General features: G+C 47.2%; 3 protein-coding genes across 3 annotated transcripts; 1 reads left to right on the plus strand and 2 right to left on the minus strand.

The window, feature by feature from the left end:
• Positions 1-5,847: 5,847 nt before the first annotated feature.
• LOC119362560 (protein tesmin/TSO1-like CXC 5) lies at positions 5,848-11,373 on the minus strand. The gene is made up of 9 exons (XM_037627802.1): positions 11,203-11,373; positions 10,107-10,568; positions 9,593-9,697; positions 8,604-8,784; positions 7,696-8,046; positions 7,344-7,426; positions 7,163-7,257; positions 6,462-6,860; positions 5,848-6,283 (listed from the first exon to the last, which is right to left on the minus strand). The coding sequence occupies exons 2-9, from the start codon at positions 10,493-10,495 to the stop codon at positions 6,117-6,119; spliced, it is 1,770 nt and encodes a 589-aa protein (XP_037483699.1). The 5' UTR covers positions 10,496-10,568; positions 11,203-11,373; the 3' UTR covers positions 5,848-6,116.
• Positions 11,374-12,810: 1,437 nt separating this feature from the next.
• On the plus strand, positions 12,811-26,379 carry LOC119360655 (momilactone A synthase-like). Its single transcript, XM_037626196.1, has 2 exons — positions 12,811-12,887; positions 25,480-26,379. Exons 1-2 carry the CDS (start codon positions 12,811-12,813, stop codon positions 26,279-26,281), a joined length of 879 nt encoding a protein of 292 aa, XP_037482093.1. The 3' UTR covers positions 26,282-26,379.
• Positions 26,380-58,366: 31,987 nt separating this feature from the next.
• On the minus strand, positions 58,367-59,510 carry LOC119367363 (probable E3 ubiquitin-protein ligase RNF217). Its single transcript, XM_037632895.1, has 2 exons — positions 58,647-59,510; positions 58,367-58,536 (listed from the first exon to the last, which is right to left on the minus strand). The coding sequence occupies exons 1-2, from the start codon at positions 59,405-59,407 to the stop codon at positions 58,458-58,460; spliced, it is 840 nt and encodes a 279-aa protein (XP_037488792.1). The 5' UTR covers positions 59,408-59,510; the 3' UTR covers positions 58,367-58,457.
• Between the last annotated feature and the right edge of the window lie 7,471 nt (positions 59,511-66,981).

Consider the following 66,981-nt stretch of genomic DNA (forward strand, 5'->3'; position numbering starts at 1 on the left):
GTGCCTATGTCTTGCACTTCTCTATGTGTGTCTACCATTATTGAACACAACCTGAGATGCTCTTTATCCTCATTCGGTTTGAAGGGTTTTTACAGGAAAAACATAGGAACAATGATTTCAGAGGAAAATTTCCTATAGATACATTCGGTTTGTAGGAAACGTGAACGGGAATTTCATATATAGTAATACTATTCATTTCAATGTTTTTTGAGGAATCTACACATCCACTCAAAACTTATTTTGTGCGTAGAAACGATGCAAGACAATTATTCAGGATGTCAAGTGTCATACTATAAACTTCCTGTACTATTCCTAAATCCTACGTTCTGGCTTCCTCCAAACCGGATGATGTTGGTCTTCACTTTCTTGCTTCCACGGGATGGGACTATTTTCGTACATTATTTTGGGAATTTTAGAATCTTACAATGGGCCTCAGCCAAGATGAATACGATGGATGGATCGTCTATCCGGCCCATGGTATGTGTGGCAGCTAAGCGGAGAAGGTCACGTTATAGTTTTGTTGTCTGTTTTTTTTTGTCGGCCTCCCTTCTTTCAGTTGTGACTGTTATATCATGGTGTGCTTTATTTATGAAGTGGGGCAGCAACATAACAGCCCACACAGATGTCCAAGTCTCAAGGAGGAGGATAGGTGACCATAAGAGCAAGTACAATAGAACTGAGTCGGCGGGCTATAAAGAATAAATTAGTATATTTCTACTTAGTTGGAGGAAATAGAAGAGGAGAGAGAAGGTAAGCGGGCTCTTCGTGAAGAGCCAGCTCTAGCACGTGCTCCTATGCACTTTGTGAGAATGAAAGGTGGGCCATATAATAAAAAAGTAATACACTCTTTTGATCTACCACTACTAGGTAAAAGCCTATACACAGAATCTTATCAGCAACGTGCTGTAAAATAAAGCGCTGCTGCTAATTAGCAGTAGCGTGCTCGGGGGTAACTCGCTGCTGAAACCAATATAGCAGTAGCGCGCCGCTCAAAAAAGCGCTACTTCTATAATTCCCACGAGGCCGCCACGAGGCTAGTTATAGCAGCAACGCGTTATAACGACGGACGCTACTGCTACGTAGCATAGTAGCAGCGCATTGCTGCAATAAGCGCTACTGCTAAATTTACTACAAAAGTTTTGCCCCATCTCCTCTATCCGATCCACACTCACACAGTCACACACTAGCTCACTGGATCCCCTCTCAATCCCCCGCGCCGGTCCACCCCCGTCGCCCCTCCTCCGTCTGTGCCGCCGTCACCTCCTCCTCCTTGCTGGACTCGGTACCGGTCTCCTCCTCCGTCCTCCCTCTCCACTCGCCGCTGGCCGGCCCCTCCTCGCTCCGCCTTCCTCCTCCGTCCTCCCTCCACTGGCCGCGCCGGCCGGCCCCTCCTCGCTCCGCCTTCCTCCTTCATCCTACTCTCTTCTCCCTCCTCGAGTCGCCCCTCCTTCTCCCTCCTGCCCGCTACATTTTGATTTAGTAGCTAGGCTAGTTCATATGCAACATTTTGATTTAGTTGATATGATTTAGTTGATTTAATTAGTAGGCTAGTTGATTTAGTTAACTTAGAACATTTTGATTTAGTTGATTTAATAGGCTAGTTCATTTAGTTGATTTAGTTGATTTAGTTGACTTAGAACATTTTGATTTAGTTGATTTAGTAGGCTAGTTCATTTAGTTGATTTAGTTGACTTAGAACATTTTGATTTAGTTGATTTAGTAGGGTAGTTCATTTAATTAGTTGATTTAGAACATTTTGATTTAGTTGATTTAGTAGGCTAGTTGATTTAGTTGATTTAGAACATTTTGATTTAGTTGATTTAGTAGGCTAGTTGATTTAGTTGACTTAGAACATTTTGATTTAGTTGATCGTTAATCATTTGCTCATATTGCTTTAGGAAAAATGACGCCACCACCACCACCACCACTATGTCGACTGTGCAAGTCAAGATGCGTCAGCAGCCTTGCAACTGGCAAGCTGTTCCGCATCTACTTCCAGCCGAGTTTTCGTCATGCGGCGGTAAGAAATTAAATGAAATGTAATAACTATTTTGTTTTTAGTGTTGGCATTACTGCATTGTGTCATTTTGCTTATTTTACACAGACCGTCCCATGCAATGTGAGGTTGAAATTCAACAAGCTGACAGGAGACACTGTGACATTTGAGGCTCCTGGGGGGCCGTACACTATGGAGGTCGAGAAAGGACGCAATATGTCGCAGATTGGAGGAGATGGATGGGCCCGTTTCGTCGCTCGCATGCGTCTTACTGGTGGTGAGTTGATCAGCTTCTCCTTCCGAGCAGAAAGACCCAAGCTAGCTGTCATTTATCTCAACCTGGTGGAAGATGATGAAGATGACGAAGATGATGAAGATGATGAAAATAATGAGGACCCACTCGATGAAGATGATGATGACCCACTTCATGAAGCCATCGTAGCTCAAAGAACAAGGCTGAGTGAGGAGGAGGTGTCCAACCTGTGGGACATAATTCCGCCACGTGCTGACTTTGTCGGGGTGCCATTCATGACTCGCTTGACAAATACCATGGTTGATCGACATGATATGGTATGTTATACTTACAAATGCAAATTATCCGATGAATTACTTAGTGTACAGTCCATTGATATGGTATGTTGTGTGGAATCTAGTCGATGATATGTTTTAGTGTAGAGTTCGATCACATGCTTATTAGTGTAGAATCTAATGAAACTATTAATAGTGTAGATAATCCATATGTACTTATTTGCGAGGCTATTTATCAATTGATATGTTTTTCTTATTCAGAAATTGGCAAAGAGCATATCTGTGAGTTATGGTATCGAGCCTGATGAAGAAGGCTCGGCTGGACTACGCCTTACTGCAAGGGGCTCCGTCACAACCTGTACTTACCGCGTGGACACGAACGGTCGCACACACTTAAACTCGGTTGGGTGGAAGAAATTCCTCGATGGCAAGAATCTTCGTGTTGAACAGGCCATCCTAATTACTATCAGGAACACCAACCGCCCAGGCTTAAGGATGATGATTGTCTTCGATATCATCTAGAACTACATATGTGTGTGTGGCTATATCATCTAGAACTACATATGTGTGTGTGGCTATATCATCTAGAACTACATATGATGATCGTCGTCAATATCATCTAAAACTACATATGATGATGGCCGTTGATATGACCTTGTACTGCTTGAGGATGCATGTTGACTATGCATGAAATTGTTATCTAGTACTCCCTTCGTTCCAAATTACTCGTCGTGGTTTGAACTAAAACCACGACGAGTAATTTGGAACGAAGGGAGTACTAACTAGTAATGGTTTATGAATTTGATATCTACTAGCAGTACCTAGTATCTAGTATCTCAAAGGGAAACTGAAAGGGAAAGGGGTAATGGGAAAATGATGAAAGATATAGCAGTAGCGAGGGATGGCGAAATCGCTACAGGTAGGTAATAGTAGCGCGTTCTTAAAAAGCGCTACTGATATCGTAAACAGTAGTAGCGCGGGTAAGGGCCGCGCTACTACTATGAGTTAGCTGTAGCGCCTTATTAGTAGCGCGTCCACCCGCGCTGCTGCTAGCCTCAAAACCCGCACTGCTACTAGGGTTTTCCCTAGTAGTGTACTATTGTACATGTTGACTATAAGATGAGCTGTAGATGATATGGCACTGGTTTATAGCCAGCAACTGGCTATACTATTAACCATGCTCTAAGGAGATGGTCAGATGGGATGCCAACGCCTATGTTACTAGCCGTGCCTCCACTCACTTTGCTGCTGCTGCACTTATGAGACAGTAGGTAGGGTCCATTAAACACGCGGTAATACTACCTCCGTCTTGGTTTATTGGTCCCTATTGTATTTTGTGCCAAATTTTGGCCATGAATTTAACTAACAAAATGTTTGTGCATGTCACAACAAATTATATCATTGAAAACTATGCTCAAGTACAAATCCAACGATATATTTTCTGTTAATATGCATTAACATTTTGTTAGTTAAATCGATGGCCAAAGTTTGGCACAAACTATAAAGGGGATTAATAAACCAGGACGGATGTAGTATAAAGTAGTCCTAGTAGCACATGTTGTTAGTCCACAACTTTGTTATTCCAATCAAGGGCATATTCACTATTGAAGTCTAGCAATACTCTTAATTAATTAATTCATGTTTTTTGCACCCTACGCCTGCCCAGCATCCGTCCAGTTCCATGCTTTTGATCTGAAGCAAATGAAATCATGTCTGGGTGGAGTTCACTGCATTTTTAAATATTCTCTCGTTCCGTTCTTTCCAAATGTTCCAGCAGACCAGAGCAATGACCGAACGCCAAGACTTGGCAGAATCCTTGTTCATGCTTGCGGAGGAACGCTGCCACCACTGTATTAGGGTCGCCGTGGCCGTCCATGCATTTCCAGCCGAGAGAGTATCATCTGTCCGGGAGGAGCCAGTTGTTCTGAATCTCATTCCATAGGTCGAGGAATTGATTGAGGAGGTGGCCGTGAGGTTATCTTTGAAGTGTCTCAACCATTTATTTTCTAAGGGTGCGCTGCTTGTAAAGGTCTGGGTATTTGTCGCAAAGGCTTGTCCGTCTTGGACAAGCAGGGATCAGTCCAGAACTGAGTTTATGCTCCATCCCCACTGCTGACATCCACAGACACATGAATGAAACAGTGTCCTGACTATGTTATCTACAGGAATTGGAAGCCCCTACCACGGCTTGGATCTGTCCATCCATGACATCCAAAGCCATCTGCATCGCATGGCAACACTCTTAAAACTGAGGCTTGAAATCCCTAGGTCGCCAAATTTGCGCAACAGGTATACTTGCTTGATAAAAGTGCTTTGGGCTGGCAGCACTAAGGAGCTCATGAATGGTTGCAACTTTCTTGCCAAAATTTTCATAACCAACTTCACATAGAAGGACAGTAGGCTGATCGGTCTGTCGTCTTTAGCCTCTTTTGGGCATCTTGTTTCTTTGGCATGAGCACCAAAGTAGCTTCATTTAGACTTTCAAGGTTGATCACATTGGTTCTCTCAAATTACATGATGGCTGCCATAATGTTCTCTTTTATGATGTCCCAACAAGTTTGAAAGAACATAGCAGTATATCCGTCGGGTCTTGCTAGTTAGGGTTTAAGTCCATGACAACAACCCTCACAACATAATCGTCGGCTGGTGCTGTGAGACAACACTTCCCTTGTGATTGCAACATTGTCCAGTTGCGGCCCAACAAGGGTCGAAAGGCCGCAGCCCGCCAGAGAAGGCACAAGGATGGTGCTATAGTTATAGTTAGTGAGATTAATCTTAAGGTAGCTCAATTCCATTGTAATTTTACTTTTGAGTCGTGTTGTCAACTTTGAAGCACATAGTCTAGTCAAGTTCTCGCTTTTGCTAGGTTCGAAGCGCCGCGTCTGGTTTAACCAACCCCTTGATCTAAGTTATACTATCCCACACTCTGTGACGTGATATTTGATGAATAAATTTGGCTATTACCTCTCAAAAAAAAGGTCGGGGCTTTTGGTTGACTGCTCAGCGGCTTCCTGCGATCTGGCCACGCCAGCGGCAACGTTCAGGTCCCCGTCCAGAGAAGCAGGGGCACCGCACCAGTGCTGCAGCCAATCATCACTTCGAGAACTGCAACTTCCAGCTCTGTCAACTTCAGAAGCAGCCTGGCCCTAACGGCGCGGAGACGCCGTCTATTGTGCCTGTGCTCACCACGCCAGCCTCTATGGTGCATGCCCCCTAACGGACAGGGACGGTCTCCCTCTATACGATCTTATATTTCTTTACAGTGGGAGTAATATATGTCACAATCTCAGCAAAAGAGCTTGCTTCTTCAGGTGATCACGGGCGAGATAATATATGTCCACGACGTACGTGAAACTTCAATTGGCTAAGGCAATGCATGTGTCTAGTACAAAGGGATGAGTGATAATACTCGGAGAAGGTTAGCAACCTGCTCAAACCAAATCCTGAAATCCACCCATCAGGTTCTCTAGGTTAGCACTCTAGGTTTGCTATATGCCATTGTCGGGCGGCCATTTTGCGCGGGCAATGAAATGCTCGTTCTGGCTACAGCATGCTCATGGCACTGGGCTGCTCATCCCACTTCTCGAATCGGCTACAGACCTGGTGACTTGACACTTGCTGGAGAATGGAGCGACTGTCGGATTGTTTGTCCAACCCTAGCAACCTCTGCGACCCTCGATACGGACGACGAACCGCAACTGCTGCCAACGGAAGTTTGCTCGTGGAAGAACTTCGATGGCATCGAAGAGAGCTTCTCTTCTGCAGAAACGAAACCAGGAGCCATTAAATCTGGATTCTTATTTGCAACAGTGCTGATACAGAGCCAAGTAATAACTACAGGTTTAGATGGTTTCGGCGTCTCGTATTAGGATTTAGGATAACGGCTACTATTGCATCTACAGAACTTGATGAACGCCATGGCGCCATTAGCACTCACCATGAAGCCTTCCGCAGTTCACAAGCTCACCAAGGTAGTCATGCAAGGTTTTCAGAATGCGCTTCTCTTGCTCTTTGTAAGTGTCTGGCAATCTCTGTTTGGTGGCCGAGGGAATTACAGCTGCAACGCTTGGTGTCAGGAAAAGCCGATCTTGCTCGTTACACATCAGTTTCTGGGTTTCAGGGGACACCGGTCTTCTGTCATACTTGCATGTATCAGAAGGGTCGGACCTTGCTGCTCCTGCCCTTACTTCAGAAACAGGAACTGCGGTTAAACTGTTTTCTGTTGAGCAAACTTGTTCATCGCGCTGTTTCTCGACTGCTTCCATGTCATGGTTTATGGAAGAAAGGCAACTATCTGCTTGATCTAATTTTCTTCTGTTAGTGTTCTCCTTAACACCTGAAAATGAAACAGTAATGAGATTCAGAGAAAATATCCTTACAATACACCTGATAGTGAGTTCTACTTTTAAGGTATGTGCAATTTTTCTTTAGGTGGAGTAACAAAGCAACCCCTCTGAACTGAATGTGACAAGGTCACTGTGTTCTACGCTGTACTTCCCAATAGTTGATGGGAAACCAGCAATAAAAGATCTACGCATGGCCATAGAAGAATGTGAACAAGCAAACACAAAACAATTCAGCATAATGAATCACATATTAGGATCACATCTACAATTGTTCTTTTGGAGAGAACAATACCTACGGATGCTCCAGCAGCTTGCCTTGATACTAGAAGCAATACTTTACAGAGCTCATTGACATTCTCTATCTGGATAACATCAGCTAAAAGTGGCCTTAAGAAGATAAGAAACATATATTAGACAACACAATCAAATGAGTTCAAATGAGAAATTGGTTATAACCATGGACAGAATGTCACCTGTAAGTAACTCCATGCGGTTCTACTTTGACGGCACTTTTAGTGCCTTCTATAGGAACAGGAGTGAGCAAAGACGAAGTCACCTGAAATGGGATAAAAACCAAAAGTATATGTCAATAACCAGAATTTCAACTTTTTTTACCTTTTATTTCATCCAAATGATATGTTCTAGCATTTGAGCTACTGGTCATAAATATTCAGTCGGTCATTTATAGATTATAAAACACCACATGTTCTTGGCTGCTACAGTATATACCTTAAATTGTTTTCTAAGTCGACATAATGAAAAAAAGTCAACATAACGAAAGCCGAAGTCATGAATATAATGGAAGGTATGCTGTAAAATAATTACTTGTGAAGAATCATTGTTGTTGATGAGCTGATCTCTGCCTGAAGAAGCCACTGAGAGATTGGAGAGCTTTTCTGCTGCAGGAGAAAGAGCCGCATATGGTCCAGTAATACCCATTGTAGCAGGATTCTGCATATGATGTGCATAGACAAGGTGCTGCTGGTGCCGGGTGATACGGCGTATTGCTTTCCTATCTTCATTGCTCTCATAGTTCTTGCAATCCATACATTTGCAGTTCTCTGAACAGAGGATATTAGATCGAAAGCACTCACAGTATTTCTTCAGGCACTCGGATCTCTTGCAGTGGCACCCCTTCATGTGCTTACCCACAAGAGGGCCTTCTGCTACTTTAAACTGGGATGTAAAGGGAATGGATTTCATACATGATATGGTAAGGCAAACATATTGGAATACAACTCGGAATTTGGCTTGTTTCTCATATAGCAATTGACTCATGGTATGGGCTCAGAGTCAATGATTATTAAGTGCTAGCAGAATGCCAAAGGTCAAATTTGTCAATTTTAAGCAATGTGCCCAAAAGGAAGTCAGGTAATGGTAATCTATGATTAATTTCTGACATTGGAAGGACAACTTCTAGATGACAAAAGGAGGATTTGAGTTTTCTGTCATTGTTGCTGCACCGATCTTGCTTAACATAGCATGAAAGACAAAATCCGGCAACTATTGCACATATAATAAATAAAGATGTGACACTTAGTCAAATGACATTATGTGCACCGTTTAGGCCACTTCATGTGTTTCTTCATCGTGGTTAAATTTTCCAAACAGACAATAAAACAAGCAAGCAAGCAAATAAGGTTTTAAGATGACATAGATAGCCAAGCCCTTCAGCAACTAGAGAACTGGAGGAAAACACAAGTCATTCTTGGAAAATATACATTGTCCTCTACCTCGCGGTTCTGGGCTGCATGTGGAGGGATGTTCCCAATTTTGGGCATAAAGGCCATAGGATTCCTTTCCATTGCAGCATCTATAGCAACCTGTCTTGCAGCCTCATGACCAACATTATTATAACAGTTTTTGCAGTTGCAATCATTGCAGTATCTACCTGATGCAAAACACTCACAATACCTGGAAATGCATTCAATCAAAAGACCAATCAGTAGAATTCTATGATCTAAAAACAATCCAAGTCGTTGCCTAGCTATTAAAAAAGTAAGGGCTATCAACTGACTTGAAAGAACAAAAGGAGTTCATTAGTAATGCAAGTGTTCAGAAAGAAGGCAAAATCTCATTAATGTTGTAGATATTAGAACATTTTTATAGACTTGGTCAAAGATAAAGTTTGACTTAGGACAAACCTAGAACCTCAATCAATTTGGAGTGGAGGGAGGACTTGTTTTTCTTATAACTTTGGCACTATTTCAGATTATATTTTTGAAAATTCAGTTATTACTTATCCTGATAGTGCAAGACGCAAATGAATGACCACAAAAATCAATAATTATTTGTTCTATTTACTTTCATATTTGCTATTCTAATAAGTACTCTAAAGATGGAGCCTGGCAAAGAAACTGTTTAACCACAAAGCGTAGAACATGAACAATAGCATCAAATTATTAAAGAAAATACTACGAAGAAATAACAACTGTATCAGGTTTCATTTGGAGGTTTAATATACAATCGTTTGCTTGTTTGCATTGTGCCCCTTTGGCAACTTATCGGCAGTACATGACAGAAAGCAATACAGGCATACGCACACGTTATGCACGTACGACGGCAGTGAGATTTTTCACAGCAAGCAATATACAGTACATAAGCACTAATCTTAAAGGGTTATGAAATGACTTGAGGGATAAAATATTAACCTAAAAGAAGATTCAGTAATAAAAAAACCCATATGCTGCATATTGTTTGAATAAATTACAAGGGAAATTACTTCTTCAGACATTTCGAGTTCTTGCACTTGCATTGTGTCCTCCTTGATGTCCTGTCTGTGGATTCACATGATGTTTCACTCCATGGATATCGAGCATTCCATCTCCTGGAGATAGGAAAATTTGCAAAATCAACAAAAATAGTTTCCAGCCAACTCTTCCCTGCTCTCAGAGGATAAAAGGGGAGAAACCTGGACACGATTTCTCAATTAACTTTGAAACACAGAATACCAGCTGCAATTATTTATATAGAAGAAGAAACGAATCCAATGTCCTAGTAGGTACTCCCTCTGACCGGAAATACTTGTCATCAAAATGGATAAAAAAGGATGTGTCTAAAATTAAAATATGTCTAGATACATCTATTTTTATTCATTTTGATGACAAGTATTTCCGGACGGAGGGAGTAGCTACCAATTTCAATTCCTTCAACCAAACATCCCATCACATTATATGCCATAGACTCTAAACAAACATTACTATTCCCAAATTACATGGCAGGGGGAGAGAGCTCACACGTCTACAGAGGTTGCACGCATTGGCAGCACCACCGGCACCTCCGTCTTGGGCAACGATTGTTTCAGAACTGGGGGTGCCTGTTGCAATGGGCGCAGTTCTACCCTTGGTGGTGGCAGCTCTGCAACTTGCAATGCCTCCCGCAATGGTAAATCTTGCGACAGCACAGGTGAAAGCCGCCGCACCTGCAGCTTCTTAGCTGCGGGTTGAGTAGGAAATGGCATGTGGTGCTTTCTAACCATTAGTGTAGGCCATGGCACCGGAGGCCACAGTGGCAGCGCCTGGGAGAGCGATGCCGCTGTTGCGGCACTTCCTGACTTGCGGGCGTAGAAGGCCGAGCAGAAGTTTGGCTGCACTGAACCAGGAGGAAGGTTCAATGGGTTGTCCATTTTGTACCAGTTTTCAGATCCACCTGGGGGCCTTGCTGGGGTTTTCCACTCTCATCTCCGAGTCCGACGTCACCTGGCATCACAGAGAAAATTCATTTGAGCATGATCAGTACTTGGTTGAAGTGTTATCCAGGATGAAGACCTCCAGACTTTTACAGATCAGTACTTGCCAAGCGGTTAATTCACTCTCAAATCAAACCGGAAGGACAATAAACTAGTTAGCGCAAACCCATAATAAAATCCCTAAACCACCAAAATCCGTCCGGCTCCATGAAACATTCGTAAGTAAATCTAACTGATCTGCACACAGGACGCAGTGGCACCCAACGTATCCTTCCTCTTGATCAAACCGATTTCACCCTCACCTCCCACAAATTAATCAGCAGAGCATCGGCACAAATCCGAAACAAACTGGATTCAGCGCTCGCCGCTCGTCAGTTCTGAAGAGCTCTGACACCTCGTAGCGCCGCAAAGCCAGAGCCCGACATTTCATTCGCCCCAGAACCACCCAGTTCCCCACGAACCGAACCACGCCCCTCTCCCCCGGCCGAAAATGCCTCGAGCCCTCACACGATCCACAGCAAAACCATGTACGAAACGGAGAAACATCTAGGAAGAATCAAAGCATCTTAGGAAGGGTTCCTATCCATGAGCCTGTCGCGGATAATCCCCACAGCAAAAACAGCGGCGAAAAGTTGGGAAGGAACCTCATCTCGGACGCGCGCGAGGTCGATCCGCGCCGACGAGAAGATCCGGCGAGGGGGAGCCCGCCGGTGACGGGCGGCGAGGCCGGGTGGGGGAGGGGGGAGCAGGTGGGCGAGGGAGCTGTGCTTTCGATTTCGCCAGGTTTCGCCCCGTTTTCCAGGGGCCGGAGAACAGACGGAGATGGGAGAAGGTATTTGTAGCTGCTGACGCTTGACGGCCGAGAAAAGTATACTTTAAAGCTTTAAGGTTTGAACTGGTAGAGCCCCGTTGAAATTGAACCCTGAATTTCAAATCCCTGAAATTAGCTCCTTCGCCTTACTGGAACCGGCCAATCCAGCATTTCAAATTTCATCGAGTTTGGAGTAGCAGATTGAGGGACACATTGATTTTTTTCATTTTCAACAAAACTTTGGCCAAAATTTTCTGATCATTCTGAGAAATTTTGAATTTCAACAAAACTTCGCCTTACGGTCTAAAAAATGAACACTAATATGCTGATCATTCTGAGAAATTTTCAAAAATAATAATTCCAAGCCGATTAACAATTACAAGATAAATACCAATTCAGCCCGGTTGTTTTTTGAATCTTGTGGTAAGTCAAGGATGTATTTTCAAAAAGAAAATTGACGGGTTTCGGAGTTGAGGGTTGCAAATCGAGCCGAGTGGTTAGTTGGAGGTTGAAATGCGAACCTTTCTCTTGGTACAATATCTTTTCTCTCTACTTTGTGACGTTGTGGAAATTTTCAATGCTTTGTCAACTCTACTCGAGGATAAGTTGGTCCGCGAACCGCAACATGTTTCATGGGACTCCATGGCTGACGAGGACAACGAAAAGGAGTTGGCTCCCCAAACACCACTAGTTGCCACCAAAGCCATCGACTCCAGCAGGTTGTACGTGCAGCACGAGGCGAGCATCTCTTTTCCTACTTTTGTGACGTCGTGGAATTTTTCAATGTTTTGCCACTCTACTCGAGGATAAGGTGGCCCATGAGTTGTTTCATGGGCCTCCATGGCCGACGAGGACAATGAAGAGGAGTTGGCTCTCCAGACACCTCTAGTTGCCACCAAAGCCATCGACTCCAGCAGGTTGTACGTGCAGCATGAGGCGAGCAGCTCTTTTCCTACTTTTGTGACATCGTGGAAATTTTCAATGTTTCGCCACTCTACTCGAGGATAAGTTGGTCTGCGAGCCATGGCATGTTTCGTGGGACTCCATGGCCGACGAGGACAACGAAAAGGAGTTGGCTCCCCAAACACCACTAGTTGCCACCAAAACCATCGACTCTAGCAGGTTGTATGTGCAGCACAAGGCGAGCAACTCTTTTCCTACTTTTGTGACGTCGTGGAATTTTTCAATGTTTTGCCACTCTACTCGAGGATAAGGTGGCCCACGAGTTGTTTCATGGGCCTCCATGGTCGACGAGGACAATGAAGAGGAGTTGGCTCTCCAGACACCTCTAGTTGCCACCAAAGCCATTGACTCCAGCAGGTTGTACGTGCAGCATGAGGCGAGCAGCTCTTTTCCTACTTTTGTGACATCGTGGAAATTTTCAATATTTTGCCACTCTACTTGAAGATAAGTTGGCCTGCGAGCTGTTTCATGGGCCTCCATGGCCGACGAGGACAATGAAGAGGAGCTGGCTTCCCAGACACCACTAGCTGCCACCAAAGCCATCGACTCCAGCAGGTTGTACGTGCAGCATGAGGCGAGCAGCTCTTTTCCTACTTCGTGACGTCGTGGAATTTTCCAATGTTTTGCCAACTCTACTCAAGCATAAGTTGTCGCACGAGCCGCGACTTGTTTCATGGGCCTGCATGGTCGATGAGGACAATGAAGAGGAGCTGCCTCCCCAGACCACTAGATGCCACCGAAGCCATCGACTCCAGCAGGCTATACGTGCAAAACGAGACAAGCAACTCTTTTCCTACTTCACGATGTCGTGGAATTTTTCAATGTTTTGCCAACTCTACCCGAGGATAAGTTGGCCCGCGAGCCGCAACCTATTTTATTTCCATGGCCGACGAGGACAACGAAGAGGAATTAGCTCCCTAGACACCGCTAGTTGCCACCAAAGCCATCATCTCCAGCAAGTTGTACGTGCAACACAAGGCAAGCAGGGGGCATTGACAGAAGGTGCCGCAAGGCATGGATTGCATCGTCCAATGTCGCCAATCCTGGCTTTTGCTTCCCGTGCCATCTCCACTTGGCTCCACCACAGATGCTGTAGATGCTGCAGATGCCTCCTCGTTGGGCACCATGCGACGGATTGCATAGATTCGTTTAGGATGCTCGAGTTGCCTTGAGAATGATTATCGGGCACGTGTGTGTCGCAATGTCTGGCGTCCGCTCAGCTTACTCGCAAAACCTGCCATGCCGCCATCGTCATGTGTCATCAGTGAGCATCCTCGATCTCCAACTCCGCGTCAAGCCAGTTCCAAGGCAATTCGATGTGATTCTTAGAAGTTGATTTGTGTATGCTCCCATAGGCCCAACAACCCCGACTAGTGTGACTATGCAGTACGATTTTGAGCGCAAGCTGAGCTGATGTGCTCGGAACTACAAGGTTTGGCTTCGTTTTAGTTGAAGGAGGCGGTCCAACCTCTATGTGATGTCGCTCAATGTATGTAAGGTTGGATGCTTTGGTTTGGAAGCTTTCTAGAGTGTTCGGGGGTTGCTCCGGATAAGTTCTCTCTTGCACTAGATGTGAAGCAAACCTCCCCTGCTATGGTGGATCCTGATGTTGACTTTGTTGAGGAGAGGGTTGCGGAGCCCTATGGCCGCTTCTCCCCTTGTGCTAGGGTCAGTTCACCGACATTGTCTACCTTGCCCTCTGCGTGTGTTGCCTCTATGAGCGAGGCCACTGCCGTGCTCGTGCCTTCAGTAATGCAGATCATGCCTGAACTTCAGCGGATGTGTAAGGAACCGGTTTCACCACTTTTAGGGGAGAAACTAAAGGGGGCTCGCTCATGCCCTCGGTTGTGACTTTGGCTCATGATCCAACCACCCTGGAGCCTAGCCAAGCATCTGCATATGAAGAGAGGGGTTGACTTGATGCTCGTGCTATGCACTTGCCGAAGCCCATCGGCCCGATGGTTCCTGTGGGTGAGGATATTGTTGTGGCCGGTGTGGTTGTGCCTAATCCCGAGGCCCTCTTCGTCGCTAAGACTTGCGATTTCCCCAGTGAATTGGATGCTGCAAAATATGAAAAGACGATTGGTTGCCTCTTGAAGGGAAATCTTTGAGGGAGAAATGCAAGAAAGGTGGTTCTAATCCTCGACCCAACATCCTCAAGGAAAAATCTAGGAGGAGCAAAAGCAATAAGGGTGGTGCAGACGGAACGCACAGGTGATTCCATGATTGATGGTTCTCAAATTTCTTGGTTGGAAGCCGGGACTTGGTTGTGTCTGTTGACTTTGTTGATTTGTCTCTTTTACTCGACGGGGTTCCCTTTGCGATGTTGAGATCCATGCGTTGGGGAGAGGCATTAATTGTTGGGGAACGTTGCAGAAAACAAAAATTTTCCTACTCGTTTCACCAAGATCATCTAGGAGTTCATCTAGCAACGAGTGATTAGATGCATCTACATACCTTTGTAGATCGCGAGCGGAAGCGTTCAAAAGAACGGTGATGATGTAGTCGTACTCGACGTGATCCAAATCACCGATGACCAGCGCCGAACGGACGGCACCTCCGCGTTCAACACACGTACGGAACAGCCACGTCTCCTCCTTCTTGATCCAGCAAGGGAGGGAGGAGAGGTTGAGGGAGATGGCACCAGCAGCAGCACGACGGCGTGGTGTTGATGGAGCTGCAGTACTCCGGCAGAGCTTCGCTAAGCACTATGGAGGTGGAGGAGGTGTTGGGGAGGGAGAAGGAGGCAACCAAAGGCCAGGGCGTTCAGGTATGAAGTCCCTCCTCTCCCCCACTATATATAGGGGTGCCAAGGGGGGGTGGCCGGCCCTAGGAGATCCAATCTCCTAGGGGGTGCGGCGGCCAAGGGGGGTTTCCCTCCCCCCCAAGGCACCTAGGAGGTGCCTTACCCTCCTAGGACTCTTGCCCCCTTAAACCCTAGGCGCATGGGCCTATGTGGGGCTGGTGCCCTTGGCCCATTAGGCCAAGGCGCACCCCCTTACAGCCCATGTGGCCCCCCGGGACAGGTGGACCCACCCGGTGGACCCCCGGGACCCTTCCGGTGGTCCCGGTACAATACCGATAACCCCGAAACTTGTCCCGATGCCCGAAACAGGACTTCCTATATATAAATCTTTACCTCCGGACCATTCCGGAACTCCTCGTGACGTCCGGGATCTCATCCGGGACTCCGAACAACATTCGGGTTACTGCATATACATATCCCTACAACCCTAGCGTAACCGAACCTTAAGTGTGTAGACCCTACGGGTTCGGGAGACAAGCAGACATGACCGAGACGACTCTCCGGTCAATAACCAACAGCGGGATCTGGATACCCATGTTGGCTCCCACATGCTCCACGATGATCTCATCGGATGAACAATGATGTCGAGGATTCTATCAACCCCGTACGCTATTCCCTTTGTCTATCGATATGTTACTTGCCCGAGACTCGATCGTCGGTATCCCAATACCTCGTTCAATCTCGTTACCGGCAAGTCACTTTACTCGTACCGTAATGCATGATCCCGTGACCAGACACTTGGTCACTCTGAGCTCATTATGATGATGCATTACCGAGTGGGCCCAGTGATACCTCTCCGTCATACGGAGTGACAAATCCCAGTCTTGATCCATGTCACCCAACAGACACTTTCGGAGATACCCGTAGTCTACCTTTATAGTCACCCAGTTACGTTGTGACGTTTGGCATACCCAAAGCACTCCTACGGTATCCGGGAGTTACACGATCTCATGGTCTAAGGAAAAGATACTTGACATTAGAAAACTCTAGCAAACGAACTATACGATCTTGTGCTATGTTTAGGATTGGGTCTTGTCCATCACATCATTCTCCTAATGATGTGATCTCGTTATCAATGACATCCAGTGTCCATAGTCAGGAAATCATGACTATCTGTTGATCAACGAGCTAGTCAACTAGAGGCTCACTAGGGACACGTTGGTGTCTGTTATTCACACATGTATTACGATTTCCGGATAACACAATTATAGCATGAATAAAGACAATTATCATGAACAAGGAAATATAATAATAATGCTTTTATTATTGCCTCTAGGGCATATTTCCAACAGTCTCCCACTTGCACTAGAGTCAATAATCTAGTTACATTGTGATGAATCGAACACCCATGGAATTCTGGTGTTGATCATGTTTTGCTCTAGGGAGAGGTTTAGTCAACGGATCTGCTACATTCAGGTCCGTATGTACTTTACAAATCTCTATGTCTCCATCTTGAACATTTTCTCGAATGGAGTTGAAGCGACGCTTGATGTGCCTTGTCTTCTTGTGAAACCTGGGCTCCTTGGCAAGTGCAATAGCTCCAGTGTTGTCACAGAAGAGCTTGATCGGCCCCGACGCATTGGGTATGACTCCTAGGTCGGTGATGAACTCCTTCACCCATATTGCTTCATGTGCTGCCTCCGAGGCTGCCATGTACTCCGCTTCACATGTAGATCCCGCCACGACGCTTTGCTTGCAACTGCACCAGCTTATTGCCCCACCATTCAAAATATACACGTATCCGGTTTGTGACTTAGAGTCATCCAGATCTGTGTCGAAGCTAGCGTCGACGTAACCCTTTACGACGAGCTCTTCGTCACCTCCATAAACGAGAAACATTTCCTTAGTCCTTTTCAGGTACTTCAGGATATTCTTGACCGCTGTCCAGTGTTCCTTGCTGGGATTACTTTGGTACCTTCCTACCAAACTGACGGCAAGGTTAACATCAGGTCTGGTACACAGCATGGCATACATAATAGAACCTATGGCTGAGGCATAGGGGATGACGCTCATCTCTTCTATATCTTCTGCCGTGGTCGGACATTGAGCTGAGCTCAATTTCATACCTTGTAACACAGGCAAGAACCCCTTCTTGGATTGATCCATATTGAACTTCTTCAATATCTTATCAAGGTATGTGCTTTGTGAAAGACCTATGAGGCGTCTCGATCTATCTCTATAGATTTTGATGCCTAATATATAAGCAGCTTCTCCAAGGTCCTTCATTGAAAAACTTTTATTCAAGTAGGCCTTGATGCTGTCCAAGAGTTCTATATCATTTCCCATCAAAAGTATGTCATCTACATATAATATGAGAAATGCTACAGAGCTCCCACTCACTTTCTTGTAAACGCAGGCTTCTCCATAAGTCTGTGTAAACCCAAACGCTTTGATCATCTCATCAAAGCGAATGTTCCAACTCCGAGATGCTTGCACCAGCCCATAAATCGAGCGTTGGAGCTTGCACACTTTGTCAGCATTCTTAGGATCGACAAAACCTTCCGGCTGCATCATATACAATTCTTCCTAAAGGAAACCATTAAGGAATGCCGTTTTGACGTCCATTTGCCATATTTCGTAATCATAGAATGCGGCAATTGCTAACATGATTCGGACGGACTTCAGCTTCGCTACCGGTGAGAAAGTCTCATCGTAGTCAACCCCTTGAACTTGTCGATAACCCTTAGCGACAAGCCGAGCTTTATAGATGGTCACATTACCATCCGCGTCTGTCTTCTTCTTAAAGATCCATTTATTTTCTATGGCTCGCCGCTCAACGGGCAAGTCAGTCAAAGTCCATACTTTGTTTTCATACATGGATCCTATCTCGGATTTCATGGCTTCTAGCCATTTGTCGGAATCCGGGCCCGCCATCGCTTCTTCATAGTTCGAAGGTTCACCGTTGTCTAACAACATGATTTCCAAGACAGGGTTGCCGTACCACTCTGGTGCGGAACGTGTCCTTGTGGACCTTCGAATTTCAGTAGGAGCTTGATCAGAAGTATCTTTATCATTATCATTAACTTCCTCTCTAGTCGGTGCTGGCACCTCAGGAACATTTTCTTGAGTTGCGCCATTTTCCGGTTCAAGAGGCAATACTTCATCAAGCTCTACTTTCCTCCCACTTACTTCTTTCGAGAGAAATTCTTTCTCCAGAAAGGACCCAATCTTGGCAACAAAGATCTTGCCTTCGGATCTGAGGTAGAAGGTGTACCCAATAGTTTCTTTTGGGTATCCTATGAAGACGCATTTCTCCGATTTGGGTTCGAGCTTTTCAGGTTGAAGTTTCTTGACATAAGCATCGCATCCCCAAACTTTTAGAAACAACAACTTAGGTTTCTTCCCAAACCATAATTCATACGGTGTCGTCTCAACGGATTTCGACGGAGCCCTATTTAAAGTGAATGCGGCAGTCTCTAAAGCATAGCCCCAAAAAGAAAGCGGTAAATCGGTAAGAGACATCATAGATCGCACCATATCTAACAGAGTGCGATTACGACGTTCGGACACACCATTACGCTGAGGTGTTCCAGGCGGCGTGAGTTGTGAAACTATTCCACATTTTCTTAAGTGTGCCCCAAACTCGTGACTCAAGTATTCTCCTCCACGATCTGATCGTAGAAACTTGATTTTCCTGTCACGTTGATTTTCAACCTCACTCTGAAATTCCTTGAACTTTTCAAAGGTTTCAGACTTGTGTTTCATTAAGTAGATATACCCATACCTACTTAAATCATCAGTGAGGGTGAGAACATAACGATAGCCACCGCGAGCCTCAACACTCATCGGACCGCACACATCAGTATGTATGATTTTCAATAAGTCGGTTGCTCGCTCCATTGTTCCTGAGAACGGAGTCTTGGTCATTTTACCCATAAGGCATGGTTCGCACGTGTCAAATGATTCATAATCAAGAGACTCTAAAAGTCCATCAGCATGGAGCTTCTTCATGCGTTTGACACCTATGTGACCAAGGCGGCAGTGCCACAAGTATGTGGGACTATCATTATCAACCTTACTTCTTTTGGTACTCACATTATGAACATGTGTAGCATCACGTTCGAGATTCATAAAGAATAAACCATTCACCATAGGAGCATGACCATAAAACATATCTCTCATAAAAATGGAACAACCATTATTCTCAGATTTAAAAGAGTAGCCATCTCGAATTAAATGAGATCCCGATACAATGTTCATGCTCAAAGCTGGCACTAAATAACAATTATTAAGGTTTAAAACTAATCCCGAAGGGAGATGCAGAGGTAGCGTGCCGACGGCGATCACATTGACCTTGGAACCATTCCCGACGCGCATCGTCACCTCGTCCTTTGCCAGTTTCCGCTTATTCTGCAGCCCCTGTTTTGAGTTACAAATGTGAGCAACTGCACCGGTATCAAATACCCAGGAGCCACTACGGGCACTAGTAAGGTACACATCAATTACATGTATATCACATATACCTTTGGTTTTGCCGGCCTTCTTATCCGCTAAGTACTTAGGGCAGTTCCGCTTCCAGTGACCGCTTCCCTTGCAATAAAAGCACTCAGTTTCGAGCTTGGGTCCATTCTTTGGCTTCTTCCCAGCAGCTTGCTTGCCGGGCGCGGCAACCTCCTTGCCGTCCTTCTTGAAGTTCTTTTTACCCTTGCCTTTCTTGAACTTCGTGGTTTTATTGACCATCAACACTTGATGTTCCTTCCTGACTTCTACCTCCGCTGATTTCAGCATAGCAAATACTTCAGGAATGGTCTTTTCCATCCCCTGCATATTGAAGTTCATCACAAAGCTCTTGTAGCTTGGTGGAAGCGACTGGAGGATTCTGTCAATGACCGCATCATCCGGGAGATTAACTCCCAGCTGAGTCAAGCGGTTATGCAACCCAGACATAGTGAGTATGTGCTCACTGACAGAACTGTTTTCCTCCATCTTACAGCTGAAGAATTTGTCGGAGACTTCATATCTCTCGACCCGGGCATGAGCTTGGAAAACCATTTTCAGCTCTTCGAACATCTCATATGCTCCATGTCTCTCAAAACACTTTTGGAGCCCCGGCTCTAGGCTGTAAAGCATGCCGCACTGAACGAGGGAGTAGTCATCGAAACGTGCCTGCCAAGCGTTCATAACATCTTGTTCTGCAGGTAGAACGGGTGCGTCACCAAGCGGTGCTTGTAGGACATAATCTTTCTTGGCAGCTATGAGGATGATCCTCAGGTTCCGGACCCAGTCCGTATAGTTGCTGCCATCGTCTTTCAGCTTAGTTTTCTCTAGGAACGCGTTTGAAGTTGAGGACTACGTTGGCCATTTGATCTACAAGACATATTGCAAAGTTTTTAGACTAAGTTCATGATAATTAAGTTCAACTAATCAAATTATTAGTGAACTCCCACTTAGATTAGACATCCCTCTAGTCATCTAAGTATTACATGATCCGAGTTAAACTAGACCGTGTCCGATCATCACGTGAGACGGACTAGTCAACATCGGTGAACATCTTTATGTTGATCGTATCTTCTATACGACTCATGCTCGACCTTTCGGTCTTCCGTGTTCCGAGGCCATGTCTGTACATGCTAGGCTCGTCAAGTCAACCTAAGTGTTTGCATGTGTAAATCTGTCTTACACCCGTTGTATTTGAACGTCTGAATAAAACACCCGATCATCACATGGTGTTTTGAAACAGCGAACTGTCGCAACGGTGCACAGTTAGGGGGAACACTTCTTGAATTTATTGTGAGGGATCATCTTATTTACTACCGTCGTTCTAAGTAAACAAGATGCAAAACATGATAAACATCACATGCAATCAAATAATAAACGTGACATGATATGGCCAATATCACATAGCTCCTTTGATCTCCATCTTGGGGCTCCATGATCATCTTGTCACCGGCTTGACACCATGATCTCCATCATCATGATCTCCATCATCGTGTCTCCATGAAGTTGCTCGCCAACTATTACTTCTACTACTATGGCTAACGCGTTTAGCAATAAAGTAAAGTAATTTACATGGCGTTTCTCGATGACACGCAGGTCATTAAAAGAATAAAGACAACTCCTATGGCTCCTGCCGGTTGTCATACTCATCGACATGCAAGTCGTGAATCCTATTACAATAGCATGAACATCTCATACATCACATATAGATCATTCATCATTCATCACAACTTTGGCCATATCATATCACAAACCACTTGCTGCAAAAACAAGTTAGACGTCCTCTAATTGTTGTTGCAAGTTTTTACGTGGCTGAATTAGGGTTCTAGCAAGAACGTTTTCTTACCTACATTAAAGCCACAACATGATTTGTCAACTTCTATTTACCCTTCATAAGGACCCTGTTCATCGATTCCGCTCCAACTAAAGTAGGAGAGACAGACACCCGCCAGCCACCTTATGCAACTAGTGCATGTTAGTCGGTGGAACCGGTCTCACGTAAGCGTACGTGTAAGGTTGGTCCGGGCCGCTTCATCCCACAATACCGCTGAAGCAAGAAAGGACTAGTAACGGCAAGAAAGTTGACAAATCTACGCCCACAACAAATTGTGTTCTACTCGCGCAAGAAGAACTACGCATAGACCTAGCTCATGATGCCACTGTTGGGGAACGTTGCAGAAAACAAAAATTTTCCTACTCGTTTCACCAAGATCATCTAGGAGTTCATCTAGCAACGAGTGATTAGATGCATCTACATACCTTTGTAGATCGCGAGCGGAAGCGTTCAAAAAAACGGTGATGATGTAGTCGTACTCCACGTGATCCAAATCACCGATGACCAGCGCCGAACGGACGGCACCTCCGTGTTCAACACACGTACGGAACAGCCACGTCTCCTCCTTCTTGATCCAGCAAGGGAGGGAGGAGAGGTTGAGGGAGATGGCACCAGCAGCAGCACGACGGCGTGGTGTTGATGGAGCTGCAGTACTCCGGCAGAGCTTCGCTAAGCACTATGGAGGTGGAGGAGGTGTTGGGGAGGGAGAAGGAGGCAACCAAAGGCCAAGGCGTTCAGGTATGAAGTCCCTCCTCTCCCCCACTATATATAGGGGTGCCAAGGGGGGGTGGCCGGCCCTAGGAGATCCAATCTCCTAGGGGGTGCGGCGGCCAAGGGGGGTTTCCCTCCCCCCCAAGGCACCTAGGAGGTGCCTTACCCTCCTAGGACTCTTGCCCCCTTGAACCCTAGGCGCATGGGCCTATGTGGGGCTGGTGCCCTTGGCCCATTAGGCCAAGGCGCACCCCCTTACAGCCCATGTGGCCCCCCGGGACAGGTGGACCCACCCGGTGGACCCCCGGGACCCTTCCGGTGGTCCCGGTACAATACCGATAACCCCGAAACTTGTCCCGATGCCCGAAACAGGACTTCCTATATATAAATCTTTACCTCCGGACCATTCCGGAACTCCTCGTGACGTCCGGGATCTCATCCGGGACTCCGAACAACATTCGGGTTACTGCATATACATATCCCTACAACCCTAGCGTAACCGAACCTTAAGTGTGTAGACCCTACGGGTTCGGGAGACAAGCAGACATGACCGAGACGACTCTCCGGTCAATAACCAACAGCGGGATCTGGATACCCATGTTGGCTCCCACATGCTCCACGATGATCTCATCGGATGAACCACGATGTCGAGGATTCTATCAACCCCGTACGCTATTCCCTTTGTCTATCGATATGTTACTTGCCCGAGACTCGATCGTCGGTATCCCAATACCTCGTTCAATCTCGTTACCGGCAAGTCACTTTACTCGTACCGTAATGCATGATCCCATGACCAGACACTTGGTCACTCTGAGCTCATTATGATGATGCATTACCGAGTGGGCCCAGTGATACCTCTCCGTCATACGGAGTGACAAATCCCAGTCTTGATCCATGTCACCCAACAGACACTTTCGGAGATACCCGTAGTCTACCTTTATAGTCACCCAGTTACGTTGTGACGTTTGGCATACCCAAAGCACTCCTACGGTATCCGGGAGTTACACGATCTCATGGTCTAAGGAAAAGATACTTGACATTAGAAAACTCTAGCAAACGAACTATACGATCTTGTGCTATGTTTAGGATTGGGTCTTGTCCATCACATCATTCTCCTAATGATGTGATCTCGTTATCAATGACATCCAGTGTCCATAGTCAGGAAATCATGACTATCTGTTGATCAACGAGCTAGTCAACTAGAGGCTCACTAGGGACACGTTGGTGTCTGTTATTCACACATGTATTACGATTTCCGGATAACACAATTATAGCATGAATAAAGACAATTATCATGAACAAGGAAATATAATAATAATGCTTTTATTATTGCCTCTAGGGCATATTTCCAACATTAATACCATATGGGGTGTGTTTGTTGGCCTGCCTCCGTGGTCGTGTGTCTCCATGGTCCGTGAGTAGTTGACATGCTTATAGGTTTGTGCTTGTTCGACTGTCTTGAGCAAGTTTGTAACAGCTTTCATCCGGTTTTCTGTAAATTAACGGGCAACTTTCTTATTTTTAATTAATGGATGAGTCAATAATTTTGCCGAGGTTTCAAAATATATACTAATTTATGTTGCCAAATGATAATTGCGCCACGTGGGTGGCACCAAGCAATCCGGTCGTCATGGTTTTTTTTTGAAGGAAGGCCATCATGGCAAGCTTTATTGAATTATAGAACACTTACATCATCCACGAGCTTACTAACAATGACATCAGGTGGCTCGTTTAACCAACTTAGATTCGACTTATTACAAAAGGAGAAGTTAGCTAGCACATGTGCCGCTTGATTACAAGAACGAATACAATGCTTAAAAATGACCTTCCCAATCGACGTACTAATATCAACGCATTCCGTGAAGAGAGCCGCAGCTTCATCCCACCATCTTTCTTGGCCATTGCAGAAGTTAATTACCTGGAGAGAATTTGATTCCGCTTCAATCTGGTTTAGTCCTAGAGAGTCGGCAAAGAATAGCCCATCCCTCATGGCCATCGCCTCCATTGTAATCGCATCCGCCGCCACCGGTACAAAATTGCATTGCGCGGCAATGAAGTTTCCATGAATATCCCTCATAACAGCCGCAGTTGCCCCACTCCCTTCATCTGGAAAAAAGGCTGCATCAACATTTAGTTTTGTGTATCCTGGGTCCGGCTTACACCATTTAGTCTCTGGCATTACATGTGAACTTGTCAATGAATTCTGGAAATTTGAAGCAATCGATAGAATGGATATTGGCCATCTCCAAGAAGGTGGCACCGGCTCATCATGTGTCATTCGCCTACGTATCCACCACAAGTACCATGCTCCCACCATTAGTGCTTGTTTGAAGTTGACATTAGAATGTACCATCAGTAGATCATCCGGAAGGGTTAAAAGATGTTCGAATATAATCGAGCCCGACCTATCCACTGGTACAACATCTTCCACCAGTTGCAACATCCCAAGACGCCTCCACACTTCCTTTGCATGCACACATAGAAATAAAAGATGCCTAATATCCTTAGCACCTTGATGGCATATCGGGCACGCCCCATTAGAACCAATGTGTCTGTTTGTCAGGATTGCCTTTAGCGGAACGATTCCTCGCAGAACCCTCCGGTCGTCATGGTTTTTATAACTAAGGTTGCCATCCGAAAAGAAAAATACAAACTTAAAAAAAAACTGAAACTTGCAGTTTAAAATGAAAGTTGTCATGACATCCTCGCGCCACTAAACCTGCCACCAGAAACGTTCGAAATTGTCACGTGTGCGTGTCACGTGTGACAGGGTCCTTTATGTTCCCCTCATTGACCCGACAAAGCTTACGACTGTAGATGCTCAAGCTCCAATGCCGGAGCGATCCACAACCACGCCGTGCCAAAGGCTGTGGAGTTGACTTCAGAAGCAACATTAGGTGAAAACGGGACAGCGACGGTAGAGCGGGAGGCGATGGTAACACTCGCCTATTGAAACCTGCAAGTCTTCTTAACAACCACCCCGTGGGCAGAAAAGAAACAAGAAGTGCAAGTAATCATTCTTATCGGCGAGCTCAAGAAATGCTCAGAGCCGTGCAACTCGTGCTCAGGTAAGCAAGAACATGAGGCTCCGCTTCTGCAAATCGGTACTGTAGTAAAACTCAATAACCAAGCTTGTGTTCTGTTGTGCATATACAAGAGCAGATTTGCGTCGTCAGGTTTCATCAATGGATTCTCCACAGCTTCAAACCCGCAGTGGTGCAAAAAATTTCATCATTTAGATTGAATTTGTTGTACTGTACGGCGCATCGATCAGGCATCATCGGCCAGTGTATTGAGATGAAGAGTTCGATTGTGGGTGTCCGTGTCCTATCACCAGTGTGATGATACATATGGTGCAGGTTGGCTGGTAAAGTGGCGGTCATCACCGGCGCCGCGAGCGGCATCGGCAAGGCGACGGCCGCGGAGTTCGTCAGGAACGGCGCCAAGGTCATCCTCGCCGACGTGCAGGACGACCTGGGCCGCTCCGTCGCCGCGGAGCTCGGCGCGGACGCCGCCTACACCCGCTGCGACGTCTCGGACGAGGCGCAGATCGCGGCGGCCGTCGACCTCGCCGTCGAGCGGCACGGCCACCTCGACATCCTCTACAGCAACGCGGGCGTCTCCGGGTCCGCGTCCCAGGCCTCCGTGGGCGCGCTCGACCTCGCCGACTTCGACCGCGTGATGGTGGTCAACGCCCGGTCGGCCGTCGCGTGCATCAAGCACGGCGCGCGCGTCATGGCGCCGGGCCGCCGCGGCGGCTGCGTCCTCTGCACGGCCAGCGTCATCGGCGTGCTCAGCTTCGGCTCCCCGATCCTCGCCTACGCCGTCTCCAAGGCCACCGTCATCGCCGCGGTGCGCGCGGCCGCGGGCCCGCTGGCGCGCGACCGGGTGCGCGTGAACGCCATCTCGCCGCACGCCATCGCAACGCCGCTCACGGTGCGGTCCATGGCCGAGATGTTTCCCGGCGCCGGCGAGGACGCGCTGCGGCGGGTGGTGGAGGAGGACTGGAGCAAGCTGGATGGCACCGTGCTGGAGGTGGAGGACGTGGCCAGGGCGGCGCTGTACCTGGCGTCGGACGAGGCCAGGTACGTGACCGGGCACAACCTCGTCGTCGATGGTGGGTTCACCGCGTACAAGAGTGTCAGCATGCCGTTCCTATAGGTGCCGAGGAAGGATCGCTGAACTCCAAACGTACGTGCTTTCGCACTTTAAGAGTGTTCGACACATGGATTGATTTCCATCTACCAAACGAGGATCACCCTACCAATTTCATTCTGCAATTAAACCTGAGTTCTTAGAGGCAACAGAACTATATCAAGAGAACAATAAGCTATGGGCGACGCTACGTCCGCCGGCCGATGTTTAGATTTTACCCATCGCCTCGACGGCTGTTGGATGCTCGAATTGATAGCATGCCCACTCGTTATTTCCTGCAACAAACACTCTGTTGTGGAAATAATACTATTGCCCCCAGCCCCGACAGAGCTGCTCCGCGTGCGGCGCCACCACCAATCCACCGCAAAATCAGCCCGCCATCGGCGTGCATGAACTAAATTGAAGTTTCTACAACACTATGCTGCACCATATCGCGCCTCAGATGGTCGGATCTGACACAAATCAAGCTCACCGAGGGGGGCTGCTTCGAGAACAGCCGCAGCCTCTACTCCAGCATGACGGCGACGAGCTCCCATGCTGGGCACTACTCCGATGATTTCTGCAACTGAAACTATGTTTTTGAAACATGCGTCGTGTTGCAATACTTGGCCTCGTACGCTCTAACATCGTGTGCTGCTCCAACGCTTTCTGCAACCGGGGCTACGTTTCTGAAGCAAGACCCATGCTGCAGAAAAAAACTTCGCCTCCCAAACCATTTTTTTCTGAAACAAGACTTGTGTTGCAGAAACTTGCTAAAACTAGACCCGTTGCTGAAAAAAACTTCACCACCGAATCGTCTTTTTATTACTAAAACAAGATATTTGTTACAGAAACCACCGATCTCTGATTCGTACCTGCTTGAGTCGTCGCCGGCCACCGTCGATCCCGAGCAAGTCGTCATCGCCACCACGGTGCATAAGGCCTGGTGGCCCAACGCCTCGCGCCGCCGTGGCCGTCCGCCGGCTCCCAAATCCAACCGCTCGTCGTCTAATCCAGACGAGCCTCGAAACCCCCCTACTGTTACCCAGTTGCAGGAATGATTGCCTTGAAACAATAGGTGAATTGCAGGAAAACTGACGCGGCTTCCATACGAACCCTGAAACCCCCCTATTGTTACCTAGTTGCAGGAATGGCAGACTTGAAACAACAAATGAGTTGCAGGAAAACAGACGCGGCTTCGGCGGACACAGGTACGCTGTCGGCCGTCTGATCAACACACGATCAAACGGCTACGGAGCCGGTAGACGGGCGCGCGCGATCGGCCAGCAGAAGGTAAGATTTTTCCATAAGCTAAAAATTTGACATCAGATTGTTAGAGGTTTAGGGCGAACGCCTCGGCACCGGCCCGATGACGAGCACGGCCACGTCAGCTCTCTGGAACTGCTCGGGCGCTAGGAAACAGGGCGAACGGAACTTTTTAGCCCACCGCCCCACCCACTCACACGGGTAACCTGCAAAAAATAAGTATTTGTTGTTCTGTTAAAAGTCAAATCATTCCTGCAGTTCCAGACTGCCTAAAGTAAAGGACATACTCCTACACGAATGTGTCTCGCTGTTTGGGAATCTATCCCGTCAAGCCACGTCCCAAATAACATGGTGATATTATTCGGTGGAGTAATATTAAAAGCAATGTGAACAGTCCGCCATAAAACCTTCGCCATCGGACAGTCAAGAAATAGGTGTTTGATGGTCTCATCGCGATCACAAAAACTGCATCTCGTAGAACCAGTCCAGTTGCGCTTTATCAAATTGTTCTTAGTTAAAATGACTTGTTTGTGTACAAACCACATGAACACTTTAACTCTTAAAGACACTTTGACATTCCAAACATGTTTCGAACTAGGAATAGAGCTAGAGTTGATCACATCTAAATACATAGATTTAACCGTGAACTCTCCATTCCTAGTTAGCTTCCAACACAACATATCTGGCTGTTGAGAAAGCTGCACATCCATCAGTCTTCTCACCAAATGGAACCATGCTTCCCAACGGGGTCCGGCAAGTGCTCTCCTAAAGTGGATATTGAGGGGAGTGGACTGAAGCACGGTGGAACGAAACTGTCTCTTCGTTGCACTATGCTATAAAGGGAGGGATATTAAAGCGCGAGGGGTGTTTCCCCTAGCCATGTATCCTCCCAGAATCTCGTAGAAGTACCATTTCCGACTAGAAACTTTGTTCTGTTAAAAAAGATTGATTTAACTCTCATTAGTCCTTTCCAAAAAGGTGAGTCCGTCGGCCTGACTGTCACCTGTGACAAAGTTTTCGAATGTAGGTACTTATTACGCATAATCTGTGCCCACGTGGCCTCCGACTCTACAGATAGCTTATACAGCCACTTGCTGAGAAGACATCTGTTTTTAACCTCAAGATTTTCGATACCTAGACCCCCTTGGTCTTTCGGTCGACAAATAATATCCCACTTAGTGAGTCTATACTTCCTTTTCAGGTCATCACTCTGCCAGAAAAAGTGGGATCGATAGAAATCCAGTTGTTTCTGAACTCCAACTGGTATCTCGAAAAATGACAAGAGAAACATAGGCATGCTCGTGAGGACCGAATTAATCAGAATTAGACGGCCGCCATATGACATCAGTTTGCCCTTCCAGCAACTCAGTTTCTTCTTGAATCGATCCTCAATACACTTCCATTCTCTATTTGTTAGCTTACGATGGTGACTTGATATACCCAAATACGTGAAAGGTAGAGCCCCGAGTTCACACCCGAACAATTGCTTGTATGCCTCTTGTTCCTCTTTGGCTCTTCCAAAGCAGAACAATTCACTTTTGTGAAAGTTAATCTTTAACCCGGTCAATTGTTTGAATAAGCATAACACCAGCTTCATGTTTCTCGCTTTTGCCATGTCATGCTCCATGAAGATGATAGTATCATCAGCGTACTGTAGGATAGACACCCTCCATCAACTAGATGAGGTACCATGCTACCTACTTGACCAACCTCCTTTGCCCTTCCTATTAGAATGGTCAACATGTTGAGTACAATATTGAACAGAATAGGTGGCATCGGATCTCCTTGTCTCAGGCCCTTATGTGTTTGGAAATAGTGACCTATGTCATCATTCACTTTGATTCCAACACTCCCTTTTTGCGTGAAAGATTCAACCTGGTGTCTCCAAGCCGGGTCGAAACCTTTCATGCACAAAGCCTGTTGCAGAAATGGCCATTTGACTTTATCGTACGCTTTTTCGAAATCCACTTTGAAAACAACCTGTCTAGCTTTTTTGTGTTTCATGAAGGACCACAACCCCTTCTAGAATGTTTCTGTCCGGCATGAAAGCAGTTTGGGTCGGCTGCACCACATAGTGCGCAATCTGCGTGAGTCTATTTGTCCCAACCTTGGTAATTTTTTTGAAACTAACATTAAGAAGACAGATAGGCATGAACTGCTCAATTCTCACAGCCTCTGTTTTCTTCGGAAGCAAAGTTATTGTTCCAAAATTCAAGTGAAACAACTGAAGCTGTCCGGAGAATAGATCATGGAACATTGGTAATAAATCCCCTTTAATAATGTGCCAACATTTCTTATAAAACTCCGCCGGAAATCCATCCAGTCCCGGGGCTTTATTATTCTTCATCTGTGAAATCGCTTCAAACGCCTCTTTCTCCGAGAATGGTGCAGTTAATACCTCATTCTCATCTGCAGCCAGCTGAGGCACATCCGCAATCCTAGACTCATCCAAGGACACAAAATTATCCTCTGGAGGCCCAAATAGCTGTTTGTACTAATTGGTTATGTATAATTTTAAGTTCTCCTACCCTAAGATCGTCCCCTCGTCTTGCTCAAGCTGAATTATCCTTTTCTTTCTATGCTTGCCATTGGCGACCACATGAAAGAATTGAGTGTTAGCGTCCCCTTGGACAACTTTGCGAACCTTAGCTCGCAATGCCCACTTCAACTCCTCTTCTCGCAACAACTCTTTCAATCTCATCTCCGCATCTACTTTAGCATGAAGCTCTGAGGTTTGTAGAATTGTGGACTCGGCCTTTAAATCTAGGGACTGAATAAGTGTAAGGAGCCTTTCCTTTTCAACCTTATAGATCCCACTGAGATGCTTAGCCCACCCTCGCAAGAAACTCCTCAAGTTTCTAATCTTATTCTGCCATCTCTCGATAGAGGACCTTTCTCCTGCATCTATCGCCCATTCCCTGGCTATTAGATCCAGGAAACCTTCTCTTTCAAACCATGCAAAGTTCGAATGAAAAGGTATTTTTATTACCCATGCGTGTTGCCTCACCAGAGTCAACCAGCAAAGGGGTGTGGTCAGATATACCGCGAGATAGCGCTTGGACTGTAACCAAGGGGAATTTCTCTTCGCAGTCGATGCTCCTAGGACTCTATCCAGCTTCTCATACGTCGGGGTTTGCAAAGTATTAGCCCAAGTGAATTTTCTACCCGAAAGCTCTATCTCTTTAAGATCCAAGCTTTCAATGATGGTATTAAACATGAACGACCACCTGGCGTCAAAATTATCATTGTTCTTTTCTTCTCTCCTTCTAATAATGTTAAAATCTCCCCCAACCAAGATTGGAAGTTGTTCAGACCCGCAAATACGGGCGAGATCCGCCAAAAAGTCTGGTTTGAGTTCTGGCTGTGCGGCCCCGTACACCACTACCAGTGCCCAATTAAATCCATCGACTTTGGATCTGACCCGAAATTTGACGGCGAAATCACCCATAACCACACTTCAGACTTCCAAACGCCTCACATCTAACCCCAATTAGGACCCCCCCCCTTGATCTTCCTCTTGGGGGGAGGCAGTGCCAATCAAAATCAACACGTCCAGATAAAGTGTTCAGAAACTGAGGAGAGAAATTGTCCCTACCTGTCTCGGAGAGGGCAATAATATCCAGTCTATGTTCAATTGAAGCATCTGCTAGAAACATTATTTTAGCCAAGTCCATCAGACCTCTGCTATTCCAAAAGATGCCTCTCATAGCTCATCATGGAATTTTTTGCTGGTACGGACCCTAGCACTTCTAGGCACCACGGATACAGGATAGATTTTGCACCTCCACTTTCGCTTAGGCTTGTTCAGATCCTCTACCCGATCCTCACAACCAGGCTCCATGGATCTAACATCCTGACCCTCGACCGGGGCACTCTCCCTTAGGGTTATAGATGTTGGGAATGTAGCAGAAATTCAAAATTTTCCTACGAGTCACCAAGATCTATCTATGGAGAGACTAGCAACGAGGGGAAGGAGAGTGCATCTACATACCCTTGTAGATCGCTAAGCGGAAGCATTCAAGAGAACAGGGTTGAAGGAGTCGTACTCGTCGTGATCCAAATCACCGGAGATCCTAGTGCTGAACGGACGGCACCTTCGCGTTCAACACACGTACAGCCCAGAGACGTCTCCCATGCCTTGATCCAGCAAGGAGAGAGGGAGAGGTTGGGGAAGACTCCGTCCAGTAGCAGCACAACGGCGTGGTGGTGGTGGAGGAGCGTGGCAATCCTGCAGGGCTTCGCCAAGCACCGCGAGAGAGGAGGAGGACTTGGGAGAGGGGGAGGGCTGCGCCAGAACTTGGGGTGCGGCTGCCCTCCCACCCCTCCACTATTTATAGGTGGGGAGAGAAGGGGGCCGTCCCCCTTAGATCCCATCTAGGGTTGGGGGCTGCGGCCAAGGGGGGGAGGAGTGCCTCCCAAGTCAAGTGGAGGCCCTCCCCCTTAGGGTTTCCCCTCTCCCATGCGCATGGGCCTTGGGGGGGCTGGTGCCCCTAGCCCATTAAGGCCAGGGCGCCCCTTACAGCCCATGCTGCTGTATTGGACGTGGTGGAACAATTTCCGGACCTCCGAACCCCTCCGGAATCCTCCGGAACCTTCTGGAAGCTTCCCGGTACAATACCAGAAAAACCCGAACTTTTCCCGGAACCCGAACAACAACTTTCCATATATAAATCTTTACCTCCGGACCATTTCGGAGCTCCTCGTGATGTCCGGGATCTCATCTGGGACTCCGAACAACATTCGGTAACCACATATATCTATTCCCTATAACCCTAGCGTCATCGAACCTTAAGTGTGTAGACCCTACGGGTTCGGGAACCATGCAGACATGACCGAGACGTTCTCCGGTCAATAACCAACAGCAGGATCTGGATACCCATGTTGGCTCCCACATGTTCCATGATGATCTCATCGGATGAACCACGATGTCAATGACTCAATCGATCCCGTATACAATTCCCTTTGTCTAGCGGTATTATACTTGCCCGAGATTCGATCGTCGGTATGCCGATACCTTGTTCTATCTCGTTACCGGCAAGTATCTTTACTCGTTCCGTAACACATCATCCCGTGATCAACCCCTTGGTCACATTGTGCACATTATGATGATGTCCTATCGAGCGGGCCCAGAGATACCTCCCCGTCAACCGGAGTGACAAATCCCAGTCTCGATTCGCGCCAAACCAACAGACACTTTTGGAGATACCCGTAGTGCACCTTTATAGCCACCCAGTTACGTTGTGACGTTTGGTACACCCAAAGCATTCCTACGGTATCCGGGAGTTGCACAATCTCATGGTCTAAGGAAATGATACTTGACATTAGAAAAGCTTTAGCATACAAACTACACGATCTTTGTGCTAGGCTTAGGATTGGGTCTTGTCCATCACATCATTCTCCTAATGATGTGATCCCGTTATCAACGACATCCAATGTCCATGGTCAGGAAACCGTAACCACCTATTGATCAATGAGCTAGTCAATTAGAGGCTTTACTAGGGACATGGTGTTGTCTATGTATCCACACATGTATCTAAGTTTCCTATCAATACAATTATAGCATGGATAATAAACGATTATCATGAACAAGGAAATATAATAATAATAACTAATTTATTATTGCCTCTAGGGCATATTTCCAACAGTCTCCCACTTGCACTAGAGTCAATAATCTAGTTCACATTGCCATGTGATTAACACTGACAGGTCGCATCGCCATGTGACCAACATCCAAAGAGTTTACTAGTGTCACTAAACTAGTTCACATCACCATGTGATTAAGACTCAATGAGTTCTGGGGTTTGATCATGTTTTGCTTGCGAGAGAGATTTTAGTCAACGGGTCTGCAACATTCAGATCCGTATGTACTTCGCAAATCTTTAGGTCTGCTACCACGCTCCACTTGGAGCTATTCCAAATGGTTTCTCCACTATACGTATCCGGTTTGCTACTCAGAGTCACTCGGATAGGTGTTAAAGCTTGCATCGACGTAACCCCTTACGCCAAACTCTTTATCACCTCCATAATCGAGAAACATGTCCTTATTTACTCCAAGGACAATTTTGACCGCTGTCCAATGATCCATTCCTGGATCATTCTTGTACCCCTTGACTGACTCATGGCAAGGCACACGTCCGGTGCGGTACACAGCATAGCATACTATAGAGCCTATGTCTGAAACATAGGGGACGACCTTCGTCCTTTGTCTCTCTTCTGTCGTGGTCGAGCTTTAACTCTTAACTTCATACCTTACAACTCAGGCAAGAACTCCTTCTTAACTGATCCATCTTGAACACCTTCAAGATCATGTCAAGGTATGTGCTCATTTGAAAGTACCATTCGGCGTTTTTTTTGATCTATCCTCGTAGATCTTGATGCTCAATGTTCAAGTAGCTTTATTCCAGGTTTTCTATTGTAAAACACCTTTCAAATAACCCTATATGCTTTCTAGAAATTCTACATCATTTCTGATCAACAATATGTCAACAACATATACTCATCAGAAATTCTATAGTGCTCCCACTCACTTCTTTGGAAATACAAGTTTTTCATAAACTTTGTATAAACCCAAAATCTTTGATCATCTCATCAAAGCGTACATTCCAACTCTGAGATGCTTACTCCAGTCCTCAGAAGGATTGCTAGAGCCAGCATACCTTTTAGCATCCTTAGGATCGACAAAACCTTTCTGATTGTATCACATACAACCTTTCCTTACGAAGACTGGTAAGGAAACTCGTTTTGACATCCATCTGCCAGATTTCATAAATGCAACTAATGCTAACATGATTCCGACGGACTTAAGCATCGCTACGGATGAGAAAATCTCATCGTAGTCAACTCCTTGAACTTGTGAAAAACTCTTCGCCACAAGTCGAGCTTCACAGATGGTGACATTACCGTTCACGTCCGTCTTCTTCTTAAAGATCCATTTATCTCAATGGCTTGCCGATCAATGGGCAAGTCCACCAAAGTCCATGCTTTGTTCTGATACATGGATCCTATCTCGGATTTCATGGCTTCTAACCATTTGTTGGAATATGGGCCCACCATTGCTTCTCCATAGCTCGTTGTAGGACCTTGAGAAGAGGTGTCTAGAGGGGGGTGATTAGACACTAAGTACCAAAGTTGCAGTTTTTAACCTTTTTAAGTTTAAGTGGAGTTTAGGCACAAGTTTAACATTCACAACACATAGCAAGCAAGCATGCAAAGAGTATATGAGCAGCGAAAAGTAAAGCATGCAACTTGCAAGAATGTAAAGGGAAGGGTTTTGGAGCATTCAAACGCAATTGGAGACACAGATGTTTTTGGCGTGGTTCCGATAGGTGGTGCTATCGTACATCCACGTTGATGGAGACTTCAACCCACGAAGGGTAACGGTTGCGCGAGTCCACGGAGGGCTCCACCCACGAAGGGTCCACGAAGAAGCAACCTTGTCTATCCCACCATGAACGTCGCCCACGAAGGACTTGCCTCACTAGCGGTAGATCTTCACGAATTAGGCGATCTCCTTTCCCTTACAAACTCCTTGGTTCAACTCCACAATCTTTGTCGGAGGCTCCCAAGTGACACCTAGCCAATCTAGGAGACACCACTCTCCAAGAAGTAACAAATGGTGCGTTGATGATGAACTCCTTGCTCTTGTGCTTCAAATGATAGTCTCCCCAACACTCAACTCTCTCTCATAAGATTTGGATCTGGTGGAGAAGATTTGAGTGGAAAGCAACTTGGGGAAGGCTAGAGATCAAGATTCATATGGTAGGAATGGAATACCTTGGTCTCAACACATGAGTAGGTAGTTCTCTCTCAAAACTGGTAAGTTGGAAGTGTAGGTTTGTTCTGATGGCTCTCTCCACTAATGAAGAGGAGGTGGAGGGGTATATATAGCCTCCACACAAAATCTAACCGTTACACACAATTTACCAATCTCGGTGGGACCGAATCAATAAACTTGGTCAGACCGATTTAGCAAACAATGTGACCGTTAGGAATTTCGGTGGGACCGAAATGCAACTCGGTAGGACCGATATGATTAGGGTTAGGGCATAACATAATCTCGGTGAGACCGATTACACAAACTCGGTAGGACCGATTTTGGTAATTAGCTAACCAGAGAGTTGGTCAGGCAAACTCGGTGGGACCGATTACTCAAACTCGGTGGGACCAATTTTGGTAATAAGTTGACCAGAGAGTTTGCATTGTAATCTCGGTAGTACTAATTGCTCAAACTCGGTAAGACCGATTTTGATAATGGACATACACAGAGAGATTACAATCCCATCTCGGTGAGACCGAGATCCCTATCGGTGAGACCGATTTGCCTAGGGTTTGTGGCAGTGGCTATGACATCTAAACTCGATGGCGCCAGATAAAAAGAATCGGTGTGACCGATTTTGGCTTTAGGTTTAGGTCATATGAGTGGAAGTGGGAAAGTAGTTGAGGGTTTTGGAGCATATCACTAAGCACTGTCGAGCAAGAAACTCATTAAGCAACACCTCATCCCTTCTTGATAGTATTGGCTTTTCCTATAGACTCAATGTGATCTTGGATCACTAAAATGTAAAAAGAAGAGTCTTGAGCTTGAATCTTTTGCCAATCCTTTGTCCTTAGCATCTTGAAGGAGTTCCCACATCCTTTAGTCCGTGCCACTCCATTGTTGAACTTGTCTGAAATATACTAGATAAAAGTGTTAGTCCAACAAGAGATATGTTGACATTAATTACCAAAACCACCTAGGGAGCACTTGTGCTTTCAATCTCCCCCTTTTTGGTAATTGATGACAACATACATCAAAGCTTTAGATAGAGATATAAAGAATAGTAAGTAAAGCTTTGGAAAGACATGTAACAAACATAGCCCCCCCTACATGTATGCAATCATGTGAAATATAGAATATAGAAGCATGTGAGAGCATAACCATGACAGAGTAAGCAATGTGTTACATGTATCTTGGCCATATGCATCAGAGCAAAGAATATTAAAGAAAATACCTTCATGCTTATGAGTCCTTGCAAATAGTATGTACATCAGCAAGAATTCCTCATACACATGATTGTGATGCATATACTTACCTTGTAGTCTTGAGTTGGCTTAGGATGGAATGAACCTCCACAAACAAGGTTAGATAACACAGGTACATCCACTAACCAGGGTAAACAGAAGAAACCACAAGAATACCAAGACTGGGATGACATGTAGAGAGTGAGTACTAAGTACCACATTGGATTAGACATGTACCAAAGAGTAAAGATATGCAATGAATTTAAATGATTTCTTTCCCTTAGATGTCTTGCTCCCCCTGAATCTAGCATGGGATACTGGGAGAAGATAGGGAACAGAAAATCAGAGCTAAAAGATATAAATGAACAGAGCTAATGCAAACTAATGCAAATAAGCACATATGAACACATCTTTTCCCCCAAAAAGACATGTGTCATCTCTCCTCTTGAACACCAAGCATCTGGGATCCTTGAGAAATACTTTCTACTTGAGTATTCTCTCCCCCTGGAGATTTCTTTCTCCCCTGTGGAAGTGATATTCTCTAATGTGATCTCTCTCTAAATGATAAGCTTTGATGTGATCTCTCTCTCTCCCCCTTTGACATGAATTTCCAAGAAGGGCTTCTGGAATTTTTCGTGAATGGGTTTGATCCTTGAGTCACAGCATAAAGCATTTGTAAAAATGTGGTGCTTGTAGAAGACAAGATTCATTGAGTGGAGCTGGAACAGATGAAACACAGAATACGTGGCAAACTGTTTTTCTTGTGGTGAAATCGGTGGCACCGAGTTGTATGCTTCGGTTGTACCGAAAGAATTCGGTTGGACCGAAAATAACTAATCGGTGGAACCGAGTTCATCGCAGAGAAAACACTTGTCACCTCAGCTCACTAGACTAATAGGATCTCACAAAGATTTGCAAGGAATTAACTAAATGATATGCAATGAATTGGATGCATAAAATGCAGAGCAAACAAAAAGAAAGAAAGAAATCTAGATGAAGTTTTTTTTGAAAGGGGAAACAAATATGCATGAGACAAATGCAAAAACACAGAGATGAACACAAGAGAACTTCATCTAGAGATGGTCGGCGACAAGGTCACCTATGTTAGAGTATATTGACTTAGGAGTCAAGTGAGATCACTTGATCATAGGTCATACTCATCATTTAAGCTCAAAATGGGGTTGCCATTTTTCGTTTAAGCATCTTGATGTATTCACATCTTGTCGAGTTGCTTTAGCTCATGTCTCGGAGTAAAGCTTCTCTAAGATGGAATAACATACCTTGGTTGGTGGTGTTGATCATGTAGTTGAACTTATGTGGGTTGCTCAAGGTTGATGTGGTTCATCAAGAGTTGGGAGCACCACTTGGAATTTGAGTCCATCTACCTACATGGGTTAGTTCTTGCAAGGAAGAGCACTTGTGTATCCAAAATGACAATCATGAAGCTCAACATAGAATTTGTCAAAGGATATGTTTGAATGGTTCCGTGCTTCCTTGTCTTCAACCACCTTTATATAGAGACTTGGTGATGTAGAGATTGCTCAAGATGTGAGTTGGTTACAATCTCATGGAATTTGATTCAACCAAGTACCTACATGGGTTAGATAACATGCAAGATGCAAATATATCCAAGACATAAGATTTTCATCATAAGAGAAATATCAAGGATTAGTCATAAGCTCATGTCTTGCATGTATCCAATGGAGTTTCTACTCCAAGTTTGAAGCATCAATGATGTTCAGTTCTCCTCTTAACCTGCAAAACACTTTCTCATTAGGAGGTTTTATGAATATATCCGCTAATTGCTTTTCGGTGCGAACATGCTTAAGATCAATGTCACCCTTAGCAGCATGATCTCGAATGAAATGATGACGAACTTCAATATGCTTAGTTCGAGAATGTTGCAATTATGTCCAATTTTGATAGCACTTTCATTGTCACAAAGCAATGGAGCATGTTTCACATATATCCCATAATCTTTAAGAGTTTGGGTCATCCAAAGTAATTGAGCACAACATGAACCAGTGGCAGTGTACTCCGCTTCGGCGGTAGATAGGGATACCGAGTTTTGTTTCTTGGAGGACCAAGACACAAGTGATCTACCAAGAAATTGACAAGTACCCGAAGTGGAATTTCTATCAACCTTGTCTCCGGCATAGTCTGAGTCAGAGTAGCCAACAAGATCAAAAGAGGCCCTCTTAGGATACCAAATGCCAAAATTTGGTGTATGAATTAGGTATCTCACTATCCTTTTCATAGCCTTAAGATGACATTCTTTAGGAGCAGCTTGATATCTTGCACACATGCACACACTTAGCATAATATCGGGACGTGAAGCACATAGGTATAACAATGAACCAATCATAGAGTGATAGACCTTTTGATCAACCGGTTAACCATCTTTGGTCAAATCAAGATGTCCACTAGTAGGCATGGGTGTAGACATATCTTTGCATTCTTGCATATTGAACTTCTTGAGTAAGTCCTTAGTGTACTTCGTTTGAGAGACAAAAGTACCTTCCTTAGTTTGCTTGATTTGCAACCCAAGAAAGAATTTGAGTTCACTCATCATTGACATCTCAAACTTCTCCGACATTAGCTTTCCAAACTTCTCACTAAAATGAGGGTTAGTTGACCCAAATATGATATCATCAACATAAATTTGGCAAACAAATAATTCTCCATTAACCCTTTTAGTGAAAAGAGTAGAACCAGTTTTCCCAATTTCAAATCCCTTTACAAGAAGAAACTTCGTTAAGCATTTGTACCAAGCTCTAGGAGCTTGTTTAAGACCATAAAGAGCTTTGTGAAGTTTGTAAACATGATTTGGTTTCTTAGGATTGACAAAGCCGGGAGGTTGTTTAACATAAACTTCCTCCTCTATTTCACCATTTAGAAAAGCAATTTTAATGTCCATTTGGTACAATGTGATATCATGGTGATTAGCATAGGCAAGTAAGATGCGAATAGACTCAAGTCTAGCAACGGGAGCATAAGTCTCACCATAGTCCATACCTTCGACTTGTGTGTAGTCTTGGGCGACGAGACATGCTTTGTTGCGAACTACTTGTCCATCTTCATCTTGCTTGTTGCGAAACACCCATTTGGTACCGATTATGTTGTGGTTGTTGTCGGGCTTCTCAGCCAATGTCCAAACTTGGTTTATCTCAAAGTTGTGTAGCTCTTCATGCATAGCGTTTATCCAATTCGGGTCTTCCAGTGCTTCTTAGACCTTCATAGGTTCAATGCTAGAAATGAAAGAATAGTTTTCACAAAAGTTAGCTAAATGAGTTTTAGAGCGAGTGATTCTCCCGGTTTGAATATCATTGTAGATTTTCTCGACGGGATGGTCTTTAGCAATTCTTGCACGAACTCGTGAAAGCTTTTGCTTGGGTCGTGGTTGAACATCTTCTTCATATTCTTCTTCTTCTTGATCTTCTTCATTGTTGGCATTGTCGTTCTCTTGTCGTGGTGGAGAAGGAGGTTGTTGACGTTCTTGATGTACTTCCTCGTTTTCTTCATCTTGGTGTGTCCCACTTGTGGATGCTTCCGTTTCAACTCTTGGTTCACCTTGTCGTGAAGTAGAAGCTTCCACTTGGACAGACAAGGTACTATCCTTCACCTCTGTTGGACGAACCTTGCCAATAGACAAGTCTTGGATTGCTTCCGAAGGATCTTTGTCTCCTACATCAATTGGCAATTGCTCTACTTGCGAGCCGTTAGATTCATCAAACTTCACATCTACCGTCTCTTCAACCTTTCGGGTGAAATTGTTGTAGACACGGTATGTGTGAGAGTTTGAGCCATAACCTAGTAGGAAACCTTCATGAGACTTAGAAGAAAATTTAGAACGACGATGCTTATCAAGAATGTAGCACTTTGAGCCGAATACTCGAAAGTATTCAACTTGGGGTTTGTTGCCGGTGAGGAGCTCGTATGCCGTCTTGCCGAGTAGCTTGTGAAGATACAAGCGATTTGTTGCATGACAAGCTGTCTCAACCGCTTCTACCCAAAAGTGCTTCGGTGTCTTATACTCATCAAGCATTGTTCTCGCCATTTCGATGAGCGTCCGGTTCTTCCTCTCAACAACTCCGTTTTGTTGAGGTGTGTATGTAGCCGAGAACTCGTGTGAAATCCCTTCTTCATCAAGAAAGGTGTCCACATTTGCGTTCTTGAACTCCGTTCCGTTGTCGCTGCGAACCTTCTTGATCTTTACTTCAAACTGATTTTGGGCCTTCCTAGCGAAGTTTTTGAAGATCTTTTGGACCTGTGATTTGTCATCAAGAAAGAACACCCACGTAAATCTTGAAAAATCATCAACTATAACTAGACCAAAAGAATTTCCACCGAGGCTTTTATAAGCGTTGGGACCAAAGAGATCCATGTGAAGTAGCTCAAGTGGCCTCCTTGTGGTCATGATGTTCTTCACGGGATGCCTTCCTCCAACCTGTTTACCTGCTTGACAAGCACTGCAAAGTCTATCCTTATCAAATATGACATCATTAACACCAAGGATATGATTCCCTTTAATAAGCTTGTCAAGGTTTCTCATGCCAACGTGACCTAGTTGTCTATGCCATAACCAACCTTTTGAGGATTTAGCAATGAAGCAAGTTTTAGGTTGAGCCTTTTTAGTGAAATCAACAATGTATAGATCACCTCTACGTATGCCGGTAAAGACCATTTTATGATTGTCTCGACGAAACACTTGGCAATCTACTTCAGTAAATAGGACATTGAAACCGAAATCAGCAAGTCTAGATACTGAAAGTAAGTTGTAGCCAAGAGATTCAACGAGCATAACGTTCTGAATGGAGCTGTCATGTGATATGGCCACCTTACCGAGGCCAACCACCTTACCCTTTGAGTTGTCACCGAAAGTGACATACTTTCGAGGACTATCATTTTCAGCAAGCTCACGAAACATGTCTTTATCTCCGGTCATGTGATCGGTACATCCACTATCAAGGACCCATTCCTTTCCTCTTGCCATATATCCCCGAATATTTGCCATAAGACCAAAATGTATCATTGCATCATCAAGATCAAAGTCATCATCATCATCCTCATCATAGTATTCATGTTCAACATCGTAATGTGGTGGATCAATTCCTAGTGAGAGTGATTCATTAGTATGAGTTTGACAATAATCTTGCTTATGAATTCTAGTGGCTTCGGAAATAATATCGCTAATAATTCCAACATTTCCTTTGGCACGCATAAGATTTGTAAGTTCAAATAGACGATCACCAAACATAGGATCATTGGAATTCATCTTAGTCAAGGCAATAGACTTATGAAGAATTTCATCTAGATTTTTCAAAGAATAATCAGGAAATCGTTCCCGAAGAAATTTCCATATAGTGTAGGCACACTCAAGAGTAGGCAAGTTTATAATCAAGTTTCTAGGCAAGCCTCTAGTGATAAGATTAACAGTTCTAACATTCCTAATCATGTCAATAGACTCATCAAGGGTAGGATGAATAGGATCAACATGAGGTGCACAAGGACTAGCAATGTACTTGTTCAAATGATATTGATTGAAAATTACAAGCATCTCATTTTTCCACTCATGAAAATACTCTCCATCAAGTATAGGCACTCTATGTCTAAGACTCCCCAAAGTAGACTCATCCATCTTCCTCCAATGGTGATTAAACCAAGGCAATGGAGACCAAAGCTCTGACACCACTTGTAGGACCTTGAGAAGAGGTGTCTAGAGGGGGGGGTGATTAGACACTAAGTACCAAAGTTGCAGTTTTTAACCTTTTTAAGTTTAAGTGGAGTTTAGGCACAAGTTTAACATTCACAACACATAGCAAGCAAGCATGCAAAGAGTATATGAGCAGCGAAAAGTAAAGCATGCAACTTGCAAGAATGTAAAGGGAAGGTTTTTGGAGGATTCAAACGCAATTGGAGACACAGATGTTTTTGGCGTGGTTCCGATAGGTGGTGCTATCGTACATCCACATTGATGGAGAATTCAACCCACGAAGGGTAATGGTTGCGCGAGTCCACGGAGGGCTCCACCCACGAAGGGTCCACGAAGAAGCAACCTTGTCTATCCCACCATGGCTGTCGCCCACGAAGGACTTGACTCACTAGCGGTAGATCTTCACGAAGTAGGCGATCTCCTTGCCCTTACAAACTCCTTGGTTCAACTCCACAATCTTTGTCGGAGGCTCCCAAGTGACACCTAGCCAATCTAGGAGACACCACTCTCCAAGAAGTAACAAATGGTGCGTTGATGATGAACTCCTTGCTCTTGTGCTTCAAATGATAGTCTCCCCAACACTCAACTCTCTCTCATAAGATTTGGATCTGGTGGAAAGAAGATTTGAGTGGAAAGCAACTTGGGGAAGGCTAGAGATCAAGATTCATATGGTAGGAATGGAATATCTTGGTCTCAACACATTAGTAGGTAGTTCTCTCTCAGAACTGGTAAGTTAGAAGTGTAGGTTTGTTCTGATGGCTCTCTCCACGAATGAAGAGGAGGTGGAGGGGTATATATAGCCTCCACACAAAATCTAACCGTTACACACAATTTACCAATCTTGGTGGGACCGAATCAATAAACTCGGTCAGACTGATTTAGCAAAGAATGTGACCATTAGGAATTTCGGTGGGACCGAAATGCAACTCGGTAGGACCGATATGATTAGGGTTAGGGCATAACATAATCTCGGTGAGACCGATTACACAAACTCGGTAGGACCGATTTTGGTAATTAGCTAACCAGAGAGTTGGTCAGGCAAACTCGGTGGGACCGATTACACAAACTCGGTGGGACCGATTTTGGTAATAAGTTGACCAAAGAGTTTGCATTGTAATCTCGGTAGTACCGATTGCTCAAACTCGGTAAGACCGATTTTGATAATGGACATACACAGAGAGATTACAATCCCATCTCGGTGAGACCGAGATCCCTATCGATGAGACCGATTTGCGTATGGTTTGTGGCAGTGGCTATGACATCTGAACTCGGTGGCGCCGGATAGAAAGAATCGGTGTGACCAATTTTGGCTTTAGGTTTAGGTCATATGAGTGGAAGTGGGAAAGTAGTTGAGGGTTTTGGAGCATATCACTAAGCACTGTCAAGCAAGAAACTCATTAAGCAACACCTCATCCCTTCTTGATAGTATTGGCTTTTCCTATAGACTCAATGTGATCTTGGATCACTAAAATGTAAAAAGAAGAGTCTTGAGTTTGAAGCTTTTGCCAATCCTTTGTCCTTAGCATCTTGAAGGAGTTCCCACATCCTTTAGTCCATGCCACTCCACTGTTGAACTTTTCTGAAATATACTAGATAAAAGTGTTAGTCCAACAAGAGATATGTTGACATTAATTACCAAAACCACCTAGGGAGCACTTGTGCTTTCACTCGTAGGTTCATTGTTGTCTAGCAACATGACCTTCAAGACAGGATCACTATACTACTCTGAAGCAGTACCTGTCCTTGTCATCCTACGAGGTTTGGTAGTGACTTGATCCGAAGCATTATGATCACTATCATCTGCTTCCACTTCAATTGGTGTAGGTGCCACAGGAACAACTTCCTGTGCCCTGCTACACACTAGTTGAAGTGATGGTTCAACAACCTCATCAAGTCTCCACCATCCTCCCACTCAATTCTTTCGAGAGAAACTATTTCTCGAGAAAGGCCCCGTTTCTAGAAACAATCTTTTGCTTCCGGGTCTGAATCAGGAGGTATACCCAACTGTTTTGGGTGTCCTATGAAGATGTATTTATCTGCTTTGGGTTTGAGCTTATCAGGATGAAACTTTTTCACATAAGCGTCGCAGCCCCAAAGTTTTAAGAAACGACAACTTAGGTTTCTCCAAACCATAGTTCAAATGGCGTCATCTCAACGGAATTACGTGGTGCCCTATTAAAGTGAGTGTGGTTGTCTCTAATGCCTAACCCATGAACGATAGTGGTAATTCGATAAGAGACATCATGGTACGCACCATATCCAATAGGGTGCAACTATGATGTTCGGACACACCATCACACTATGGTGTTCCAGGCGGTATTAATTGTGAAACAATTTCCACAATGTCTTAATTGCGTGCCAAAGCTCGTAACTCAGATACTCATCTCTATGATCATATCATAGACATTTTATCCTCTTGTCACAATGATCTTCAACTTCACTCTGAAATTACTTGAACCATTCAATAATTCAGACTTGTGTTTCATCAAGTAAATATACTCAACATCTACTCGAATCATCTGTGAAGTAAGAACATAACGATATTCACTGCATGCCTCAGCACTCATTGGACTGCACACATCAAAATGTATTACTTCCAACAAGTTGTTCTCTTGTTCCATCTTACTAAAAATGAGGCTTTCCAGTCATCTTGCCCATGTGATATGATTTGCATGTCTCAAGTGATTCAAAATCAAGTGAGTCCAAACGATCCATCTGCATGGAGTTTCTTCATGCGTATACACCAATAGACATGGTTCGCATGTCTCAAACTTTTCAAAAACGAGTGAGTCCAAAGATCCTTCAACATGGAGCTTCTTCATGCGTTTTATACCAATATGACTTATATGGCAGTGCCACAAGAAAGTGGTACTATCATTACTATCTTATATCTTTTGGCATGAAAATGTGTATCACTACGATCGAGATTCAATAAACCATTCTTTTTAGGTGCAAGACCATTGAAGGTATTATTCAAATAAACAGAGTAACCATTATTCTCCTTAAATGAATAACCGTATTGCGATAGACATAATCCAATCATGTATATGCTCAACGCAAACACCAAATAACAATTATTTAGGTTTAACACCAATCTTGATGGTAGAGGGAGCGTGCGATGCTTGATCACATCAACCTTGGAAACACTTCCAACACATATCGTCAGGTCACCTTTAGCTAGTCTCCGTTTATTCCGTAGCTTTTATTTCGAGTTACTAACACTTAGCAACCGAACCGGTATCTAATACCCTGGTGCTACTAGGAGTACTAGTAAAGTACACATCTAATTCAATGTATATCCAATATACTTCTGTCGACCTTGCCAGCCTTCTCATCTACCAAGTATCTAGGGTGGTTCTGCTTCAGTGTCTGTTCCTCTCATTACAGAAGCACTTAGTCTCTGGTTTGGGTTCAACCTTGGGTTTCTTCACTGGAGCAGCAACTGATTTGCCGTTTCATGAAGTACCCCTTCTTGCCCTCGCCCTTCTTGAAACTAGTGGTTTTACTAACCATCAACAATTGATGCTCCTTCTTGATTTCTACATTCGTGGTGTCAAACATCGCGAATAGCTCAAGGATCATCATATCTATCCCTGTTATGTTATAGTTCATCATGAAGCTCTAGTAGCTTGGTGGCAATGTCTTTGGAGAAACATCACTATCTCATCTGGAAGATTAACTCCCACTCGATTCAAGTGATTGTTGTACCCAGACAATCTGAGTACAAGCTCAACGATTGAGATCTTCTCCCTTGGTTTGTAGGCTAGAAAACTCGTCGGAGGTCTCATACCTCTTGACGTGGGCACGAGCCTGAAATCCCAATTTCAGCTCTTGGAACATCTCATATGTTCTGCGACATTTCAAAAATGTCTTCGGTGCCTCAATTATAAACCATTTAACATTACCGAACTATCATGTAGTCATCAAAACATGTATGTCAGATGTTCGCAACATCCACAGACCATGTTCGAGGTCCAGCACACCAAGCGGTGCATTAAGGACATAAGCCTTCTACTGTCCGCATAATTGCTACTGTCAACTTTCAATTATTATTTTCTCTAGGAACATATCTAAAATAGTAGAACTAAGCGTGAGCTATGACATAATTTGCAAAGGGTTTTTGACTATGTTCATGATAATTAAGTTCATCTTATGAACTCCCACTCAGATAGACATCCCTCTAGTCATCTAAGTGATTACATGATCCGAGTCAACTAGGCCGTGTCCGATCATCACGTGAGACGGACTAGTCATCATCGGTGAACATCTTCATGTTGATCGTATCCACCATACGACTCATGCTCGACCTTTCGGTCTCTTGTGTTCTGAGGCCATGTCTGTACATGCTAGGCTCGTCAAGTTAACCTAAGTGTTTTGCGTGTGTAAATCTGGCTTACACCCGTTGTATGTGAACGTTAGAATCTATCACACCCGATCATCACGTGGTGCTTCGAAACAACGAACTTTCACAACGGTGCACAGTTAGGGGGAATACTTACTTGAAATTTTAATGAGGGATCATTTTATTTACTACCGTCGTTCTAAGCAAATAAGATGCATAAACATGATAAACATCACATGCAATCAAATAGTGACATGATATGGCCAATATCATTTTGCTCCTTTTGATCTCCATCTTCGGGGCTCCATGATCATCGTCACCGGCATGACACCATGATCTTCATCATCGTGTCTCCATGAAGTTGTCTTGCCAACTTATTACTTCTACTACTATGGCTAACGGTTTAGCAATGAAGTAAAGTAATTACATGGCGTTATTCAGTGACACGCAGGTCATACAATAAATTAAGACAACTCCTATGGCTCCTGCCGGTTGTCATACTCATCGACATGCAAGTCATGATTCCTATTACAAGAACATGATCAATCTCATACATCACATATCATTCATCACATTCTTCTTGGCCATATCACATCACATAGCATACCCTGCAAAAACAAGTTAGACGTCCTCTAATTGTTGTTTGCATGTTTTACGTGGCTGCTAAGGGTTTCTAGCAAGAACATTTATTACCTACGCGAAAGCCACAACGTGATATGCCAATTGCTATTTACCCTTCATAAGGACCCTTTTCATCGAATCCGATCCGACTAAAGTGGGAGAGACTGGCACCCGCTAGCCACCTTATGCAATAAGTGCATGTTAGTCGGTGGAACCTGCCTCACGTAAGAGTACGTGTAAGGTCGGTCTGGGCCGCTTCATCCCACAATGCCACCGAATCAAGATTGGACTAGTAACGGTAAGCATATTGAACAAGATCAATGCCCACAACTACTTTGTGTTCTACTCATGCATAGAATCTATGCAATAGACCTAGCTCATGATGCCACTGTTGGGTAATGTAGCAGAAATTCAAAATTTTCCTACGAGTCACCAAGATCTATCTATGGAGAGACTAGCAACGAGGGGAAGTAGAGTACATCTACATACCCTTGTAGATCGCTAAGCGGAAGCGTTCAAGAGAACGGTGTTGAAGGAGTCGTACTCATCGTGATCCAAATCACCGGAGATCCTAGTGCCGAACGGATGGCACCTCCGCGTTCAACACACGTACAGCCCGATGACAACTCCCATGCCTTGATCCAGCAAGGAGAGAGGAAGAGGTTGGGGAAGACTCCGTCCAGCAGCAACACAACGGCGTGGTGGTGGTGGAGGAGCGTGGCAATCCTGCAGGGCTTCACCAAGCACCGCGGGAGAGGAGGAGGACTTGGGAGAGGGGGAGGGCTGCGCCAGAACTTGGGGTGCGGCTGCCCTCCCACCCCTCCACTATTTATAGGAGGGGAGAGAAGGGTCTGGCCCCCTTAGATCCCATCTAGGGTTGGGGGCGGCGGCCAAGGGGGGGAGGAGTGCCTCCCAAGTCAAGTGGAGGCCCTCCCCCTTAGGGTTTCCCCTCTCCCATGCACATGGGCCTTGGGGGGGGGGCTGGTGCCCCTGGCCCATTAAGGCTAAGGGTGCCCCCTTACAGCCCATGCTGCTGTATTGGACGTGGTGGAACAATTTCCGGACCTCCAGACCCCTCCGGAATCCTCCGGAACCTTCTGGAAGCTTCCCGGTACAATACCAGAAAAACCCGAACTTTTCCCGGAACCCGAACAACAACTTTCCATATATAAATCTTTACCTCCGGACCATTCCGGAACTCCCCATGACGTCTGGGATCTCATCCGGGACTCGGAACAATATTCGGTAACCATGTATATCTATTCCCTATAACCCTAGCGTCATCGAACCTTAAGTGTGTAGACCCTACGGGTTCGGGAACCATGCAGACATGAACGAGACGTTCTCCAGTCAATAACCAACAGCGGGATCTGGATACCCATGTTGGCTCCCACATGTTCCACGATGATCTCATCGGACGAACCACGATGTCAAGGACTCAATCGACCCCGTATACAATTCCCTTTGTCTAGTGGTATTATACTTGCCCGAGATTCGATCGTCGGTATGCCGATACGTTGTTCTATCTCGTTACCGGCAAGTCTCTTTACTCGTTCCATAACACATCATCCCATGATCAACCCCTTGGTCACATTGTGCACATTATGATGATGTCCTACCGAGTGGGCCCAGAGATACCTCTCCGTCAACCGGAGTGACAAATCCCAGTCTCGATTCGCGCCAACCCAACAGACACTTTTGGAGATACCCGTAGTGCACCTTTATAGCCACCGAGTTATGTTGTGACGTTTGGTACACCCAAAGCATTCCTACGGTATCCGGGAGTTGCACAATCTCATGGTCTAAGGAAATGATACTTGACATTAGAAAAGCTTTAGCATACGAACTACACGATCTTTGTGCTAGGCTTAGGATTGGGTCTTGTCCATCACATCATTCTCCTAATGATGTGATCCCATTATCAACGACATCCAATGTCCATGGTCAGGAAACCATAACCATCTATTGATCAACGAGCTAGTCAATTAGAGGCTTTACTAGGGACATGGTGTTGTCTATGTATCCACACATGTATCTGAGTTTCCTATCAATACAATTATAGCATGGATAATAGACGATTATCATGAACAAGGAAATATAATAATAATAACTAATTTATTATTGCCTCTAGGGCATATTTCCAACAATATAACCGTCATCCTCCTCTGTATCAGGGATGGATGGGGCAAGATCTGCACATAACGTATCTAGCACCCTGACCCCCAAAGCATCTATGTCAGAATCGTTCATAGGTTTGACTGCAGCTAACTTATGAATCAACTCTAAAGCACGTTCCGCTTCCAGGTCCAGTATATCATTAACAGATTTAGAGATTTCACTATCATTACTACCTAGTGAAACTCCTAGCTCATTTGCATTGTGAATGATCTCATCATTAGAAAAGTGCAAAATAGAATTGGAAGTGTTGACTGACATACCAGTAGTGACCTCCATGTCATGAAGCTTGGCCGCCCACATGGCGCACCTCATCTGCATATCATCAACATCCGTCTGGTCCTGAAGGCGACAACCCATCCGTCTCCCCTCAGACACAGGATCCGGAATACCTCCAAAAGTGATGACCTCCTCCCAGATCGACCCGTTTGGGGGTAAGGCGTCCTGCCCCACCCCCAACGCACGGCCCGACAAGTAAAGTCGGAGAACCGCAGATAACCGCGGACAAGCGTAGGGTTAGCAAGGGATGGGCCACTTGCCCATGCTCCCCACCTGGAGTCCCGCGAGGAGAAGAGAGGACGGGGGCCTCCTGCCCCCACGCCCCACCCGACCTGGCAGTCAGACTGAAGTGCACCGTGTCCACTCCTGTCGGTGTTAGACAGGGCTCGGTCGATGCCACATGCTCGGCCACCCTGGACACCCGAGGGGACGAGGTAACCGAGGTTGCCTGCCCGATCGGTGACACATCCATCTCCGCGGCCAGTCTCGACGGAGACCTCCCGTGCGGAGAAACAACAGTAGAGGTGAGAGAGCGGGGGGGGGGCACCTGCCCAAGATCGTCCCTCCCCTCCAGAGAGACAACAGCCTCCGCAAAATCCAGGAGAGGAAGTGTGCGCTCAAGCACATCCTTGGACTCCACCCTGTCGCTCCATAGCCTAGGAAGAGCGTAAGCTGGCTGAAAAGAACCAAACTGCAAAGTACTCATCGGCACCGAAGTAGAGGGTGCAACCCCATTCCCGGGCATCTGTGAATCAGCCCCCGGGCCATTGGGCAACTCATGCACAACATCTTCCCCTCGCGCCTCCGAATTACCCGATCCATCATTCTTATCATGCATGTCCACATCAGTCCCTACCAGAGCCTCAGCGAAGTACTCGGAATCCTCCACTTGACCACGTCAGGAACAAACTCGATATCCAAAACACTCACCAGAAGTTGGGCAACCCCGTTAGCTCGGGTAAAAGCCATGGCCACCCTCTCAGTTTTCCCGACCAGAATTCCCAAGCTAGCAACAACCCGGGCGTCCTGAATCAGATTCGACGGAGCCCCCGAAAAATGCAACCAAACCTGAGTGAGAGGCTTGCCCTGTGGCTCTACCTTCTTCCACTCGTGAAACTCAAGAATGCACTCTGTGCTAGGAACTCTGCACAACCCAAAACTGAGAAGACGCTCCAAGTCCTCTGTAGTAGGGAAGTCAACCTTATACATGTTGGCCTCGAGACGAACAAGCTCCCACTCAAAATCACCTAGAGCCAAGTCCCTAAGCCTCTGCATAATCTGAGCCTCAGACACATCACCTTTCGTGACCTTAACGATCCCCATAGTCGTGCTCGGGGACTCCTCGGGAACGTCCCTTGCACAAGGAGACTCAAAGAACATCAACTCGGCACAACAGACTCCATAGATAGTAATTCTCGGCATCTGATAACGCAATATCGGGCACACACCCGTGTCATGTGCTGGCCTGAGGCAAAGTATCACATAACTCGGTCACACATTCAGCAATAAAGTGACCCCTCTCACCACAACGATAGCACAACATCTTCTCCTTTTTCTGAGCCCACTTGGAAGCTCTCTCACCATCTGCCTTGTCAACGGCACATGGAGCACCCGACGTCACTGGCTCAGTCACATGGACCTCAGCAGTAGCCAGCGCCGTCACCACCTCCATAGCCTTGTCGGACAATTCCGGCGCCTCTCCGGAAGTAGCCACCTCTGTGGACTCCTTCGGTTCCACAATGACCGGCAGTGGAGATGGGCGGTAACGGTTCCGACCACCGCGACCACCACGGTGACCTCTGTAGCCGCCTCTATGCCGGTAATCTGGGCCAGATGCCCCCTCAACAAAGCCTCCAGGGGGACCGTAAAAAGGTCTTTCTGCAGAGCCATCACTCTGCCAAGCATACCCATGCCCGCCTCCCGTCGACGAGGAACCACGATGTTGGCCGTCACCATAGACGTCATAGCCATCGTCACCCCACTTTCCCCGAGGTGGACCGTTGCCACCACGATTAACTGGGAAGCGAGCGTGTCCAGCACCACCCTCGCCCACATTGTCAAGTTGAGGCGGCGGATCAGTCCTTTGTTGTGGTGGTCTTGCAACATAGTGGGGCGATGGTGCATCCCGGTTCTGCTGCCCATGCATCAACACGTGCTTGCGAGGTGCCACCATCGTCGTCCCTGGCTGCAATGGCCGAGATCCTCATCCACGCCCCGCCGCGGCAAGCGCGGGTGCTGGACCGACCGCCCCAGGAGCTGGCGGCCTAGGACCCATAGCGCCACTGCCGCGTCCCGCAGCGGCAACCCCCGTCTCAGCAACCGCTGGGGCTTGCTGACCCGACATGCCACCACCATGCCCCACAGCGGCCAGTCCGGTGGCTACATGAGCCTTCTGCCCAGGCGGCGCTCCTGCACCACGCCCGCCCAACGTGTTCCCAGCCACCGCCAAGGGCTTCGGTCCAGGAGGAGCACCTCCACGTCCCGCCATAGCCGCTAGAGGAGGAACCCGCACAGCGCGGCCAGTCCCACACCTTGGAAACCTAGGGACGACATGGCGATGACGAACCCTAGGTAGAGGCAAAAGAAACGAACAAGGAAGAGAACGATGATCTGGAGTTTTGCATTCAGCGACGTCACCCGCAGATGTGATCGGCGTTACCTGGGCCTCATACCCTGGAACATCGGGTCCAGACTGCCGTGCCTCGATGCTCTCATGCTGGGCCACATACCCAGTCATGACAGAGCTGGCCTGCCCAGCCATAGGCCCATGAAGGCCCAAAAAAGAATTCAAACGCCTCCGACGAAATGTTCAGATCAAGGTCGGTGGATCGGCCACCGCCGCCGCGGCCGACGACTGCCTCACCGCCGCCCGACCCTTCTTCCTTTGACGATCGACCATTTTCCACTCACCGAAGAAATCACCAAGCGTTAGGGACGGCAACCTTACCTTAGGAAGCGGCTCCTTCCAAGGTTTCATGGCTGTCGGAGCAGCTCGCCGGTGGACGACTCGCCGGAAGACCTCCACCTTGTCATCCGCTCCTAGACTGGACCAGGCTGCATCCGACGCCGGCACGATCCCGTCGATGCATGACGCTAGCTCCTCCTCCGAATACCCAACCTGCAAAGATTGACACACAAAGTCAGACGGCGTCGGGGATGCCGCGTCCTTACCAGATCGGGCGACGTCTAGGCCGTCATCCTCGTCGGAGTCGTCGGACTCCAATCCGGCAAGGGCCCAGAACCTATTTCCTATCCGATGAGGTGAAGCACCGGTGGCCGGCGCGGGGGCACCCCGATCTCCCACCCCGTCGCCCATCCTATTCGGCGGGGCGGGGCGTGGGCGTGGCCGAAATTTAAACCGAGAGAAAAGTGTCCGAAAAATTTTGGAAACAATCTAAAAAATGAACCCTAATATGTTGATCATTCTGGGAACCGAGTGTTTTTTTAGGAACCAACCGAGTGGTTAGTTGGAGGTTGAAATGTGGACCTTTCTCTTAGTGGATTATCTTTTTCTCCCATTTCTCACTTTGTGACCCGAGGATGAGTTGGCCCGCGACCCGCACCCTATTTCATGGGCCTCCATGGCCGAGGAGGCTGCCGACAAGGCAACGAAGTGGAGCTGGCTCCCCAGATTCCACTAGCTGCCACCAAAGCCATTGACTCCAGTAGGTTGTACGTGAAGCACGAGGCGAGCACATGCGGGGGTTTGACAGAAGGTGCTGCAAGGCATGGCTCGCATCGTCTGGCGTCGGCTCCACGACAGATGCTGCAGATGACTCCTTCCCTGGGCACCGTGCTCTCTCGTGCCCTTGATTATGACTCTGGCTCCCACTCCAACCACCCCGGAGCCTAGCCAAGCATATGCATATGAAGAGAGGGGTTGTCTTTTTTTTGGGAAAGGAGAGGGGTTGTCTTGATGCTAGTGGTATGCACTTGCCGAAGCCCATTTGCAGGTGAGGATATTGTTGTGGCTGGTGTGGATCTGCCAAATTCTGGGGCCCTCTTCGCCGCCAAGATTAAATTTTGAAACAATGATTGGTTGCCTCTTGAAGGAAAAAGCTTTGAGGGGGAAATGCAAGAAGGGTGGTGCTAATCCTCGACCCGGCATCCTCAAAAAGAAGTCTAGGAGGAGCGAAAGCAATAAGGGTGGTACAAAAGGGAATGCACACATTGTTCCATGATTCATGGTTCTCAGATTTCTTGGTTGGAAGCATTTTTGAGGAAATCGTTAACTGGTAGCTGCTCGCTTGGCTTGCGAGTAGGGGATTAATGAAGGAAATATGCCCTAGAGGCAATAATAAAGTTATTATTTATTTCCTTATAATCATGATAAATGTTTATTATTCATGCTAGAATTGTATTAACCAGAAACATAATACATGTGTGAATAAATAGACAAACAAAGTGTCACTAGTATGCCTCTACTTGACTAGCTCGTTAATCAAAGATGGTTATGTTTCCTAACCATGAACAATGAGTTGTTATTTGATTAACGAGGTCACATCATTAGTTGAATGATCTGATTGACATGACCCATTCCATTAGCTTAGCACCCGATCGTTTAGTATGTTGCTATTGCTTTCTTCATGACTTATACATGTTCCTATAACTATGAGATTATGCAACTCCCGTTTACCGGAGGAACACTTTGGGTACTACCAAACGTCACAACGTAACTGGGTGATTATAAAGGAGTACTACAGGTGTCTCCAATGGTACATGTTGGGTTGGCGTATTTCGAGATTAGGTTTTGTCACTCCGATTGTCGGAGAGGTATCTCTGGGCCCTCTCGGTAATGCACATCACATAAGCCTTGCAAGCATTACAACTAATATGGTAGTTGTGAGATGATGTATTACGGAACGAGTAAAGAGACTTGCCGGTAACGAGATTGAACTAGGTATTGGATACCGACGATCAAATCTCGGGCAAGTAACATACCAATGACAAAGGGAACAACGTATGTTGTTATGCGGTCTGACCGATAAAGATCTTCGTAGAATATGTAGGAGCCAATATGGGCATCCAGGTCCCGCTATTGGTTATTGACCGGAGACGTGTCTCGGTCATGTCTACATTGTTCTCGAACCGTAGGGTCCGCACGCTTAACGTTACGATGACAGTTATTATGAGTTTATGCATTTTGATGTACCGAAGGTTGTTCGGAGTCCCGGATGTGATCACGGACATGACGAGGAGTCTCGAAATGGTCGAGACATAAAGATTGATATATTGGAAGCCTATGTTTGAACATCGGAAGTGTCCCGGGTGAAATCAGGATTTTACCGGATTACCGGGAGGTTACCGGAACCCCCCGGGAGTCATATGGGCCTTATTGGGCCTTAGTGGAAAGGTGAAAGGGCTGCCCATAAGGGCTGCACGCCTCCCCCCTCCCCTAGTCCTATTAGGACTAGGAGAGGTGGCCGGCCACCCCTCTCCCTCTTTCCCCCTTGGGAATCCTAGTTGGAATAGGATTGGGGGGGGGGTGGGGGGGAGTCCTACTCCCGGTAGGAGTAGGACTCCTCCTGCGCCCTCCTCCTGGCCGGCGCACCTCTCCCCCTTGGCTCCTTTATATATGGAGGCAGGGGGCACCTCTAGACACACAAGTTGATCATTGAGATCGTTCCTTAGCCGTGTGCGGTGCCCCCTGCCACCATATTCCACCTCGATCATATTGTTGTAGTGCTTAGGCGAAGCCCTGCGTCGGTAATACATCAAGATCGTCACCACGCCGTCGTGCTGACAGAACTCCTCCCCGAAGCTTTGCTGGATCGGAGCCCGGGGACCGTCATCGAGCTGTACGTGTGCTAAGAACTCGGAGGTGCCGGAGTAACGGTGCTTGGATCGGTTGGATCGGGAATAAGACGTACGACTACTTCCTCTATGTTGTGTCAACGCTTCCGTTGCGATCTACAAGGGTACGTATATCATACTCTCCCCTCGTTGCTATGCATCACCATGATCTTGCGTGTGCGTAGGAAATTCTTTGAAATTACTACGTTCCCCAATAGTGGCATCCGAGCCTAGGTTTTATGGTTTGATGTTATCTGCACGAGTAGAACATAAGTGAGTTGTGGACGATACAAGTCATACTACCTACCGGCATGTCATACTTTGGTTCAGCGGTATTGTTGGACGAGACGACCCGGACCAACCTTACGCGTACGCTTACGCGAGACCGGTTCCCTTGACGTGCTTTGCACATAGATGGCTTGCGGGCGACTGTCTCTCCAACTTTAGTTGAACCGAGTGTGGCTACACCCGGTCCTTGCGAAGGTTAAAATGGAGTCTATTTGACAAACTATCGTTGTGGTTTTGATGCGTAGGTGAGATTGGTTCTTGCTTAAAGCCCGTAGCAGCCATGTAAAACTTGCAACAACAAAGTAGAGGACGTCTAACTTGTTTTTGCAGGGCATGTTGTGATGTGATATGGTCAAGGCATGATGCTAAATTTTATTGTATGAGATGATCATGTTTTGTAACCGAGTTATCGGCAACTGGCAGGAGCCATATGGTTGTCGCTTTATTGTATGCAATGCAATCGCGATGTAATGCTTTACTTTATCACTAAACGGTAGCCATGGAAGCATAAGATTGGCGAGACGACAACGATGCTACGATGGAGATCAAGGTGTCACGCCGGTGACGATGGTGATCATGACGGTGCTTCGGAGATGGAGATCACAGGCACAAGATGATGATGGCCATATCATATCACTTATATTGATTGCATGTGATGTTTATCTTTATATGCATCTTATCTTGCTTTGATTGACGGTAGCATTATAAGATGATCTCTCACTAAATTATCAAGAAGTGTACTCCCTGAGTATGCACCGTTGCGAAAGTTCTTCGTGCTGAGACACCACGTGATGATCGGGTGTGATAGGCTCTACGTTCAAATACAACGGGTGCAAAACAGTTGCACACGCGGAATACTCAGGTTATACTTGACGAGCCAAGCATATACAGATATGGCCTCGGAACACGGAGACTGAAAGGTCGAGCGTGAATCATATAGTAGATATGATCAACATAATGATGTTCACCGATGAAACTACTCCATCTCACGTGATGATCGGACATGGTTTAGTTGATTTGGATCACGTGATCACTTAGAGGATTAGAGGGATGTTTATCTAAGTGGGAGTTCTTAAGTAATATGATTAATTGAACTTAAATTTATCATGAACTTAGTACCTGATAGTATCTTGCTTGTTTATGTTGATTGTAGATAGATGGCTCGTGCTGTTGTTCCGTTGAATTTTAATGCGTTCCTTGAGAAAGCAAAGTTGAAAGATGATGGTAGCAATTACACGGACTGGGTCCGTAACTTGAGGATTATCCTCATTGCTGCACAGAAGAATTACGTCATTGAGATCGTTCCTTAGCCGTGTGCGGTGCCCCCTGCCACCATATTCCACCTTGATCATATCGTTGTAGTGCTTAGGCGAAGCCCTGCGTTGGTAATACATCAAGATCGTCACCACGCCGTCGTGCTGACAGAACTCCTCCCCGAAGCTTTGCTGGATCGGAGCCCGGGGACCGTCATCGAGCTGTACGTGTGCTAAGAACTCGGAGGTGCCGGAGTAACGGTGCTTGGATCGGTTGGATCGGGAAGAAGACGTACGACTACTTCCTCTACGTCGTGTCAACGCTTCCGTTGCGATCTACAAGGGTACGTAGATCATACTCTCCCCTCGTTGCTATGCATCACCATGATCTTGCGTGTGCGTAGGAATTTTTTTGAAATTACTACGTTCCCCAACAATTAATAGGCTAATTGGCAAGTTAATCGGCCATTTAATCAATTAATCGGATGCTTTTTTGGTTTATCGGCTACTCAGTGACCCTACGAGTAGGGGTTAATCGGCCATTTAATCAATTAATCAGACGGTTTATTGGTTTATTGGCTACTCGGTGACCCTACGAGTAGGGGTTAATCGGCAAGTTAACTGGTTAATCGGACGAATTCTTGAACAGGGGTTGGAAGCAGATGCTTGGTTGTGTCTATTGACTTTGTCGATTTGTCTCTTTCAAGTTGCAGCGGCTTGACGGGGTTTCCTTTGCATGTTGAGCCCCATGTGTTGGGGAGAGGCATTAATAAGTGTGGGGTGTAGTGTTTGTCGACCTGCCTTTGTGGTCGTGTGTCTCCATGATTCGAGAGTACTTGGCACGTTTGAATAGATTGGAAGTTTCTTCGCAAAAAAAAACCAAAAATGCCTAGGTGAGGGCATTTCCAGAGGAGAACCTGAAAGCTTCGGTGTAGGTTTCAATTGTAGTGTCCACACCACTTTTGTTAAAAAAAAGTCATTCAATGGTGACATTATCGGTCCACGGAGCGGTCCGAACATCACCAACAAAAAGCAACTTCGTGGTCCTCTTCTCTTTTCTCTCTCTCCTCCCAATGGCACACCACATACATATCCACCAAAAGCAATCACATAAATGGGTCTCCTCTTTCCTCCCAACCACACAAATGAGAATTTTTTTATGATTAAGGTTGTGTGGCTTTCCCCCTCCCGCATCTATGATTAAGGCTTGGATACGGTGTCCGATTTGAAGGCGAGCGTTGGAGATGCACTAACACCACATACATAGAAGTAAAACTGAGGAAGCTGCATAGCAACAAGAAATGATTTGAGTCAAGGAGATTATATATTAATAGTTATGTACAACGAAACTAATTAAGGTTTGTTTCATGCCTAGATTTTCATTTTGTGTTTCAGGAAGTTAACATGGCCAAGATGAACCCATGTATTGGTAGTGGCGTGGCAAGATCCCTCCCTCCACAACCAACCAAATCGTTAGCGCTTGCACTTTTTGCAGTAATGGTTTTGCGCTGACAACTTGGATGCACATCGGTAGCAGAAACTGTTTCCACACCTGCAAGCGGAGAAAAATCAAATTAATGGAGCATCAAACAAGCAACCTTTGGAGGAGCTCGGATAATTTCACGTTCATGATGAATGGATCCAGTTTGCTGCGGTTGGTACCTGCATTTCATGTAATTGCAGCCTTCCGATTTCTCCACGAACATCCGGCACTTGGGGCACCGCTGCCATCCCTTTCTGCCGATGAGGCGCCGGAGCAGGAGGTCGTTCCGGCCGCGCTCGTCCTGCCCGAGGTTCTGGAACTCCTTGCACCCCAGGCCGTCGTGCCATGGCACGGCGCACCGGGCGCAGAAGAGCCGGTGGCAGTGCGGGCACTCCGCCTCCGTGATGGCCTTCGTGTCGGCGTCGGCGAGCAGGAGCGCCGAGCATTCTTGGTACGGGCAGTACACCCTCTTGGCGCTGACCGCGAGCTCGCACAGCAGGAAGCCCCACCTGTCGAGGAGGTCCGCGGGGATGATGCCGCGGCAGCACTCCGGCTCCACGGCGCCGGCCTCGCAGCCTGGATGAGGGCATTCCACGCGAGCGACCTTGTCATCCAGCTTCGCGGCCACGTACTGGGCGACGCAGTTCCGGCAGAAGGGGTGGCCGCACGAGCTGACGCTGAACTTGAGGGTGCCGGGCACCGTCTCCATGCAGATGGCGCAGTCGAAGGGCTCGCCGTGGCCGTCCGCCGGCAAATCTCCACCGCCCTCGGTGACGAACACGGGGACGCCGTTCTCGCAGTCGGGGCACTTGACGCGACCAACGTCCTCGCGCTCGCGCTGCTTCACGGCGACGTACATGGTGACACAGCTGGAGCAGAAGGCGTGGCCGCACGGGCCGAAGCTGGATTTGAGGTTGATGGGCACCAGCTCCATGCACATGGGACAGTAGAAGAGCTCGCCGTGGCCGTAAACCCGCGAATCCCAAGCGCGGGACGCTTCCACCCTGCCGCCGTCCGTCGGCCTCCTTGGGACGCCTCCACCGCTCCGCCGGCCGTCGTCCTCCTCCACCGCCGGAGCTCCTCCCCCGAGCCTCTCCACCGCCGGAGCTCCTCCGCCCAGCCGCCGGGCCGCCGTCCTCCTCAACCGCCGTAGCTCCTCCGCCCAGCTGCCGACCCGTCCGCCTCGTCCACCGCCGGAGCTCCTCCGCGCCCCCCACCCGCGGGCCTCCTCCGCGTGAGCCCGTCCCTCTCCTCCGCGTCCACATCTGGAGATCGCCGACCCCATCCCGCCTCGTCCGCGACGGTGACCAGCTGCGGCCTCCCGTGATCAGCTTTGTGATGTGTTGCTCTGCTTTGTGAATTGTGACGCTGAATTCCAGTGAGCTCTTCTCTCTCCACGCCGTCTCTCTTCTTTTTGCAATTCCGTCTGCAAACTGGAGAACGTTGGGTGGGGTGTGGGGACAGGCGCGAAGATGGGTCAAAGATGAGTTGTTTTGGTACAACGGGAATGTGTGTGCTGCTACCAATTTCATGGCAAAGCAAAGAAGAGGAAAAGGCACTCTTTCTTGAAAGCTTAGAGCATCTCTCCGCTCGCCACTGTGATGGCGTCTGTCATTGTTCTACCGAGGCACGTACAATGAACTCCTCGGAGGAGGCGTAGGCACTCGACAATGATTGTCGTGGTCGAACTGACGATCATAGTGTCCATGGCCTTCACGCCGCATGGGCGATCTTGGGCTATGGGCCGACTGGAATGTATCCGCTACTACGGATCTGCTGTGAATCCTATTCCGCGACTGAGACACTGCAGTGTTCTGCTCTCCTGCTGCCCGGAGCAAGGCCCGGATCTGCATCAGCCCTCTGCCAGCCTCCGACTGGGAAGGCTGAATCGACTCTACTATTCGGGCCGCAGCTGCGAGGTTCTAAATCGGAGTACGGTATACCTTAGGTGGAGGCGGAAAAAGCTGTCGTCGACTGGACTCATGGATCCGCTCCTCAGCGTGCTCGTCGAGAGCACGCTGAAGGTTATCCAGTCGAGTGCGCTCAGCCAAATTGGCTAGGCGCACCTCCTCCAAGGCCCGAGCCTCGGGGGTTTCTCCAACAATGGGCGACGAAGTTCTTCTCTCTGCTGCAAAGAGAGGGGTTCGGGTCGGTATTCCTCGTGGACACGTGACGGATCGCCGTCTCTGTCTTTGCCGTCCTCACGACGAAAACCAGGCGGACTGTGAGGCCCGTCTACCATCAAAACTTCTGCCGTAGGGTCGCTGCTATCGCATTCGGATGCGGTCTCCGCGGAGCCAGTCGACAGATCGAACATGCCGTGGAGGGTTTCGTCGGGCTCGATTGCCGCGGCTTGATGGGTGGCCGAACGCCGAGCCACCACGTGCTTCACCCACCGCTGGAGCAGTGAACGACCGGATCGCTTGCGGCGGCGGACAGCCGGGAAGGAAAACACAGCCGAAGCCGACTGATACTGAGTCGACGCTGCCGGAGAAGGACGCTGCGGATGCACGTGTGGAGGGTTTCGTCAGGCTCGATTGTGGCGACTTGATGGGTGGCCGAACGCCGAGCCACCACGTGCTTCACCCACCGCTGGAGCCGTGAACGACCGGATCGCTTGCGGCGGCGGACATCGGGGAGGGAAAACACAACCGAAGCCGACTGATACTGAGTCGATGGCTGCCGGAGAAGGACGCTGCGGATGCACGTGCGGAAGTGCGTCGCCCCTCGGACGGGGAGAAACTCAACGTCCAGGGGAGCTTCTTGAAGCCACGCGGAGTCGTCGGCGACGAAACGAGCGCGCCGAGACGGATCTCACGGCCCTCAACAAGTCCGCCGCCAGAAACCATGATGATGATGATCGGTAAAACTTGCAACTTCACCAACAAGTCGCCAAGACACCTGCCCCAAGGTGGGCGCCAACTGTCATGGTCCTAAGACTGACAGTAGAAAGGGGGGTAGGTATGGAGAGGCAAGATCTCAGCTATGGTGAAGGTGTACACACGGGATTTACGAGTTCAGGCCCTTCACAGTGGAAGTAACAGCCCTACGTCTCGGTGCCCGGAGGCGGTCGATTGGATTATGTGTGTGATATTACAGGGGGTGCGAACCCTTGTCCCAGAGGAGGGGGTGGCTTATATAGAGTGCGCTAGGACCCCCGCTCACCTCCATTACAAGGGGCTTAATGTACATAAAGTAAGGGGCGTTACTGGTAACGCCAGCCTTAAGTGTTGTTAATGCTCTTAAAGACTACGGAGTGAACACCTGACCGTTGCAGTGCTGAGCGACTCCTGGTCTTCAGTAGGTCGAGTGACTCTCCATATGGTCGAGTGACGGTAGGGAGGAGGACCTCCGAGTGATGTGGCCGTCGAGTGGATTGTACTCGACGTGTTCAACCGGCGCTCTCTTGTTGTCTCTTGGTCCTTTTATCTTCCAGGGTAGTGACCTTGGGTAGGACGTATAGGTCAGGCCTATGACCCTACCCCAGGTCTGTATCCTCATCAGTAGCCCCCGAATGGATTAAGGTGCGAGCGGAAAGTAGGTCGAAGTTGAACCTGCTCCAAGCTTTGTGTCTTCATGAGTGTTTTCTACAAGACTGAACGCCCGCGTCGGTACTTCAATGTCGACTCAGTCGCCTTGATCCATTCAGACAACTGTCGATTGAACTGGTGACCTCATGTGTCGAGTGCTGTGTTGGAGCGCGGGATCTTGGGCGCGCTTGTCTACAGTGTATCCCGGATTTCGCGGGATACGAAATTTCAGGGAAGCGTGCGGGCCGGAATGCGCCGAAACAGGCGGTCCGGATAAGTAGCGATGCCTCGATTACCGTGCCGCCTTTTTCGCCATGTACGCTGCGCGCAACTGTTGCGGGATTTGACGGGATTGCCTGGTCCTACGCGTCAGTCACTCGGAGGTGACCCTTTATAAGGCGACGGGGCCGAGGCGCTTGCACTGTGCACGCCTGTTCCCTCTTCATTCTCCTCTGCTTCTCCACCATGCCCAGCACCTCCGCTCTCGACGCCGCTGCTCTCCAACCATGGTGAAGGACAAGACTATGGCGCTAGAGCGTGCTAAGAAGGCGACGGGGGCGGCGAAAGGCAAGAAGCAGAACCGCAGGTCGTCGTTGCGTGCGGGGCTGCCGCCGGGCTGGATCCAGGGCGATTGGATCCGGTCTTCGGTCCGGCAGGAGGATCTGGCCGAACTGGAGGAGTCTGGATTGATCGCCAAGGGAGCGGCGAGGCTGCCGAAGGGGGAGACGGAACCGCAACCTCGACCGGGTGAGTGCTCTTCTGCTCGCCACTCACGTTGACCGGGGTTTCTCGCTCCCTCCGCATCCTTTCTTTCGGGGATTTTTGAACTTCTTTGGCACTCAGCTCCACCATTTTTCTCCCAACACCATCACGTATCTAGCTGCGTTTGTATCGATGTGGGAGAACTTCTTAGGATGTCGACCGCACTGGGGTCTTTTCAAACATATCTTCACCATTCGTTCCCAGTCGGTAAAAAAGGCGAAGTCGAGTGACTCGAAAACCCACGTCATCCAGATGTGTGGGGGTTTAGATATCCAAAAGAGGAATAGGAGTGCCTTTCCTGCCATGACTCTCCCTGAATCTGTTAGAGGCTGGTAGTCGACCTGGTTCTACTGCCAGGATGTCGCAGCTCTAGGTCAGTCGACTGGTCTTCCCCACTTCTCGTTTGAACGTGTTCAGACTCCTACCCCACTGAAAGTAACCGCTGCTGAGACCATGGAGATGAGGATGTTGGTGGATAGAGTGGTCCAGCTCATCAATGATGGCGTTACCGGCCTGGACTTGCTGGAAGTGTTCCTCAGTCGATGCATCCAGCCTCTCCAGGCCCGCGATCACCCGATGTGGCTGTATTCCGGACCGGACGACACCGCTCGGGTCCATCTAGAAGAAGTGCCGTCTGAAACCGTAGCTTTGTGGCTGAGGAGCATCACAGACAACCAGGGCAACCCCAGAGGATCCAGGCGAGTCGTCCCCTTCAGTGATGGAAACCCGCCCGACAAGGTATACATTTTGTTCCGACTGCTTCCTGCTCACGCTCCGACTATACTTGATGTTGACTGACTCTTGCTCGACCGATTTGTTCTGCAGGTATTCACTGAGATGCATTCGATGCCCAACGGTGAACAAGCTTTGGAGCAGGACCAGGAGGGGGAGGACAGTGCAGAGGAGAGTGGTGAGTGGGAGTCTCCGGGAGAAGTGGAGGAAGAGGAGAGCGAGGAGCTGGACGAGGAGGAAGAAGTCGACTCGCCGCCGCGCTCTAAACGTCGATCCAAACAGCAGCATGATCCGTCTGGCGGGCGCGGAAAAAGCATGGTCCCGAGTGTCAATACTCAGAAGCGCACTCGGACGTCGACCCCGGAGCCGACGGAGAAGGTGGCCAAGCAGCCTAAAGTTGCTCCTCCCAAGGTCCGGAAGACATTGCCACGAATTAAGATGGACGTCCCTGTTGCTTCGGGGTGAGCATCTCGCTTGCGTTTCGTAGGTCGACTGAAGATTTTTTTTGTTCTGACTGACTAATTCATGTGTCTTTCCAGTCCCACCTCTGCTGCCACTGACATGGACATTGACAAGGCGCCAGGAGACGAAGAAGCCACCTCACGAGTCGGTAAGTCCAATCGGCCAAGCTTCGTAAAGTTGAGTAGATCGTCAATCGGCAGAATTTCTGACATTTCTCTCTTTCTGTAGTTCCACAAGAAGTTGTTGTGCTTCCTGATGATGAAGAAGAGGCGCCTCTACAGGAGAGGAAGAGGAGGAGCGGGAGCTCTGGCAGGAGGAGGCTTGAAGTTCAGGTTCCTCAGTCGACACCGGTGCTCGAGGCGGCGGTCGATCGTTCTGGGGAGCCTGTTCGGACCAGCGTCACGTTTGCCAGCCCGCTGATGACTGATCGTCCAGTGGACTCGACTGCACCAACTCCTGCTGCTCCAGTGCAACCGCACGCCTCTGACTCAACGACTACTTCGGCTGCTCTGCAGCCATCACATTTTGCTGCGTATTAGACTCCGGATGATTCACCGAGTGCCGCTAGGGAAGCTCTTCGTCAGGTGAACCTTGTCATGGAGCAGGTGAAAGTGATGCATGAGGCTAGTCAGGTAGCTTACAACGCCAGCACTGCTCTTCAGACCATTGTTCAGTTCAGCAAAATTTCGACTCAACTTTTGATTGTTGCCTTTATATCTTTATATCTGATCACCCACTGGGGTGTTCCTTTGTCTAGAATTTAGGAAACCTTCAACTATGCTCGCCTTGAGCTGAGTTCCAGTAAACTGTTCAAACCAATGGGGGCACGCCGAGTGCACCCACTGGGTGTAGTCCTCGAGACCACGGTCGACTGCTGGAAGTCGACCGAGGTCTAATGGTGTATCCTATTGCTCTTCTTTTTTTGACCTCACGCTGAGTAGGCCTTGCTGAGTATTGATCTGATCCAGTGGGGGCACGCTAATTGCACCCACTGGGTGTAGTCCCCGAGACTACTGTTGAATATTTGATTCGGCAGTAGTCTTAGAGTAATTCTTCTCCGTCACTGTCGCTTATTTCTGTCGACTGACATGTCTGTCTTTCTGGCTGCAGAGGTCTTGTGATCTTGGAGCTCGGCTCACCGAATTAAAGAAGAAGCATATCAGCGTTGAACTTGATCTTGAACTCGCGAAGAAGAATCTCAAGACTGCTCAAGAAGAAACGACCATCATGGGAGGTAAATATTCGACCGTTTTGTCTGCTTTGTAGCTCACACTTCGCACTGGTTTTTCTTTCAGTCTCTTTGAACCGAGTGATTTTCACACAAGCAGATGTGCATAGTGAAAATCGCCAACTTCAGTCTCGTCTAAAGAGTGTTGTTTCTTTAGAGAGGATGAAGGAGGCTTTGGAGCAGAAGGATCTGGATCTGGCAGCTGCTCAGAAGGAAGCACGTGAGAAGACGAAGCTTGCGGACCAAAAGCTGGCTTCAATCGGCAAATTGGAGGAGGAGAACGTGAAGCTGAAGACTGCCATCTTGGACGCTAATCGAGAAGTCGAGCAGCTGAGGAAGGACAAGGAGAATCTGACCACTGAAGTCGGCGGCCTCAGGACCAAGACAGACAAGCTAGAGTCTTAGCTGGAGCAACTCGCCGCGAAACTTGTTCTGAAGCTTGAAGGTATGATCATTCGACTACAGTTAATTTGTCGCCGACTAAACTTTGTTGTCATGCTGACGACTCATCGTTTTTCGCAATGGGACAGAACTGTGTCAGGACTTTGAAGCTGATACTGGGCGGGTCGAGACGGGTCTCGACCCCATCAATTATCCTATGAAAGATGATGTTGCAATGAATCTGCTGTGATTGGAGTCGCACTTGGATGGTGCAGTTGCTTATCTGGCTCGACTGAAGGCGGCGATGACCCAAGTGGATGCTGAACTCTGGCCTCAGGCGGAGCTATCTCAAGACCTCGAGTCCTTAATGACTCGACTTAATCAGATTCCAGGCCGAGTGCAAGAGTGGAAGAAATCTTCCGCTTGCCGTGGTGCCAATGTCGCCTTGTCGTTGGTCCGAGTGCACTGCAAGGAGGCAAGGAAGACAAGCTGGCAGCTCTAAAAGTAGCGAATACTAAGAAGCACTCTTTCCAGGACTTCATGGACACCTTCCTCGAGGCAGCCACTTGCATTGCCGATAGCATCGACCTCGACAGCTTCTGCGATCCGGCCAGTCCTTCTCCGGCCGAGTGATTGAAAAAACATTATGCTTCACCTTTATTTGCCTCGGAATGCCGAGTGATTTTGTAACCATTAAAACTCCTTCGGGCCTAGTGTCCGAGTACTTTTAATCTGCGGTTAGGAACTTCTGGATTTATCTTTGAATATGTTGGGTTTATCTTCGAGTGAAATCTGTTCTTCACTTGGATCGGTTTCTCGTCATTTGATGCAGGTGCTGAAGAAGGATCAGCAGTCGACCCATTGGAAGAGCCTTTGACAGCATTGATCAACTCATCAGCGAGGTACTCAACAATGGTCTCGGCGTTCCTATCATCAGCAAGGGGCCAATCATTGGGTGCATACAATCTCGTCCTTCTTCTTGATGGTGCAGCCCCCCCCTGGGGGGGGGGGCGTGTGGTCGACCTGCAGCCCCGCTCACTACTCGGTAGGACTTTCAAACTTAGGCGAGTGCTGGACTGCAGCTAAGCCCCCGAGTGGGAGGACTACTCACCACTCGGTAGGATTTTTCAAACTTAGGCGAGCACTGGGCTGCAGCTAAGCCCCCGAGTGGGAGGGCCGCTCACCACTCGGTAGGATTTTTCAAACTTAGACAAGCTCTGGACTGCAGCCAAGCCTCCGAGTGGGAGGGCTGCTCACCACTCGGTAGGATTTTTCAAACTTAGGCGAGCACTGGGCTGCAGCTAAGCCCCCAAGTGGGAGGGCTGCTCACCACTCGGTAGGATTTCTCAAACTTAGGCGAGCACTGGGCTGTAGCTAAGCCCCGAGTGGGAGGGTTGCTCACCACTCGGTAGGATTTTT

This window comes from Triticum dicoccoides, chromosome 2B (assembly GCF_002162155.2).
Source record: "Triticum dicoccoides isolate Atlit2015 ecotype Zavitan chromosome 2B, WEW_v2.0, whole genome shotgun sequence".
NCBI lineage: Eukaryota > Viridiplantae > Streptophyta > Magnoliopsida > Poales > Poaceae > Triticum > Triticum dicoccoides.

What these genes read in the sequence shown, in the direction of transcription:
- LOC119362560 (XM_037627802.1), bottom strand. Translation starts at nt 10,495, where the DNA reads ATGGACAACCCATTGAACCTTCCTCCTGGTTCAGTGCAGCCAAACTTC. An exon ending in AACTCGAAATGTCTGAAGAA is followed by an intron (nt 8,785 to 9,592) that starts GTAATTTCCCTT and finishes ATGCATTTCCAG; the next exon opens with GTATTGTGAGTGTTTTGCAT. An exon ending in GAACTGCGGAAGGCTTCATG is followed by an intron (nt 6,284 to 6,461) that starts GTGAGTGCTAAT and finishes TCGTTTCTGCAG; the next exon opens with AAGAGAAGCTCTCTTCGATG.
- LOC119360655 (XM_037626196.1), top strand. Translation starts at nt 12,811, where the DNA reads ATGGCCGACGAGGACAATGAAGAGGAGCTGGCTTCCCAGACACCACTA. An exon ending in AAAGCCATCGACTCCAGCAG is followed by an intron (nt 12,888 to 25,479) that starts GTTGTACGTGCA and finishes CATATGGTGCAG; the next exon opens with GTTGGCTGGTAAAGTGGCGG.
- LOC119367363 (XM_037632895.1), bottom strand. Translation starts at nt 59,407, where the DNA reads ATGTGCATGGAGCTGGTGCCCATCAACCTCAAATCCAGCTTCGGCCCG. An exon ending in TGCAATTACATGAAATGCAG is followed by an intron (nt 58,537 to 58,646) that starts GTACCAACCGCA and finishes CTCCGCTTGCAG; the next exon opens with GTGTGGAAACAGTTTCTGCT.